Source organism: Arachis ipaensis, chromosome B6, assembly GCF_059453495.1.
Source record: "Arachis ipaensis isolate K30076 ecotype BB chromosome B6, ASM5945349v1, whole genome shotgun sequence".
NCBI lineage: Eukaryota > Viridiplantae > Streptophyta > Magnoliopsida > Fabales > Fabaceae > Arachis > Arachis ipaensis.
The window spans coordinates 72,485,769-72,555,000 of NC_142441.1; the positions used below are offsets into that span (position 1 = coordinate 72,485,769).

Sequence of the window (69,232 nt, forward strand, 5' to 3'; positions counted from 1 at the left end):
CTCTTCTTGGAGTTAAACGCCAGCTTTGGTGCCAGTTTGGGCGTTTAACTCCAGCTTTTATGCCAGTTCTGGCGTTTAACACCATAATAGGGTAGAATGGTCATTCAAACGCCAGTTTGCGTTATCAAAACTCGGGCAAAGTATGGACTATTATATATTGCTAGAAAACCCAGGATGTCTACTTTCCAACGAAATTAAGAGCGTGCCAATTGGGTTTCTGTAGCTCCAGAAAATCCATTTTGAGTACAGGGAGGTCAGAATCCAACAGCATCTGCAGTCCTTTTTCAGCCTCTGAATCAAATTTTTGCTCAGGTCCCTCAATTTCAGCCAGAAAATACCTGAAATCACAGAAAAACACACAAACTCATAGTAAAGTCCAGAAATATGAATTTTGCTTGAAAACTAATAAAAATATACTAAAAAGTAGCTAGATCCTACTAAAAACTACCTAAAAACAATGCCAAAAAGCGTATAAATTATCCGCTCATTACTAACACCAGCATGTATCCTGGTTCGGTTGCCTTATGCTATGCAACCTACGTCCAGTCTCCTCCACAACAATGGAAGAATTTTCACTATATTTAACAGTATTACATACACCAATTTCACATGATTGACCCAATCCTTTCACACTGAAGTTCTAACCTAACTTGACATTGGCTATGCTAATACCTAACTATTCACTCTTAGTGCTAACCCAAAAAGGGATACCTCACAGGTACAAGATACAAGACATAGACATACCTAAAGAAATCTGAAATAAACTCTAGGCTCTTCTCTCAAGTGTTTCACTCAGCCTTTTTTCACTCATGGCTTTTACTTGAGCTCTCTCAATATGCCTTTTCTCACAAGAAATTACAAAAAGATAAACATAGAAAAGTACATTACAATCTGTAAAACATGAAGGAGATTGATTTCATCAACAGCCTCTTCGCTATGTGCAAAACTAGATTTACAAACCTCAGCTTGAGTTCTTCAGTATTGGCCGAATGCTTCTTTGAAAGAAAGCATTATCCAAGTAGAGGAACTTCTTTTTCAGAACACAACTCTCAAACTCTGGTTTTCTCTCCTTGCTTCTGAATGAGCAGAAAGTCTTCTTTTATCTCCTTACATGTTGCTGGGTTCTTCTTCCAAGGTCAACACCTTGAGCCTTGAGCTTCACCAACCCACAGATTCACTTTTTCTCATTAAACCTTAGAGTAAAAACTTTGCTTCTGACTTCTCCATCTTGACTGAAAGCCATAAAGCAACAACCACAAGAGTCTTCCAATGGTCGACTTAATCTGAGCCCTTGAAAACTAACTTGGTCCCCAAGACATGTTTGAGACCGTGGATTTACAGTAGAGAGGAACAGAAATCCTCTTTTCCATATAGCTTAAAATGAAGATACAGAGAATTGAAGATGAAGAGAAGAAATTGTGTTGCATGCAAGAGAAAACGTATTACCTTGAACTTTCTGATATTTTCTTGATATGGTTGATTAGACCTCACCCTTCTTTGCTTAACCTTCTCTTTCCTTCTTCTTTCATGACTAGCTTAGGGACTAAGCTCTCTTTCTTACTTTTTCTAAGTTCAGTGATTTGACTAAGACAGAGAAGAAAGGAACGTTGCTTTGGAAACAATGAGAGAGAGTGAAGACTTCAATATTGTATGAGAAGCTTGGTGGGATCAACTTGAATTGATGGACATAGGCTTGGATCGGTTTTGATTTGCTTGGCCCGATGGTTCCTTTCTTTGTTTCTTTTGGGCTCCACTTGATTAACCATCCTATTAGCCTTGATGTTTTTATTTTCATTCCAATTTGGGCTGCTTGATTTAATTTTGGCCTGCAACAATTTTATAAATAATTAGCAACATATAATTATTAACACTCAACACTAATTATTTATTTTTCCCAAAAATAATGTTTGTCATCACTAATTAATTTATTTAATTTCTTAACTCAACATATACATATATTGGAGTTTGATTTTGGGCCTTGAAAGGCTTGGTAGAGGATTAGTGTTGATGCTTTGGTGATTTTGGGCCTTGGAGCTGTGTTTGGCTTAGTGGGTTGCCTTGGACAAACGTGGAAATTGGCCAAGGTATAGTTTAGGTTTCCTGTATATAATATATAATGTCGTGTGAAAACTTAGGCTAGAGAACCATAGGGTAAGCTGGAATGATTATGTGTATTGAATGTTTAATGATAATGATATGAAGTGAGCATGTGTGGTGTTCACTTGATTTTGTTAGTATTGGAATGATGAATGATGATGTAATGATGTTTGAAGCACTTGTGACCATGGCAATATGTATATATATAGATTGATATGTTGGTGTTTGTTGTCAACTTGTAAATTTTAGGTTGAAGTGAGATGTTATTGAGTTGAAAAATGGTAGGATTGCAAAGATTGTTGTGATATTATTAAGGGTAAGTTATAGTGATGATTATAGGTATGATGGATTGGGTTAGAATGAGCTTTAAAAAGAAAATGAGGTTTTAAGGTTTTTGTGAAATTTGGTTTTTGGCCGGACTTCGGCGACCCATAACTTGGCTTCCGGACCTCCAAGTGATTTCAAACTTGTTTCTTATAAAAATTGGGTCTGTGAAGTTTACGCCATTCGAAGAATGGATGAAAAATGATTTAAAACGAAAAAGTTATGTGCGTTGGAAGTTTGAGGTTAGAAATTAAAATTCTGCAGCTTTTGAAACTTAGTGAAATTTTTCGAAAAACGCATGTTCACGCGTACGCATTGCCCATGCGTACGCGTGACATGGAATTTTTGCGTACGCATATACCCCTTCGCGGACAAACGCTACTGCCTGGGTTGCATGCGTACGCGTAATCAGGGGATGCGTACGCGTCTTGCCCAAAACGTGTACGCGTGACCCACGCGTACGCGTGGCCCTGTTTTCATCAAAAACAAATTTTGTGTTTTAAAGCTCAAACTCGAACCTCTAGATTTCTATTTTCATTTCTTTAGTCTAAATATTGTTAGTAGGCCTAGTCATAGAATGAAGTTAGGAAATTGTGGTAACCTGAAGGTGAAGAAAGATTTGTTTAAAAGGTAATAAGTGATTAGAGGAGATGGTATTTGATCGATAAAGATGATGAAAATGGTATAAGAGGTAATTAAGAGAGTAAAGTGACATTAATAATGATGAGATGAGACATGAATCTTTATGATGTTGAATAATTAAGAATGATGAGATGAGACGTGACTCACTGTGAGATTGGAAATGATAAATTGTAAGAAACGATTGAATAATTTGAGCTTAGGGCGTTGCCCTCCCCATGTCAGCCATGATTTTTTCCGTGATTATTATTGAGCTTGGGGTGTTGTTTCCTCCATGTCAGCCTGGGATTCATCCCATGGATAACATTCAGCTTGGGGTATTATCTTTCCCATGTCAGCTTGGGGTATTGTTTTCCCCATGTCAACTTGGGTGTTGTCTCTTCTCCCCATGCCAGCTTGGGATTCATCCCATGGATATTATTGAGCTTGGGGGTGTTCTCTTCCCCATGTCAGCTTGGGAATTCTCCCCATAGTGTATTTTTGAGCTTAAGAACATGTCGGGATGGCTACGTAACCGACAGTTGATATCAACGGCTATAGGATAGGCATGCATCATATGCATCTGTATGTATGGCTTGTTTGTGCATTAATTGAGATTGCCTAATTGATTATAATATGCTAATTGTCATAATTGATATCTGTATTATCTGTATTCTACCTGTGCTTGCTTTGTCTACTTATCTGTCTTTGTAATTACCGAAGATGGATGAACGGAGGAAAGGCCGAGAGATTGAGGATTCTATTTAAGTTCCAGCTAGATTTAAGGAGGTGATTTAGTTGAGAAAGCCTTAGAGAACCACCCTGATTTATGGTTTCTGTTTAGTTCTTTAAGTTTTATAATCTGAGTGTCGGTGTTCTAGGATTGTCTCTGGCATTCCCAAGACCTTATATATTATGTGCGTGACACCTTTACCATGCTGAGAACCTCTGGTTCTCACCCCATACTGTGTTGTGTTTTTCAGATGCAGGTCGAGAGGCTCCTCGTTAGGCGTCTGGACTTCTGAAGCGGAGTAGTTCCTGGGTTTATTTTGATATATATATATATATATATATATATATATATATATATATATATATATATATATATATATATATACATATACTTAACTCTCTCTGATTGAGTTGTTATTTTGTTCCTCTTAGAGGCTAATGGAGAGCTAGGATTTTATTTATGTATTTTGGGCTTTGGGATATGTATATATGTATGTAAATATTCTCCGACCAGCCTTGGTTTCGCAAGCTGAGTTAGGAGCTTGTTATTTTGTATCTTTTTGGCTCTCTACCCCTAGTTTCTGTTATATTATGTTCGTTGACTGTCGGTTTCTTTGCACGCAGGTAACCACGTTCCTGAGCATTGCGCTTTTTATTTTCACAAATTTTGTTTTACCAATCCTTCAAGACTCCTAGTATACTACATTCTTTTGACTATTACATATATTTATATCCTATCTTAGAGGATGTAGCGCCTCACCACCTCTGTTTTACATCCTAGGTATAAAGCTCTGTGTGGTAGAGTGTTACAAGTTTCAGTTCATTGAAAATTTAATATATCTAAATATAAATTATATCCTAATATAATAATGAAGTTTCAATGCATAAAATTTTTAAAGTAAAAGTATATTCGAATGAAAGTATTATTTAACCGTGTTTTTCAATTTTATGATTTTATTATTTTTATCCCTATTTTAGATAATATTTATTAATTTTTAATCATTATTTTACAATTTTTGAAATAGAATTTTCTGTCAAAATAATATATCTCTTTCCTAGAATTGTAAAATCTAATAATTTTTCATATGCATATTAAATACTAATTTGGGAACTAATTCTTATATACACCGTGAAAGAAGAGTTATTTTTTCTCTAATTAGTTATCACAAATATTTAAGAAAAGAGAGAAAAAAATATAATAAAAAAGGATAAAAAAATTGATGAATGGTTATAAACTATAACATGTGGCTTAAAATTTTTTATTCTGAGAGGAAAATATCTCTAGTTTCGGAAGGATAGAATTAAATATCTCATGTTTATCGTTAATTTAAACTAATTAATATAGAACACAACATGATTAATATATGTATATGTCGTAATTTATTGACTAACGACATATTTTTAAATAATAAATATGACACGATTTTGATGGTTAATGATAATATTTTCGTTGACCGTCAAATAAAAAGATGACAAATAGAGTTATTGTTAGTTAAGTTAATCTTTATTTAAGTGATTATTCACGATTTATCTCTTTTACTAGAAGATACTATTTGTTGACCATTGAATATGAAGGTAATAAGTGTCTATCACAGTACATAAGAGAATTTTCACCAACTATAAAAAGCCACCAAAAAAATATGCTCACAACTCAATTTAGTATAACAAAAAATAATGTTTCATAACCAATAAAATTTATTATTTTTAATTAATATTAGCAAATATTTTAAAGTTTAAGTACTAAATTTTAAATTTTAAATACTAAAATTAACTCCTAACAATATAAAAATAAAATGTTAGCTAACAGTATTAAGTATTAACTAATATTAATAAAAATTATTATCTTTAACATTTTTCTGATTTTCGCAAGAAAATATATGCAAATAATTTTTATGATTCACATGTATTAATTATTTGAATTTAATTTATATAACAAATATCACTGTGAAATAGATTTTTATAGACATCCAACTAACATATCAATACATAAGCAAATAAACTTCACATAACCACCGATTATAGCTTGAAAGGCTCATGAATACTATAAATATATTTGATTAGAAAAAAAATAGAAAATTATTAAATGGTATCAATACATAAGAACTAAAATAATCTAAATTAAGATAGTTAATATAAGGATCCAAAATGACAGCAATCATGTTAACATATGTAGGTATTTGAGTACATGTTTGTTGTGACAGAGTAATAACAGAAAGTAGGAAAGGAAATAAAAAGAAGGGAGAGTAATCTAGTTGCAAGTTCACATCAACATGAAACTGATCCTTCATTAAAGAAAACAAATGTTGTTATCATATATATGCCCATCGACTTTTAAGGGAACAAGAAATCCAACAAAATTTTTAAATTTAACAACTTTATTATCTATAAAACTATGTTAGATCTCACGCATTAACATGCAATTTACAACTAGTTGATAAAAGCAAGCTAGCAACAATGGTGGCTGATATGTGCGTGTCGATTAAAGCAGGAAGCTCTGATTATTTGGAGAAACATCCAGAGCGTAGAATATCATTTTCCCAAAATTTTTACATTATTGGAGTTACTTTTGCGGCTGGTATTGGTGGCCTTCTATTTGGTTATGATACTGGTACATTATACATATATGCGTATTTTCTACCATTTCATTAATTAAAAAAAAAAGAAGGAAATGATATAGCATATATTTTGTTTTCATTTGTAGGTGTGATATCTGGCGCTCTCTTGTACATAAAAGATGATTTTGAAGTTGTAAAGAACAGTAGTTTTCTTCAGGTAAAAGAGAGAGAGTGTCTTTTTTTTTTCATTTTCTTTTAATTTGGTAGCTTGTAATTATGACCATAGTTATATAAAACGCAATATGTTCTGGTAGGAGAATTGGTAGGTGGTACGCAATACATCACATTTAAAATTTTTAATGGGAAAATTATATATATATAGCTTTCGACAACAAAGATAAATTGTGAATTCATGTAACTATGACTACGACGCAGTAGGACTAGAGTAGAGTGCCATTTTGTAGCAATTATATGTTCTCATTTTGTATGTTTGCAGGAACTAATAGTTGCCATGGCCTTAATTGGTGCAATTTTCGGTGCCGCCATTGGTGGTTACATTAATGATTCTTTAGGGCGTAAGGCTGCCACTATTGTGGCAGATATTTGTTTCGCAGTAGGATCACTCTTGATCGCCGTCGCACCAAATCCCACACTTATCATAGTTGGCCGGTTTTTTGTTGGCCTAGGTGTAGGTTTCGCCTCTGTTACTGCTCCTATGTATATCGCAGAAGTATCACCGTCTGAAATAAGAGGTGGATTAGTTAGTGTCAATTGTCTTATGATCACAACTGGCCAATTTCTTTCCTTTGTCATCAATTATGGTTTGACTAGAGTAAGCATACCCAACTCTTTAGCTAACAATACCAATAGTAATAATTTTGTCTTCATCCATCTTGATTTTCTAAGAGCAAAATTATGTGTGCAGGTTCCTGGAACATGGCGTTGGATGCTTGGAATTGCAGGTACACCAGCTGTTATTCAGTTGGTTCTTATGGTCTTTCTTCCTGAGTCCCCCAGATGGCTATATTTGAAGGTAAATGATGATATAAGATCAATGATCATTCATGTGAAGTTCTCTTTATGCAAAAATTATAGGTAATAACTATTAGATAATTTGACATGTTGAACTAAAGAGTAATGTTGGAAACCAAATTTTTTTTTAAACTAACATCAGCCAATTTTGTTATTTTGTTTATCTTAAATTCTAGATCCTAAAACTTAAATTATAAATATAAGATCTAAAGTTGACTAATGTTAGCTAACTAAAAATTAGTTTCCTGTACTTTTTTTTAACTAAATTATCATCTAATGATTATCAACTATTATTTTCATATGAAGACAATTTTATGTCAGTAGTCACCTATAAAATTTGGGTAAAATAAATCCTTATATTGATTTTTTTGGTACAATAATTAAAAGTTTAGTTACTTTTAACTTGCAGAATAGGAAGGAGGAGGCCACCAATGTTCTTTCTAAGATATACCCATCTCCTCGGTTGGAGGACGAAATAGATATTCTTGAAGCTCACATGGAGCAAGAACAAAAGGATAAGGTCAAAGTTAAATACAGTGATGTATTTAAGTTGAAAGAAATCAGAGTTGCATTCATATGTGGCGCTGGACTTCAAGCATTCCAACAACTTACCGGTATTAGTGTTATAATGTACTATAGCCCAACAATCATTCAATTGGCTGGCTTCAAATCAAACGAATCGGCTTTGTTCTTATCCCTCATTGTTTCTGCAATTAATGCCGGTGGCACAATTATTGGCATTTACCTTATTGACATTGTAGGGCGAAAGAAGCTTACACTTAGTAGCTTAATAGGTGTGGTTGGATCATTAATCCTACTATCTGCTTCATGTTATGTTAGAGGACATGGCAACCCGAGTTTAGTTTATGGATGGCTTGCTGTTGCGGGTTTGGCTTTGTATATTATATTCTTTGCACCTGGAATGGGTCCTGTTCCTTGGGCTCTGAACACAGAGATATATCCTGAAGAGTTTAGAGGAATATGTGGTGGCATGTCTGCAACAATTAATTGGGTTGGTAGTGTCATCATGTCTATTAGCTTCCTTTCTTTTGTGGATGCTATTGGGCTTGGTGAGAGTTTTATGATTCTTTTGGCTATTGCTTGTGTTGCGATAATTTTTGTGATTTTCTATATGCCAGAGACAAAAGGATTGACTTTTGAAGAAGTTTCAAATATTTGGAAAGAGAAAGCCTATGGAAAAGATAAAAACATAGAGAGCATGGTTGAGACAGCAAGTACATGATCAACAACTTTTTCCAATACATTTAAGACTTGTGAAAGCACGAAAAGTCATAAAGTTAGGGTTTGAACATGAAATGAAGAAGAACAAAAAATAAAAGGAGAAGAAATGAAAGATGCAATATATATGTGCATGCGCATGTGTCTGTGTCCTTATTGGTAGCTTTGGCCAAAGAGTTCAAAACACCATCCATGTGGTTGGCTATATAGTTGATCAGGATCATGTCTTCTTCCATGGTCCATGGCCCTTTTCTCACTTCCAAATCTTGAGACATGTTGAGAGAGTGAGAGAGATAGAGAGAGAGAGAGAGAGACTTTGGAAGGGGTGTTAAGGGAGAAGACTCTAATGACGTGTGTGACAAGCAATGTAGAGTTAGTTAGCATTACAGAGTTAGTTAGAGGAAGTGAGAATCTGTTATAAGATTAGTTGAGTGTTAGTTATTGATGTGTTTCTATCTTTCACTCTTAGTGTGTAAATAAGTGAGGAAGCTTCGTATGTAAATTAATACATTCTTCCAACATCAATTCAATTTAATATTTAGTTCATTCTCTTAGCTTTCTTTCTAGTTTTCATACTCTCAACTTGGCAACACAGTGTTCATCAACTTGCTTAATGTGCTTCTAGATCCTAGTCCTCAAGTATTTCTTGATCTCGTTTCTAGTTCCTCCCAGTATATACTTGGCTATTTTCGACCATGTACAGTCATTATGATTTGATTAATTTATTATGGACAAAAAATGTCATTTTATTACATTAGAATGAACTCAAATCTTATTCAAAAATATTTGATTGATAAATTTTACAAAGATATAAAATAAATAGTTTAATTTTTATGTACTGATATTATATAACGTTTAATTTGACATAGTCATATAATCAAATCTGTTAATTTGGATAACTATTCACACCGATCAATGTAAAAAGTTTACTAACGTCATATTATGTTACTGCTCACATATGTAAAACTACTTTATTAAGAACGAAGGCTACGGTAGTTATACAATTTTAACAATATTTAAAAAGTGTTGTTAAAATTAAAATAATATTTTTAATATTAAAAAATATTTTTAATTTTAAAAAAACTATTATATTGCAAAAATATAAAAATGTGTTACTTTAAATACCATATATTTATATATATCAACCTTGCTATATATAAAAAATGAAAAATTATATTTTTATAAATTATCTTCCATATTTTTGTAATCAACCTCTAAATTAAAAAATATTAAGTTTATATATTTATGATATACTATCTATGATGTCATATAGTACAAGGGCAGTTGAAAATCAATATTAGAATAAATACATAAATGATCTCTTCTACTATGACTAATTTTTTAATTACATGACACAAATATAAAAAGATAAGATTCACCTCTTCATCTCTCACTTTTTAGACAAATCATGTACAAATTCTTTAAGAACCAAAGAAATTTTTTACATAAATGTGTCAAGAGAGTGTCTACTACTAATATGTGGGATTGAGAGAAAGCTAGTTAGTTAAAACATGTGCAATGATTTCTTGAAAAAGAAGGTATGAATTGAATTTAAAATTTACTAATTAAATAGTTTCATACAGGTTTATAGCAAATGAAAGTTTTCACATACCGATAATATTAGTGTTTCAACTATAGTGTCTTCTATAGTGCATAACTTTTCAACTATTTAATATAAAAAGTAAAAGGTGGGGTCCACCATAGCCAGGGACGGAGCTAGATAAAAGATTAGAGAGGACCAAAAATATTTATATAATAAAATAAGACTAAAATAAAATTTTAAGGAAACTAAACTGAAATTTACATATAATTTACATATAAAAAATTAAAATTAAGGGGGCCATTGCCCCCCTTAGCTACAATGTAGCTCTGCCCTGACCATAGCCTCTCTCACTTTTTAGGAAATTTAGTAAAATTTTCCATAATTTATATATATAGAAGAGGGCTAAAATATAAAACAAGTCTTCTACTCTAGTGAAAAAAAAAGTTGAATTTTCTCGATTTTATAATTAATATTAAAACAAATATATAAAATAATTTAACCTTTTTAGATTGTTAAGATGTTAGGCTAATAATTGGGCTTATTTATTTGTAGGTTATAGCATTATCGATTAGTCATATGGAACATGCAAATCTGAGAAAGGAAAAATAAGAAATAAAGAACTTTTGAATTTTTCTTGTATGTGTGAGCTACGTAGAGTACATAATGTGATCACTTTTAAAATTGTTCAGCCTAAATTGAAAGCTGATATGTTTTATTGTTTTATTCATAAATGATGCTACAGAGATAACAAGTTGTGACTACAAAGCTAAGATATCTAAATTTTTTTTTATATAACTCGATCGAATTTTGAGTTGTATAATATCATTAGTGAAGTTGGGGTAATACAGCTTGGTGAAATGTTAAACCTCATTCATATGAAGCCAATGAAATGTTAATATTTTTAGGTAAATGTTGTTGAAAATTTTAAATTATATTATATTTATTAAATTATTTAATTTGAGACGTATGAAGCTAACAACATTATCATATACTCATAATAATATAGAACGTACTATATCATATTGTAGTTCGCTTTTAAATAAACTCTACAATATACTAACAAAATAAATGTTATATTTATCATATTTGAAATTAAATATAAAAACTTTTAACCATGCCATACATCTATATATATTAAATAGAGTGTCACGAGTTAACATAATTAACCTCATTAAATACTACTAGTCACTAATAATTAGCTTATAAGATTTACGAAGTATACAAATATCATCCAAATTAAATATGACAGATAATAAAAGAGTATGCGGTAATATTAAATTATACGTAAAAGAACATATTATGTCATACTACATGAGAGAATTTTGACCAGCTCTAAAAATCCACCAAAGAGATATACTCCCAACTCAACTTACTATAAAAAAAAATATTATTACATAATCAATAACATTTATTATTTTTAATTAATATTTGGCTAATATTTTATACCTTAAGACTTAAGTACATACTAAAATTTAAACCTTAAATACTAAAGTTAACTCTTAATAATATAAAAATAAAATATTAACTAAAAATATTAACTAATATTAATAAAAATTACTAATCTCTTAACATTTTTCGTAAAATAATACATGCAAATAATTTTTATGATTCGTATGTATTAATTATTTAGATTTAATTTATATAAATATCACTGTGGAACAGATTTTTACAGACATCCAATTATTAACATATCAATACTTCAGCAAATAAATTAAATTTCACTTAGCCACCAATTATAACTTGAAATTAAAGGCTCATGAATACTATAAATATATTCGATTATACAAAAATAGAAATTATTAAATACTATCAATGCATAAGAATTAAAATAATCTAAATTAAGGTAGTTAAGGACCCAAAATGACAGCAACCATGTTAACATATGTAGATATTTAAGTACACGTTCATTGTAACAGAATCATAATGGAATGTCGGAAAGAAAATAAAAAGAAGGGAGAGTAATCTTGTTGCAAGTTCACATCAACATGAAACTGATCCTTCATACAAGAAAAACAAATGTTATCACACATATGCTCATCAATTTTTAAGGGAACAAGAAGTCCAACAAAAATTTAACAACTTTATTACTATAAAACTATGTTAGATCTCATGCATTAACATATAATTTACAACTAGTCGATAAAGTAAGCTTGCAATAATGGTGGTTGATATGTGTGTCGATTAAAGCAGAAAGTTCTGATTATTTGGAGAAACATCAGGAGCGCAGAATATAATTTTTCCAAAATTCTTACATTGTTGGAGTTACTTTTGCCGCTGGTATTGATGGCCTTCTATTTGGTTATGATACTGGTACAATGTACATATATGCATATTTTCTACCATTTCATTAATTAAGAAAAAAGAAAAAAAGAAATGATATAACATATTTTGTTTTTATTTGTAGGTGTAATATCTTATGCTTTCTTGTACATAAATGATTTTGAAGTTTTAAAGAATAGTAGTTTTCTTTGGGTAAAAGAGGGAGAGAGTTTTTTTTTTTTAATTTTCTTTTAATTTGGTAGCTTGTAATTGTGACCATAGTTATATGGAAGTGAGTTCTACTAGTGGGACATGCCCTTGCTTTTAGGAAGAAAAAGAATCCCAATTTTATTGTTTAACTAGATGCAAAAAAATTTAAGAAATTTGTAGGCAAGTTGAGTTGAATTGGTGCTTACCTGGTCTAGATCTAGCTATCAGAGTTTAGCTCATGATGGTTGGAGGTAACTAAAAACAGTGGCGGAGTTTGAAACAAAATTTTGGGGGGCCGGATAGAAGATAATTGTCAAGATGTTTTTGATATGGACCGCATTTAAGATAAGCTCGTCTAACCTCATCTCTTTGATTTGGGTGATATTGCCAAATTTAAAGCCGTTTTCCAGGATCTCGTTTCAAATAATTAAGGTCAAACTCATCACATACAACTCTTTGAATTTTTTGAGGTTGTATCTCACTTTCTTCGTGATTCATTAAAGTAGAAAAACTATGTACAGGTATTGATATTGTAAAAGTTATATGTTCTCCTTCTTGAATATTAGCCTTCCTCTTAAAAAATGCATCAATTCTTTGATTTTTCATAATTATTTTATATAAAAATTTGAATATATATCCTGTAAAATATGTAAAAAAGAAGTTAGAATGACAAATATTAAAATTTATAATATTTATTGAATTTTTTTTATCAATTTATACAAATACAATAATATCAATACTTATTGAATATTCTAATATTTTTTATCATATAAAAAATTAAATTAAATAAACAGTGAAATATATAATGTAAAATAATATTAAATTACATAAATAAAAAATACCTAATTTTTTATATTTGAACTCAAAGGTAGAGAACGTGTTGCTTATTAAATAGAGAGCTGCGAAATGCGAATACACTCAGTTAAGTCCAAATCCAACATGTTTTAAATATTTAAAACTAAAAATTATTGTACAATAAAAACAAAAGATGAAGATTGAACTTTGATATTTTAAACCATAGTAAAGTATTTGAGCCAACTGAACTAATTTTTTATTTTTTGAAGAAGTATTACTAATTTTTTTTACCAAAAGTTTGGGGGGCCATGGCTCCCCTTGTCTTAACTAAGCTCCGCCCCTGACTAAAAATCTTCTAACGCGATCGAATGCAGATGTGAAGACCCAATTCTTCACAATTTCTTCTCTAGTCCGTGTGAAAGGAGAGAAATAGCTAGATTTTTTAGCACTCTAGCATTTAAGAGAGCTACATCAAGAAATGATACGGATGTCTTGCCGTTTTTCATCATGAGTTTTTTGCATCTAATGTTGCTTTTCTCTTTTTGTTATCTCTATTTCTTTCATCTATTGATAAGTCTCTTGGGAGTCCCTCAATTTTTTTTCAATCCGTCTAATGTGAACATATGTTTCTAAAATTTTTTTAAAATAAATATTTTTATTAGGAATATACATTAATTTGAGGGTATTTACAAATTTTCATCAAGTGTCTTATCTCATTTACAGTGTAAACGAGATAAGTTTGCTATATCTCGTTTACACTGTAAACGAGATAAGTCCAGAGAGCGACTATAAATGGAAGTCCAATGTTCTGAAAACTGGTTCGAACCGGTCGGTCGAACCGGTCGAACCATGAACCGGACGCCAAAACAATTCGGTCAATCAGCAAAACCGCAGAATCTATAAACTGGTGTTGAACCGGTGAACCGGTCAGTTGAACCGAACCGTGACCTGGCCGGTTGTTTGGCAAAACAGCAAAACGCTGCCGTTTCCCGCTCTGAAACCCTAAATCAATGTTCTGATCCCTGATTGCCTTCACAAAATCACAATTCTCATCGAGCTTCAGAATCAGAGAACGCCATCAGTCTCACATGGCCACACGGGTTCGTTGTCGAGCAATCACCTCCGTCGCGCAGTCACCTCCGTCGAGCAGTCACCTCCATCGAGCAGTCGCGCAGTCACTCGGCGTTCGTGCTCCACCACTGCTTGGTTCACTCGGCGTCGCTGTCTCCCACTCTCCCTAGTCCCTATTGCATGTTCTGTTGAAGCCTTGAAGGTGCCTTCGAGCTTCCAGAGTTCCAGGTAATTTCTTTCTTAGTTATGAACTTATGATTGTTTGATTGAATCATTGAATAACTGCATGTCTCTGTCTCCTGATGAGTTTGATTGAGTAGCTCTTTGATTTTGTGACATGATGAACTCTGAAACTGTGAACTCTAAACTGATCCTGCTAAATTGAACTAGATTTTGTGACATGATGAACTGCTAAGCTGTGAACTCTTTGATTGAGTAGCTCTTTGATTTTGCTTTGTTTACTGAACTGGATTTTGTTGTTTGTTGAATAATTGTGAATAATTTTGAATAATTTTGCTTTGTTTACTGAAACTGAACTGATTCCTGATGAGTTTAATTGAGTATTTTTTTAGTTATTTTATTTTTCTTTGAACTGATTACTGAAACTGAACTGATTACTGAAACTGAACTGATTTTGCTTTGTTTACTGATTACTGAAATTGAACTGATTTTGCTTTGTTTACTGAACTGGATTTTGTTGTTTGCTGAATAATTGTGAATAATTTTGAATAATTTTGGATGTTGTATGTTGTGAACTTGAGAGTTGAGATTATTGGGTTGGATTGCCATGAACTTTGCAGGCTATGAGTTAGCAAGGAAGGCCATGAATAAGAATAAGGAGCTAGCTGGTAAGGCTTAAGAGTAATGTTAATTAAAACCTGAATTTAGCTGCAGCCCTTGGGGAATTTCTTACTGGGAAATTTTTTAGCACTTACTGAGTTAATTGCAGCTCATGCCTGGATTTTCTTTAATCTGCTGGTCATTGATGCTGCACTGAAATTCACATTTTGTTTCCTTTGTTCATTTTGTACTTTTTTTGAGTCTGCCATTTGTAGCAGCAGAATCAACAAAATTTTCTTGTACTTCCAATTGATTTCTTCATCTAATGTATAGATTTTAAATCTATCATAATCTTTCTCAGGTTTCTTCTTTTTGATTTCCTGGCTCACTTAATTGTCGTCTGATTTTGCACTGCCTGAAGTCATTGTTATTATTATTATTATTAGAGCATTAGTGATCTTCACTATCAACTTATCTTATGCACTGTATGTAGTATGTACTATGCAATCAAAATTGTTAATTAATTAACATGAAACTACTGTGTACTTGATAGGTTTAGATATTAATAGAATTGGTAGGTTTTATTGATGAACTAGGAATTGCAAATCACAACCCCTTATTATTTTGTTTTTTGACTTTTGAATTTGTATTTGAATGAGATTATAACATTCTGGTTTATATAGTACTTTTAATTTGAATAGTATTTTAAGGTTTACATTAGACTATAATTATATTTTCATGTTTTTATTTATATTTTATTTATTATTTTATTATAAAACGGTTTTTCGGTTCAACCACGGTCGAACCGGTTGAACCTATGAACCAGTGAACCAGTAGCTAGAGCTGTTCGATGACCGGTTCGATTTTCAGAACCTTGTGGAAGTCGTTCACAATGTTTCAGACTCCATATTTCTCTCACATTTCTTTCATTTCTCTCTTTCTTGCACTGTTTTCTTGATATTTATTAGTTCCTCGGACATTATGGCATGCACGGATGCACGAGACCTTGACATCAACTGCCTCAACGCTAGTTAGCACATTGCGGGAGCCATCGACTTTGAGGTTAGTGTTATCTTTATTGTTTAAATTAATAAGTCTATGCGATTTTATTTCGAGAACTTTTATAGAGTTAGTGTTTTAACAAATGAGTAGGCTGGATGATATTGAGGTAACACAGTTTAGGTTAGTTGGCAAGTTAGTAACATGAGTTAGGTGTATAATTTACTCATAGTGAAAGTTATATAAGTAATTACTTTGATTTGAATTAGTTAATTAAATTTTTTTCACATACCGTGTTAGGGAGACAACTCTGCAACGCTTGGAGCAATCGCGGCACTTCATTGTACAACTCCTCCCAATCACCATATATCTAGGCAATTGCCTTTTGTTTTGCCATCCAAACCTTCTAGTATGACGGCTTGAAGTGATAGCTCTGTCTCACTGTTCTCTGTAGAACAGGAATGGTCACTGATGGATTGGACTGTATGAGTGGCAGGATGATTTTGCATATGAGATTGCCATCCAACTGTCGGTGATCCTGTGACATGGTGGGGCCAGACACGTGTGTGGTTCACCGAAGTTAGAAGTTAGGCCAATTAAGAGATTATAATATAATAGAACAGCGTTGTGAGTATAGCTCTTAACCAGCTAAAATCCACCTCACCAATTTAGAAAGGTGTCACAAAAATTTAGAATAGAAAAATACTGGGAGTATGAGTCCTAGGTCGTCTCCCAACGAGTTGCAAGAAAGGATGCTATTTTATTAATTAGGAATTTCCAAGAGAATTTGAGTTTGGTTGATAAGTAATTAAATAATTATAAATTAAAGCAATAAAAACTAAGAATGATTATTAATATTCTAAATAAAAAGTCTTGACTGGGGGAATGATTAATTGGAAGTTCTATCATTTTTGGGATCTCTTAAGTGTAGTATCAAAAAGGTTGTTGTTTTCACTTAGTTAACCCTTACTAAATAAAGGAAAGTCAAGTGATTGAGCTAACTCTTATTCATAAATCCTAGTCTTCTCCCTTGGGAAGGTCTAGCGTTAGTAAATACAGAACTAGCCAACAACTTCAAGTTTAATCAGCACTTAACCCTTCCAACTCAAGTGTCTCCTTTTAATCAACCCCCATGTCAAGTATGGATTCTACTCCATTGACATGAATATAACGCTCATAAAAATATAAGAAGAAGACATGATAAATTAAATTAATTAAAAGTAAAAGTAATCCTTTGCATTAACAATCCATGAAAATAATCCAATTACTACTTTAAACAAGAATTAAGAATATGGAATAAATAAAAGAGTAAGTAAGGAAACAAACTAGAATGATATCTTCAACGGAGGTAATGGCTCTTCAATATCCAAAAGCATAAAACTAATAAACTATGAATGTAAAGAGAACCTAGAGGGAGAGTAATCCTCTCTAAATTCAGATCTAAAACCTAAAAACTATCCTAATGAGAATGTGTCAATGTGTATCTCTTCTTCTGTGTTGAGTCTCTACACGTTCCCTGGCTTTATTCTGTGTTTCTGGGCCAAAATCTGGGTCAAAATGCGGCCCAAAATTGCCCCCATCATTTTCTGTTAATTCTGCAGATCGCGCAGGTCACACGTACGCGTCAGTCACGCGTGCGCGTCATTCAGCAATTTTCCTTGTCACGCATACGCGTCGTCCACGCGTTCGCATCATTTGTGCAGACTCCAATCCACGCATACGCGTCAGGCACGCGCACGCATCGCTGCAATTTTCTCCATTCCGCGTGCTCGCGTGAGCCATGCGCGCGCGTCGGTATTCACTGGTCATCTCCTTAGTTTCTTGTGTTCCTTCCATTTTTGCAAGCTTCCTCTCCATTCTCTAAGTCATTCCTGCCATATAAAGCCTGAAACACTTAACACACAGATCACGACATCGAATGGTATAAAGGAGAATTAAAATATACTAATTAAAGATCTCTAGGAAGCAAGTTTTCAACTATAAAACAATACTAGGAAGGAAAATGTAAAATCATGCAATTCGTATGAATAAGTGGGTGAAGACTTGATGAAACCACTCAATTAAACACAAGATAAACCATAAAATAGTGGTTTATCAACCTCCCCACACTTAAACATTAGCATGTCCTCATGCTTAGCTTAAGGAAATAAAATAAATGAGTAGGAAAAAGTAGGACTCATGCAATGCAATGCAACCTATGTATATGAATGCAACTATATGATAAAATAATTTTGCCTAATTGGTTAGAATAAATAAGTTCTTCAAGACAAAAATAACTCAAATTCCACTAATTCAAATTATACAGTAAAAACAAGTAAACTTGTAGGAAGACAGCTCATGAAAGCAGGGGACATAGAATTAAGCATTGAACCCTTACTGATGGTGTATATGCACTCTAGTCACTCTAGTGTATAGGGTAATCACTCTACTCTTCTCTAATCATGCTTTCTAAACCTTTTTCTTCACCTAACCAATCAACAAGTATTTAATGCACCAATGCAAACATCATGAGGTCTTTTCAAGGTTGTAATGGGGCCAAGGTAAAGGTGAGGGTATATATATGGCTAAGTGAGCTATAAATTGAATCCTTGATTATCCTAAGCAATCACCTAACATACATACTCTATTTTTTTCTTAAATCATCCTTAGCTACCCAAAATTTTCCCACTTTCATTTTACATACTCATGCATCAACTTTTCTCTTCAACTTGTACCACATATGCATTGATTTTTATTGAACTTAACTTAGCATTGGGATAATTTTTTCCCTTTATTCATTTATTTAATTACTTTATTACTTGAATATTTTTGGATTTTTTTTTGTAAAAGTAAACATAGCTTATCAATGCATATGGATTTATAATTTTTCTAGTTTCACATGAGTAGGTACCCAAATTCTCAATATTTTATCATAACACATTCCCTTGTTAACCCGTGTTTCCATAGTTTTCCACACTTAATTGACACAAAATCTCTATCTTAAGCTAACCAAAGATTCAATTTGGGGTATTACTTGTTTTTCTACTTAAGGCTAGTGATGTGGTAAAATATAGAACAAATGAAAAAAAAAAGGCTCAAATTGGCTAACAAAGGTGGTTGAAAGGGTAGGCTATTTGGGATAAGTGAGTTAATAAAATAATAGCCTCAATCATATGCATGCATATAACACATTAAATATTGGACATATAGGATGGAACAAAATATAGATTACAATCATAGAGAAACAAACACACAAGAATAAAATTTTATGGTTAAATAATGTAACCATGTCATTAAGCTCAAGTCTCATAGGTTGTGTGTTCTAACTTTTAACTATGTTCCAAATACAACTTCCAAACAAGTTTAACACAAAAGTTTTGATTTTAAATTAGTGAAATTTTTTCAAAAATAGGGTCTTAAAAAGAAACTTATTATTTTCTAACCAATTAGAACATGCATGCAAATAACCTATTACTATGCAATTTTTATCCTATCCTAACAAAAGAAAAATTAAATAAATATCCTATTCTATTGGTGCTAAGAAAGAGAAATTACCTCCGGAAGTCAGGTACTGACCGACCTCCCCACACTTAAAGCTTGGCACCGTTCTCGGTGCCATCAGTCAGGAACAAAGGGGGGCTGGTAGCAGCATCTCCACAATCAGGATCATCATGGCTCACTATGCTGGTAAATGAGGTGGAGTCTGGGGTGTCTGGTTCTTCTTTAGGTGGGTGGTGACCAACAAGCAGCTTCTTGAGGTATGTAAATCGGCGCTTGTTACGGCGCTCCCTTTGCTTTCCTTTCCGGTCAAGCCGGTCTAGCCTCTCAAGTATCTGATGGAGCAGTTAGTTTGTTGAAGGTGCTTGTGATGTAGAGGGAGAAGGAATATTTTCGGCCGGTTCGGTAGGCCGGCTAGTAGTAGCTGCTGGAGGTCTGATATATTTTCCGTTAAGGACTATCTGATCATCTCGTGGAATCATGGCCTTGGTGTCCCCAGCTTTGTAGGAGACTCTGGCTACTGAGACTAGATCTAAAACCAAGGCGGAAAAAGGTAGGTTGCCCGTAATCTGTACGTGTCCCATAGCATGCCTAATGTGTCTTGGTAAATTGAGGTGCTGGTCTGTAAGGATACACCAGAGTAAAACAGCCATGTCCGCAGTGAAGGAGGACTCGTGAGTGCTCGGAAAGGCATAATGGGACATAATCTGTGCCCATACTCGAGCCCCCAAGGTGAGTGCTGAAGCCAATATGCTCTTAGGTCGAGATCGATGGTATCCATAGATCCATCTGCTGCCAGGTTGTGCTATAACTCTGAGAACGGCGTTCCAGTCAAATTGATATGTCTGGTGCTTGAATGAGGCTTTTTGGAATGCGTTTAATACTTCTGGTGCAGGGGGAAGATCTAGAGCTTTTTGAATGTCCCCTTATGTTATGGGAACTTGCTTCTGACGGACATAAACAGACTGCATGGTTGGCATGTAAAAATTGGAGTAGAATTCAACTACCCAAGATAGGTTAACCTACCGTGGCTGTCTCCGTAGGAATCCCCATTGTCTTCGTTCAATTCGGGACTCAACAAATTCAACAATGTTGGTCGGGAGGACGAGAAGGTATTTGTTATTATAGTTTCTCTCAGCCAGGATGGGGAACATCTGCTCACAGTAGCGGTTAGGGAACCGCGTAGTGTCCTTTGCTGGGAAAGCTTTCTCTTTTTCATCGACCTTGATGATCCTCTTGATTTTTTTTGTTGAGGGTTTTACGGCTGTTGAAGATGGCTTTGCCACTAGTGCTCTTTTTGTTCCTTTCCTTGCTGGTGGTTTGGGAGTAGCTTTCTCTTTACCCTTCTTGGTGGCCATCCTGAAAAGGGAAAAAGAAGCTAACATGTAAATCTAAGGGTTTGAGCAAGGAAGAGGATGGTACAGGTGATAATCAATGCACGGTAAAGAAGGATGTCGTTAACACATGGTCATGACTACATGTGAAAAGTTCATCAATGGAAATATAGCAAGTGTATGTGATGGCAATTAGATGCAAGATGTTTATTGGCATGCCGGCAAAGGCATGAGTAGCATAGCTCAAGCATTAAATGCCCAATTTGATTATCAAGTCTCTTAAACTAACAATCTGTTTGTATTGACAATTATATTTTAATAATAAAATATGAAAAGGGGTTTTGTGAAAAAAAAGGCATTAAAGTAGTAGAATAGAGTAATATAAAAATAATGCACAATGCCATACGGGCTTTTTCACAAACACATAGTATGCATGATAAAGATGTTATGGAAAGTATAAATTTGAACATGCAAACAACCCTTTAAGAAGTAATATAAATTGTCAACAATTCCACAATAACTCACAAGCAAAATATAAGAGAAAATAATCACCCAATTAAATTTCTAACACCAATTAAAGGAATAAAAAGAAAAAGAAAATATAGATAATGAAAGTAAAAAGAAAAAGAAAAAGAAAACATTAATAAAAATAATAAGGGAAAAGTAAAAAGTAAGGAAAGAAAGAAAAGAAAAGAACCTTGATAATGGATATGAAAAATAAGGGAGGTGAAAGTAAAAAGTGAGAAAGAATAAAGAAGGAAGAAGGGGGAAGAAAGAAATAAGGGAAAGAAAAGATTTGGATTTGGGAAAGAAAAGATAAGATATTTTGCACTGATCTGGATAAGCTGTGCGTCGCATGTGACGCGGACGCGTGGGTCACGCGATCGCGTGGTGTGTGATAAGTTCAGGTGACGCGGATGCGTGGGTCACGCGATCGCGTGGCCTGATTTGTGCTATTGGCGTGAGTGCAGCCTCGCGTACGCACAACTCTCTGTTTTATACGCATTTTGCCAAAAATCTGGGTGACGCGTGCGCGTGGGTGACGCGCACGCGTGAATGGCCATATTGTGAAAAACGACGCGGCCGCGTGGGGCACGTGTTCGCGTGGTAGGGCTTATGCTTCCAGCACCATTCCATCCCCACTCCATCATAACTCTCTGTCATATACCCATTTACGTTGAGTTCGCAGGGTCACGCGTTCGCATGGGTGACGCGCACGCGTGGGAGGCTATTTTTCAAAATAACGCGGACGTGTCAGCGACGCGTTTGCTTGGGCATGGTTGTGGCTAAGGCACGCCTCTAGCCACGCTTCCGCGTGACTCTCTGCTTCTTTTCTTCCTGTTTCAAAAGCACCTATGACGCGGACGCGTGAGCGACGCTTGCACGTTGCGTGCATTTTTTTATATGCAGTATGCAAATGTAAATGCAGGCTATATGCAGAGGTTATGAGAAGAGTCATTAACAAAAATAAAAATAGAATAAAGTAAAATAAAACTGAAACGGAACAATCATACCATGGTGGGTTGTCTCCCACCTAGCACTTTGCTTTTACGTCCTTAAGTTGGACGGTCTTCAGGCTCATTCTGCTTCTGTTGGTAGGTCTTCCAAGAGAAAAACCTCTAGTTCTTTGTGATCCTTCATCTTCTCACCATGATAAAGCTTCAGGCGATGTCCGTTGACCTTCATGAATTTGGAGCTAGAGGGATGACGCAGGTGAAAAACTCCGTATGGCTCTGCCTTCTCTACTCTATAAGGACCTTCCCATCTTGATCTTAGTTTGCCTGGCATAAGCCTCAGTCTGGAGTTATAAAGAAGAACTAACTCCCCTGGTCTGAACTCTCTCCTTTTTATGTGCTTGTCATGGACAGCCTTCATCTTCTCTTTGTATCGCCTGGAATTATCATATGCTTCTAGGCGAAGATTCTCTAATTCTGCTAGTTGCAGCTTTCTTTCAGCACCAGATTCTTCGAAATTCATGTTGCATTCCCTTACAGCCCAGAAAGCCTTGTGTTCCACCTCTACTGGAAGGTGTCAAGCCTTTCCGTATACCAAGCAGAAGGGGCTCATCCCAATGAGTGTCTTATACGCTGTTCTATTTGCCCAGAGTGCATCTTGTAGCCTGGCACTCCAGTCTTTCCTATGAGGCTTTACTATCTTCTCCAGAATGCGTTTAATTTCTCTATTAGACACTTCTGCTTGTCCATTGGTCTGAGGATGATAAGCTGTTGTTACTTTGTGAACTATCCCATGCTTTTTCAGTAATCCTGTTAGTCTCCTGTTACAAAAGTGAGTGCCTTGATCGCTCACGATTGCTCGTGGTGACCAAAGCGACAGATAATATGGTTTCTAACAAAGGAAACAACAGTGTTAGTATCATCAGTACGGGTAGGAATTGCTTCCACCCATTTAGAAACATAATCTACAGCTAACAGTATATAAAGGTAACCATTAGAGTTTGGAAATGGACCCATGAAGTCAATGCCCCAAACATAAAAAATTTCACAGAAAAGCATAATTTGTTGAGGCATCTCATCCCTCTTGGATATATTACCAAATATTTGGCATGGGGAACAAGATTTACAAAATTTAGCAGCATCTTTAAAAAGAGTAGGCCACCAGAATCCATAGTCTAAAATTTTCCTAGCTGTTCTTTGAGGGCCAAAATGTCCTCCACTCTCAGAAGAGTGGCAGGCCTCTAAAATGGAATGGAATTCTGTTTGAGGCACACACCTTCTAATTACCTGGTCAGCACCACACCTCCATAGATATGGGTCATCCCATATATAATATTTAGATTCGCTTTTCAGCTTGTCCCTTTGATGTTTAGTAAAATTGGGAGGGAAAGTATGGCTAACTAGATAATTAGCTACAGGTGCATACCAAGGAACTACTTCAGATACTGCATGCAAGCTATCTAATGGGAAAGCATCATTTATAGGAGTGGAGTCTTCTTTAATGTGCTCAAGACGACTCAAGTGGTTTGCCACTAAATTCTGATTACCACTCCTATCCTTAATTTCTAAATCAAATTCTTGCAGCAGCAGTATCTAATGTATCAACCTTGGTTTGGACTCCTTTTTTTGCTAATAAATATTTTAGAGCTGCATGGTCTGAGTACACTACTACCTTAGCACCAAGTAAATAGGCTCGAAATTTATCCAGAGCAAAAACAATGGCAAGAAGCTCTTTTTTATTAGTAGTGTAATTAGACTGAGCAACATCTAAGGTTTTAGATGCATAAGCAATTACGAAAGGGTCCTTACCTTCACGCTGAGCCAGTGCCGCTCCTACTGCATGGTTGGAGGCATCACACATAATTTCAAATTGCTGGCTCCAGTCTGGTCCTCTCACAATCAGAGCTTGAGTCAGGGTGATATTCAGCTTATCAAATGCTTTTATGCAATCCTCACTGAACTCGAACTCAATATTTTTCTGTAGCAGTCTGGATAATGGTAATGCTACCTTCCTGAAGTCCTTAATGAATCTCCTGTAAAAACCTGCATGGCCTAGGAACGAACGGACTTCCCTCACGGAGGAGTAGTAAGGTAAACTAGAAATGACATCTACCTTTGCTGGATCTACTAAAATACCAGTTTTAGAGACAACATGTCCTAGAACAATCCCTTGTTTTACCATAAAATGACATTTTTCAAAATTCAATACAAGGTTTGAACTAACACATCTGTCTAGCTAAACTATCCAAGCAGAGGTCAAATGAATCACCATATACAATAAAATCATCCATAAATACTTCCATACAGTTCTCAATAAGATCTGAAAAGATACTCATCATGCATCTTTAGAAAGTAGCCGGTGCATTACATAAGCCAAAAGGCATCCTTTTATATGCATACGTTCCAAAGGGACATGTAAAAGTGGTCTTCTCCTGATCTTCAGGAGCTATATGAATTTGAAAATATCCTGTATAACCATCTAAAAAGCAATAATGGGATTTACCTGACAGGCGATCGAGCATCTGATCAATAAATGGCAAGGGGTAGTGATCCTTGCGAGTAGGTTGGTTGAGACGCCTATAGTCAATCAAACCCTCCATGAATTCTGCACTCTAGTTGTCAGGAGTTCTCCATGCTCATTCTTTACTGTTGTGACTCTAGACTTCTTGGGCACCACTTGTACTGGACTGACCCATTCACTATCTGAGATGGGGTAAATGATATCTGCTTCAAGTAGCCTGGTCACTTCTTTCTTGACAACTTCTAAGATGGTGGGATTCAATCTTCTTTGGGGTTGACAGACGGGTTTTGATTCCTCTTCTAAATATATTCTGTGCTCACAAACTTGAGGGCTGATGCCTACTATATCTGCCAAGCTCCACCCAATTGCTTTCTTGTGCTTTCTCAGCACACTAAGCAGTTGCTCCTCCTGTTGTGAAGTGAGTTCCCTTGCAATGATAACTGGAAACTTCTGATTATCCTCAAGGTAAGCATACTTGAGGTGTGGAGGAATGGGATTCAATTCCAATTTTTGCTCATGGCTAGGTTCTGGATCATCCGGGGCTAGTGGTAATGGTAAAGTGTCGTCATTATGTTCAGATGGTGTCCCCACACTTGGACCTTGCTCCATGTGCTTCTCTTCTATTTCTTCTTGGTGAACTTCAGCTATGGTTTCATCAATGATGTCACACTGGAAGATAGAATGATCTTCTGGAGGGTGCTTCATAGCTTCATTTAAACTGAAACTTACTATTCTGCCATCTATCTCAAAGGAGTAAGTTCCTGAGAATACATCCAGCTTGAACTTCGAGGTTTTCAGGAATGGTCTTCCAAGCAAGATTGATGATGGTCTTTCTGAGTCATTAGGGGGTATTTCCAGGATATAGAAGTCAATGGGAAATGTGAGCCCCTTAATGCTCCCTAATACATCTTCAGCAATTCCAACTACTGTAATAATGCTTTTATCTGCTAACACAAAACGAGCTGCCGACCTTTTTAAGGGAGGGAGCCTTAAGGTATCATATATAGACAATGGTATTATACTAACACACGCTCCTAAGTCACACATGTAATCAGAAAATATTACACCTCCAATGGTACAGTTTACCATGCATGGACCTGGATCACTACATTTTTCAGGTATACCTCCCATTAAAGCAGATATAGAACTACCTAAAGGGATAGTTTCTAACTCATTAATTTTATCTTTGTGTATGCATAAATCTTTTAGAAACTTTGCATATTTAGGTGTTTGCTGAATAACATAAAAAAGGGGAACAATTACCTCAACCTTTTTAAAAATTTCTACCATTTTGGGATCAAGTTCCATCTGCTTTCTGGACTTCCTTGCAAGGTGTGGAAATGGGATAGGAATGGCGCCACTTGTTTCTTCTGCATCCTTTGGTGCTCCATTCCTTTGCTGAGCTACTTCTTCTTCAACCTTGTCTTGTACTTCATCTTCCTCTTCAGCATCTTCCATTTCAGCATCTTCTGCTTCCACTGAGTCTTTAATTGGGGCGTGTTCTATTGGGATTGGCTCCTTCTGATTCCTCTCTGACAGTGTGGTTCCGGACCTCAAAGTGATGGCATTGATGCCACCCTTGGGGTTAGGTAAGGGTTGAGAAGGAATTCCATTGGAGCTTAAAGGTTGGTTAATGGAAGTAGGTAATGAATCTATCCGGGCGGCGAGAGCTTGTAAAGTGGCATTCAGACCATTTAAAGTAGAGTTCAGTGTAGTCTGCATGTCTTGTTGTCCTTGTGCAAGAGAACGAAGCATCTCGTCATTTGATGAGGGAGTGGGATAAGTGATCTGAGGTACTTGTTGTTGGTTTTGCTGGGGTCCTTGTGATTGTCTTAAGTGAGGAGCTCTGTAAGGTTGGTTCTGATTCTGTTGTCTATTGTTGTTATTCCACCTCTGGTTTCCTTGGTTGTCTCTGCTTCCTCTGTTATAGTTGTCTCTCTAGCCATGGTTGGAATTATCTCTCCAACTTTGGTTGGAGTTGTCCTGCCATCCTGGGTTATAGTTCCCACCTTGGTTGTAGTTGCCACCTTGTTGATTGTATCCTTGATTTGGGTGGTCATAGAAGTTACGAGTAGCTGCCACAGTATTGTCTTCTTGTTGGAGCTGTGGGCATTCATCAGTATAATGACTATAATAAGCACATATGCCACATACTCTTTGGGGAATTAACTGTTGGCTTTGCTGTGGTGGGGAAGGCTGAGCTTGTTGTTGTTGATTCAACTGTAATTGCTTCAGTAGGTTGGTCATTTCACATATACTCTGTGTAAGAGCAGTAGTCTCAGTACTAGAGGAAACTTTTGCAACAGCTTTCGAGTGGCTATTCCTATGCCTGTGATTCCTGGTGGACTCAGCAAAGTCGCTGATCAGTTGCCATGCTTCATCTGCGGTCTTGTACTTCTTCAGAGAACTATTACTAGCACTATCTAGTGTAGTTTTATCCCGAGGCTTCATGCCTTGAGTGAAATAGATGATTAACACTAGCCTGTCAATCATGTGATGGGGCATGCGTCCAGAAGGTTCTTAAAACGCTCCCAGTACTCATAGAGAGTTTCTGATTCACCTTAAACAATACATGAGATCTCTTTTCTCAGTCTATCTGTAACTTCAGCTGGAAAGTATTTTTCCAGAAATTCTCTCCTGAGCGTATCCCAGTTAGTAACAGTCACTTCAGGTTGGGAGTAGTACCACTCCCTCGCCTTTCCCTCAAGAGAAAATGGGAAGGTAGTTAACAAAATAGAAGTTTCATTCGCACCCTGATGCCTAACAGTAGAACAGGCTGTCTGAAAATCCCTGAGGTGCTGGATGGGCTCCTGAACAGGTAAGCCATGAAACTTGGGCATCAAGTTGATTAGTGCAATCTTCAGTTCAAAATCTGCAGCCAGAGTTGGATGATGCACTTGACACGACTGCATTGTAAAATCTGGGGCTCCAGTTTCCTGGAGAGTAATCCTCCTAGGTGCTGCCATTCTATCTGCACGTGAATTAACTGAATCAGTAGTAAAGGAGCTTGTTTCGCTCTCAGATGGCGGTTCAAATTCGCCCTCAGATGAGACTGGTGAATCGATAACAATCACTTCACCACCCTCAGAGGCTAACCGACGTCGAGCTCGCCTAATACGTGAAATAGTTCTTTCAATTTTAGGATCAAATGCGGCTAAGCTCGGATCAGGCAGTGAATGCGTCATTCAATAAAAGAAACATATAGCTCATGGTAATAAAATAAAAATAAAATATGCAAATAAAAATTAAAATATATACACTAATTAATAATTTAGCACACAATTGCAACTCCCCGGCAACGACGCCAAAAACCGGTGCGTGGCAGAAGTTAGGCCAATTAAGAGATTATAATATAATAGAACAGTGTTGTGAGTATAGCTCTTAACCAGCTAAAATCCACCTCACCAATTTAGAAAGGTGTCAAAAAAAATTTAGAATAGAAAAACACTGGGAGTATGAGTCCCAGGTCGTCTCCCAACGAGTTGCAAGAAAGGATGCTATTTTATTAATTAGGAATTTTCAAGAGAATTTGAGTTTGGTTGATAAGTAATTAAATAATTGTAAATTAAAGCAATAAAAACTAAGAATGATTATTAATATTCTAAATAAAAAGTCTTGATTGGGGGAATGATTAATTGGAAGTTCTATCCTTGTTGGGATCTCTTAAGTGTAGTATCAAAAAGGTTGTTGTTTTCACTTAGTTAACCTTTACTAAATAAAGGAAAGTCAAGTGATTGAGCTAACTCTTATTCACAAATCCTAGTCCTCTCCCTTGGGAGGGTCTAGCGTTAGTAAATACAGAACTAGCCAATAACTTCCAGTTTAATCAGCACTTAAGCCTTCCAACTCAAGTGTCTCCTTTTAATCAACCCCCATGTCAAGTATGGTTTCTACTCCATTGACATGAATATAACGCTCATAAAAATATAAGAAGAAGACATGATAAATTAAATTAATTAAAAATAAAAGTAATCCTTTGCATTAACAATCCATGAAAATAATCCAATTACTACTTTAAACAAGAATTAAGAATATGGAATAAATAAAAGAGTAAGTAAGGAAACAAACTAGAATGATATCTTCAACGGAGGTAATGGCTCTTCAATATCCGAAAGCATAAAACTAATAAACTATGAATGTAAAGAGAACCTAGAGGGAGAGTAATCCTCTCTAAATTCAGATCTAAAACCTAAAAACTATCCTAATGAGAATGTGTCAATGTGTATCTCTTCTTCTGTGTTGAGTCTCTACACGTTCCCTGGCTTTATTCTGTGTTTCTGGGCCAAAAACTGGGTCAAAACATGGCCCAAAATCGCCCCCAACATTTTCTGTTAATTCTGCAGATCGCGCAGGTCACGCGTACGCGTCAGTCACGCGTGCGCGTCATTCAGCGATTTTCCTTGTCATGCGTACGCATCGTCCACGCGTTCGCCTCATTTGTGCAGACTCCAATCCATGTGTACGCATCAGGCACGCACACGCGTCGCTGCAATTTTCTCCATTCCGCGCGCTCGCGTGAGCCATGCGCGCACGTCGGTGTTCGCTGGTCATCTCCTTAGTTTCTTGTGTTACTTCCATTTTTGCAAGCTTCCTCTCCATTCTCTAAGCCATTCCTGCCCTATAAAGCCTGAAACACTTAACACACGGATCACAGCATCGAATGGTATAAAGGAGAATTAAAATATACTAATTAAAGATCTCTAGGAAGCAAGTTTTCAACCATAAAACAAAACTAGGAAGGAAAATGTAAAATCATGCAATTAGTATGAATAAGTGGGTGAAGACTTGATGAAACCACTCAATTAAACACAAGATAAACCATAAAATAGTGGTTTATCAACCTTCCTAACCATTTTAAATATAGTCGAATTAAAATCTAAACAAAATAAGAACGATGAAGAAGACAATGAATTAAAATATAATAACACTCACCAATATATGAAATTCTGTCAGAGGGCGACACGGAGACTCCAAGGACAACCATCTGTAAATTGTCGGCAATGTATGTGATATTTGAATTGATTCGACTTGACTATTCGATACTCGGCACTTCTCCGGATGCTGTAATTCATCATGCGTTGCAGCACTGCCTCTTTGCTTCTGAATCTATGACCAACCTGAATCTCCACACCACCATCGGTGTTGTAATCGTCGGCCCTCATATTCAAAAACAAATTTTCCTCATGCATTGCATCCAAATCTAATGTATGGTAGTAGCTGGGTACAGATGATAACTTTGGAATTGGACGCGAAACAGGCAAAAGGTATTGAACTGATCCATGAACAGGAGTCTCAGGTATGAACTCATTATCGTCGTCGTCGTCAGAGGAACCACTTTCGTGGCTATCGGCAATGTACTCTTCGTCGGATTCCCCATCCTCAACGTCCATGTCCTGCACTGGACTAGCACAGTGCAACGGTCGTGGTGTGAGCAGAGGGTCATCTGGTACAAAATTCGAGCCGCCAGCACCACCACCACCACTATCACGAACTTACATAGAAAGCTCCATCACTTGTTCAACTATAATTCTGCCATGCACGTCAAACAAGGCACACATGCTTGCTCATTGCCATCGAGCCAGAATAGACGAAACTGAAATACAACATTCCCCATCAGTGCTAGCATCATATACCCAACTCTACCAACCTCTTTTTTCTCACCACCGCCGACGTGCGTTAATATCATACTCTTTAACTCGAACAATAAATTTGCTCTTCGAGTTCAGAACAATGCAAGATTCTCATACTCAAATATAACCCTGCTGTCATTGTTTCTCATCTGACAGTTGGGATACACCATCACAACAAAGAAACTACTGTCACTAGATATTTTTGCTAAATTTTTCGAAGAAAAATAGTAGAAAAAGAAGAATTGAGATATTTTTTAGGAATACCAGCGGTTTCCTAATCCTTTTATAAGGAGTTATTTTTGTCCTATTCTATCTTGTTTACTGTGTAAACGTTTTTTACTCCCACGTATCTCGTTTACACTATAAAAGAGATAAGTTTTGTCATATCTCATTTACATGACTAAACAACTATTTCTCACGTATCACGTTTGTAAACGTGATACATTGTCACATGTTCATGTTTTATCTTGTTTACAAATAGTTAAACTTATCTCGTCTACAGTATAAACGAGATAAGACACTTTATGAAAATTGGTAAATATCCTCAAATTAACATATATTCATAATTTAAATAATTATTTTATTTATTTAAAAAATCCTATGTTTCTACCTTATTCAATTAATAAAGTATTAATATCTTTTAAAAAAAATACATTTATGCTATATCTATTTATAATAAATTAATAATTAATAAAATTATTTTAATTGAGCTTTAGACGCACTTTTTATTTATTATAGACTATTGACCAATATGTATTTCTGAGTTAATACTAATTATTTTTTTTCTTTTTTACGTTAAAAATATTAGCCATATTCATTTGCATTCTGTATATATTGGTTCAGTGCTCCTCACTTAGCTTTTCTTTATCTTAGTTTAGCGTGTTTTTCCTATTTATAAATAATCTTTTTATGTTGATATTCTTGTTCAACATAATTTATATATCATTTTAGAGTTTGAATATACACCTCTATTTCAAAATATATTTTTTTTATACTCAACGGAACTTACACTCCTATTTTAAAATATTTGTCGCCTTAGAGTAGTTTTGTAAACCCCGAGAAAATAATAAATAGTTAGAGAATAAATTAATTATTAACCAAAGTGATTAGAAAATGGAATTTGATAGTTTAATGTGATAGAGAAAATTAAAACGAGAATTTTGATACTAATTTTAAAGAATTTGGCCTAAGATTGGGCCGAATGGGGAGAACCAAGCGAATCGGGCCGAAGTCCTAACTCAGGCCATTCACTTTTAATGAGCCAGCTTCCCCTTTCTCCTTCTTCTTCATTTACGCTGCACAACAAAGGAAGAAGGGGGAAAAAGCTTTCAACCCTAACCTTCACTTCAATTCAACATATCTTCTCCATCTGAGCTCCGATCGCCGCACCGTTTGCGGCCACGCGTCCACTGTGTCGAGCTCTACGATTCTATCGGATCAATTTTATAGGTAAGCTTCAATCTCACCCCAACCTCTCTTTCCCTCAATTTTCGAAATTAAAGAGAATCCAAGTTGAGGAATTGTTGATTTTGGTTCTCTAGGTTCAATCTAGCTTGTGGAGCTTGTTGGACTTGGCTCTCTTGGTTCGTGGGTACGGTAAGAATTATTAACCCTAGTCAATTCATTGAATTAGTGTATGAGTATTGAATTTTATATATGGGTATGTGAAATTAGGTGTGTATACATATATTGGAGTTTATTTTGGGCATTAAAAGGCTTGGTAGAGGATTAGTGTTGATGCTTTGGTGATTTTGGGCCTTGGAGCTGTGTTTGGCTTAGTGGGTTGCCTTGGACAAACGTGAAAATCGGCCAAGGGATGATTTAGGTTTCGCGTATATAATATATAATGTCGTGTGAAAACTTAGGCTAGAGAACCATAGGGTAAGCTGGAATGATTATGTGTATTGAATGTTTAGTGATAATGATATGAAGTGAGCATGTGTGGTGTTCACTTGATTTTGTTAGTATTGGAATAATGAATGATGATGTAATGATGTTTGAAGAACTTGTGACCATGGCAATATGTATATATATAGATTGATATGTTGGTGTTTGTTGTCAACTTGTGAAGTTTAGGTTGAAGTGAGATGTTATTGAGTTGATAAATGGTAGGATTGCAAAGATTGTTGTGATATTGTTAAGGGTAAGTTATAGTGATGATTATAGGTATGATGGATTGGGTTGGAATGAGCTTTAAAAAGAAATGAGGTTTTGAGGTTTTTGTGAAATTTGGTTTTTGGCTGGACTTTGGTGACCCATAACTTAGCTTCTGGACCTCCAAGTGATTTCAAACTTGTTTCTTATAAAAATTGGATATGTGAAGTTTACGCCATTCGAAGAACGGATGAAAAATGATTTAAAACGAAAAAGTTATGTGCGTCGGAAGTTTGATGTTAGAAATTAAAATTCTGCCACCTTTGAAACTTTGTGAAATTTTTGGAAAAATGCATGTTCACGCGTACGCGTGGCCCACGTATACGCGTGACATGGAATTTTTGCGTACGCATATACCCCCTTCGCAGACAAACGCTACTGCCTGGTTTGCATGCGTACGTGTAATCAGGGGATGCGTACGCGTCTTGGCCTAAACGCGTACCGACGAGTACGCCTGACCCATGCGTACGCGTGGCCCTGTTTTCACCAAAAATAAATTTTGTGTTTTAAAGCTCAAACTTGAACCTCCAGATTTCTATTTTCATTTCTTTAGTCTAAATATTGTTAGTAGGCCTAGTCATAGAATGAAGTTAGGAAATTGTGGTAACTTGAAAGTGAAGAAAGATTTGTTTAAAAGGTAATAAGTGATTAGAGGAGATGGTATTTAACCGATAAAGATGAGAAAAATGGTATAAGAGGTAATTGAGAGAGTAAAGTGACATTAATAATGATGAGATGAGACATGAATCTTAATGATGTTGAATAATTGAGAATGATGAGATGAGACGTGAATCACTGTGAGATTGGAAATGATAAATTGTAAGAAACGATTGAATAACTTGAGTTTGGGGCGTTTCCCTCCCATGTCAGCCGGGATTTTTTCCGTGGTTATTATTGAGCTTGGGGTGTTGTTTTCTCATGTCAGCCTGGGATTCGTTCCATGGATAACATTCAGCTTGGGGTATTGTCTTCCCCATGTCAGCTTGGGGTATTGTTTTCCCCATGTCAGCTTGGGATTCATCCCATGTATATTATTAAGCTTGTGGGCGTTCTCTTCCCTATGTCAGCTTGGGGATTCTCCCCATGGTCTATTTTTGAGCTTGAGAACATGTCGGGATGGCTACGTAACTGACAGTTGATATCAACGGCCATAGGATAGGCATGCATCATATGCATTTGTATGTATGGCTTGTTTGTGCATTAATTTAGATTGCCTAATTGAGTATAATATGCTAATTGTCATAATTGATATCTGTATTATCTGTATTCTACCTGTGCTTGCTTTGTCTGCTTGTCTGTCTTTGTAATTACCGGAGATGGGGGAACGGAGGAAAGGCGGAGAGATTGAGGATTCTATTTAAGTTCCAGCTAGATTTAAGGAGGTGATTTAGTTGAGAAATCCTTAGAGAACCACCTTGATTTATGGTTTCTGTTTAGTTCTTTAAGTTTTATAATTTGAGGGTCGGCATTGTAGGATTGCCTCTGTCATTCCCAGGACCTTATATATTATGTGCATGGCACCTTTATCATGCTGAGAACCTTTGGTTCTCACCCCATACTGTGTTGTGTTTTTCAGATGCAGGTCGAGAGGTTGCTCGCTAGGCGTTTGGACTTCTGAAGCAAAGTAGTTATTTTGTTCCGATTGAGTTGTTATTTTGTTATATAGCTTATGTATATACATATACTTAACTCTCTTCGATTGACTTGTTATTTTGTTCCTCTTAGAGGCTAATGAAGAGCTAGGATTTTATTTATGTATTTTGGGCTTTGATATATGTATATATGTATGTAAATATTCTCTGGCCAGCCTTAGCTTCGCAAGCTGAGTTAGGAGCTTGTTATTTTGTATCTTTTTGGCTCTCTACCCCTAGTTTCTGTTACATTATGTTCGTTGACTATCGGTTTCTTCGCACGCAAGTAACCACGTTCCTGAGCGTTGCACTTTTTATTTTCACAAATTTTGTTTGACCAATCCTTCAAGGCTCCTAGTATACTACATTCTTTCGACTATTATATATATTTATATCCTATCTTAGAGGTCGTAGCACCTCGTCACCTCTGTTTTACATTCTAGGTGTAAAACTCTATGTGGTAGGGTGTTACAAGTTTTAGTTCATTGAAAATTTAATATATTTAAATATAAATTATATCCTAATACAATAATGAAGTTTCAATGCATAAAATTTTTAAAGTAAAAGTATCTTCGAATGCAAATATTATTTAACCGTGTTTTTCAATTTTATGATTTTATTATTTTTATCCTTATTTTAAATAATATTTATTAATTTTTAATCATTATTTACAATTTTTAAAACAGAATTTTCTGTCAAAATAATATATTTCTTTCCTAGAATTGTAAAATCTAATAATTTTTCATATGCATATTAAATACTAATTTGGGAACTAATTCTTATATACACCGTGAAAGAAGAGTGATTTTTTCTCCAATTAGTTATCACAAATATTTAAGAAAAGAGAGAAAAAATATAATAAAAAAGGATAAAAAAAATTGATGAATGGTTATAAACTATAACACGTGGCTTAAAATTTTTTATTCGAAGAGGAAAATATCTCTAGTTTCGGAAGGATAGAATTAAATATCTCATGTTTATCGTTAATTTAAACTAATTAATATAGAACACAACATGATTAATATATGTGCATGTCGTAATTTATTGACTAACGTTATATTTTTAAATAATAAATATGCCACAATTTCAATGGTTAATGATAGCATTTTCGTTGACCGTCAAATAAAAATATGACAAATAACTCTAAAATCATACACTTGCATTAAAAAAAATTATTCTCTTGTTGAGCGAGAGAGAGAGAGAAAGCGAGAATGAGAGCGAGCAAGAGAGAGCGAGCGCGAGCGAGTGTGTGGGTGGGAAACATAGGGAGGGGTAGATCTAAGGAACTTGATAAGGATCCTAGGGTTTGGAATCGAGAAGAGTATCGGCGGTTAGAGAATGAATCCTTCTCCATTTTCGTGAGTAACCTCCCAGAAGACATATCAAAGAGGGCGTTATTCTGCCTATTCAACTGGACGGGATGCATCAATGATATATATCTATCCCGGAAACAGAAAAATAGATTCATGTATATGTTTGCTTTTATTCGGTACACAACAAAAGGAGGAACTTTGAAAGCAATAGCAGAAATGAATCGATTGTGGCTGAGAGGTAAAGTTGTATCTGTGGGAGAAGCTAAATATAGAAGAATGTTGGGAACAGGGAACATAACCAATGGGAATAGAGGTGATGTCACAATTTCGATGGTAGTGAAGCATGATCCTTTGATATCTGGACGGGACCCAAGGACGAAGGAGGTTGAAAAAGACCCAAATGGAAAATGGCTGGACTAAGAAGGTAGAAGTAGAAGCTGTGACAGAAAATTTGGAATGGCTGCTGAGAAGCCTTGTAAGGGGGCACGACGAAGCCTATTGATTTTGATTCTTTGAAGGAAATGATTGCAAAAAACATCCCAAATGTAGTCCTAGTTCGGGAAATGGGAGCTTACAAAGCGCTCTTAACCTTTGATAATGTCTTCGATACTAAGGAGACATACACATTCAACATGAACATGCTCCTACAATTGTTTCACAGTGTATGGAAGTGGGAGGAGTCGGAACATAGTGAAACTCGAAGAGTATGGTTGGAATGTTTTGGGGTTCCGTTGCATGCATGGTCAATCAACACTTCTAGAACGATAGGAGGTCAATGGGGAGAAGTGGTTGGATGTGACAAAGAGACGGAATTGTGTAACTCGTTCACTGTAGGAGGGGTCTAGATTGATACTTGTGTAATGGATGTGATTCAAGAATGGATCCATATAATAATTGGCGCGGGGGGTTTTGATGTTCTAGTGAATGAGATAGGACATGAGGCGTGTAATTTGCACTGTACGGCGAACAGGAGGAATGAAGGGGCAGGTATAGAGTGGAATCATGTTAACAAAAGCAGGAACTCAGGAATGGTTACAAGGTAGAGACAGGGAACAGAAGCTTTGCATGGAGGAACCCAGACGAAGAGTTGTCGATGATGGTAAACCGGAGCGAGGAAGAAGATAAGGGCAGAATCGTAATCGCAGACTTAATTTTAAATGAATGAATTAATGGCAGTAATGGCAGTAGAAATCATGATCACGAGAATAGTGCAACGGTTCAATCTGTAACTGGCAATAATCAAGGAAGGTGCATTAATTTTGGGGGAAGATGCGGTTCGAGTTACGTGGCTGACTCTGATGGAACAATAACATGTGAGTTAAATGGGCTGCGAACGAAGTCCAATAATAAGCAAAAAAAATTCCTTCTCTAAGTGAGTCGTGGGCCAGATGCAATAACATATTGGAGGAGGGGAAAATGGCCTTGGCATGCCCAAAGTTCTCAACAGCTGCGAATCCATCAGCTGGGCCAAGGTTGAAGGAGCCGGGTGGGGTAGCCAGAGTGAGGCCTGGGTTTGGGTCCTCCTTTCCAGAACGAGCAGCAGAAGGTAGCGACGCTCAGTTCCTCTTCGAGGGGGAGGGCGACGCGACCGATAGCGAAAGAAACGGTGAGACATGGCTGGTTGGGGACATCCGAAGCCGATTGCTCTGCACGGTGGGAGAAGGTGTCCGAACTGATGCAGATGCGGCTGTTGAGGATGATGAGAGTGCGACTACGGGCGGGACAGGGGTACCAGCAACTATGGATGGTCATGCAGGTCATGGCGAGGTGGTGCAACAGGGAGTGGATGACGACGGAGGTGGAGGATATAAGGGGGGTGCTGCGGAGGGAGGATTAATATTGAGGAGTGGTTGTGATGGTAGAATGGTGGCTGCTGAACATGAAGATGATGGCTATGGAAGGAATCATCCTGGGAACGAGGATGTCACTAATAAAGCAGAGGACAGTGATAGTCAGAGCTTAGAATTGCGGAAACAGTTGCTGGAAAACGGAAGGACTTGGGAGCTGGCCAAAGAGTCAGGTGCTATATTGTATAATGAAGAGGATGTCATTATGGCAATCCTTCAGGCACAAAATGATGAAATAGCTCGCAAAAAGAAAGTGGCAAAGCAGAAGGAAAAGATGAGACGGTGCAGACCTAAAAAAAAAAAAAACAGGTGTGTACAAAAAATTTTAAATAAATTTTAGTGCATGGAATGTTAGGGGTTTACGGGGTGACGGGAAGTTGATTATGGTGAAGGACTTAAAGAAAAAATATAGTTTAAATCTGTTAGGCCTGATTGAGACTAAAAGATAGGTTGTGACGAAGTTTGATGTTGCCAGAATATGGGGGAGAGATGATTTAGGCTGGGAGTATGTAGGCTCTGATGGTGCATCTGGTGGGCTGCTGTTAATATGGGATGAATCAGTGTTTAAAATGAATAACTGCTATAAGGGGGAGAGGTGGCTGTGTGTCAAAGAAGTAATGTTTAAAGAGTAGTTTCCATTGCGCTTTTGTATTGGTCTATGGTCCTCATAATAGAGATGAGAAGTGTCATGTTTGGGAGGAGCTAACCTATATAGCTGGGTTATGTCAGGTCCCTTGTTGTTTTATGGAAGATTTTAATGAGATAGTACATGTGGAGGAAAGAAAAGGTGCAACTACTGTACCTCGGTCAGCGGAAGAATTCAAGAACTGGATACAAGATATGCAATTAGTAGATTTGGCACTCACTGATCGCGAGTTTACATGGTTTCGAGGTCGCTCTTGCAGTCATATAGATAGAGCTCTGGTTAATGTGGAGTGGCTAGAAGCGTTTCCAAAAACTCGGTTACGAGGGGGCCAAGGGGATTGTCAGATCATTGCCCCATAATACTGGAGGACAAAAAGCTGAGGGGAGGTCCAAGGCCGTTCCAAAGTTTAGATTCGTGGTTTACACATAATGGATTTCTCAGTATGGTTAAAGAGAAATGGAGAGGTTTGGGGGAGATACAGTTTACAGATAAGTTGAAGGCACTGACAATACCTCTAGGGAGATGTGATGAACTGATTTTTGCTAGTAAAGAATTCACAATAAATTCCCGTTGCAAGTATAGTTTCTAAACCAACAATAATCCTTTCATACAAAAATTTGGTTGTCACTAAAACAAACCCAATAAAATTAAACCAAAGTATTTAAACTTCGGGTCGTCTCTCAAGGAATTGCAGGGAAGTGTACTTATAATTGGTTATGGAAAAGTATCTTTTTGGATTTTTGAAATAAGGAACAAGAAAAGTAAATTGCAAGAAATTAAATTAATAACTAAGAAAACTCTTGGCAAGGTATGAAAATTAGACGTCCTATCCTAGTTATCCTTATCAATTGTGATGAGAATTGTCCATTGCTACCACTTAGTTAACCTCTAACTACGAAGGAAGGTCAAGTGGATGAATCAATTTGATTCCTCAAGTCCTAGTCAACTCCTAAGGAAAGACTAGCTTTAGAGGGATCCAAATCAACTAGCAACTTTCAATTATCAATCAACAAAAGAGTTTGATAACTCAAGAGTCTCCAATTACTCAACCAAAGCCAAAAGGAGAGAAATCTACTCTAAAGCCCAACCAAGCATTTTATCAAATACTTGGAAGGCATAACATAAAGACATAGAAATTAATAAGAGATAATAAAACCTAAACAACCAATTAAAAGTATCAATAACATAAATTGAAGAAAGCAATCATAAATATAAAATACCTCAAATTGCATTAAATAGAGAATCAAATCTAACATGAGAATCCATAAAATAAAATAGCAACATAAAGAGATCAACAAGAAAAATAGATAACTAAAGTGCTAGAGCTAATAAGAGTAGAAGAAAACTAAAATAAAGTAAAATAGAAATCTGAAAGTGAGAAGAATTAAAGCTAAGAATCCTAAAACCTAGAGAGAGAAGAGAGCGAGCCTCTCTCTAGAAACTACTTCTAAAACCTAAAATTATGTGAATGAAAGTTGTGTGAATGAATGAATGATTCCCCTACTCTTCAGCCTCTAATATGTGTTTTCTGGGCCAAGAACTGGGTCAAAAACAGGCCAGAAATCGCTGGGGGAAAATTCTGATACGCTGAATTTTCACAGATGCACGCGTGCGTGCCGCTTATCTACTGAGCAACCATGGAAAATTATATATTATTTCGAAGCCCCGGATGTTTGCTTTCTAACGCAACTGGAACCGTCTCATTTGGACCTCTGTAGCTCAAGTTATGATAGATTTAGTACGAAGAGGTCAGGCTGGACAGCTTAGCAATTCCTTCAATTTATTGTATTCCTTCCACTTTTGCATGATTCCTTTCTGTTCTCTAAGGCATTCCTGCCCTATAAATCCTGAAAACACTTAACACACATATCACGACATCGAATGGTAATAAGAGAGGATTAATAATTAGCAATTTTAAGGCCAAAGAAGCATGTTTTTAATCAAAGCACAGAATTAGGAAGGAAAATGTAAAACATGCAAATTATATGAATAAGTGAGTAAAGAATTGATAAAAACCACTCAAATTAGCACAAGATAAACCATAAAATAGTGGTTTATCAAGATGACACAAGGCTAATTTTGGGGAGATGGACAGTAAGATCACAAAGTTTGAGGAAGAAATCAAGAGAGTTGATGATATGGTTAGCAATGGAGTATATGATACCACGATGGAGGCTAGAAGAAAGGTGCTGGTTACTTGTTATGAGAGATGGTATGAAAGGAAGGAAATGCATTGGAAATAGATGTCTCGGTCTCGGCACGCGAAGGAGATGGACAAAAATACAAGATACTTTCACAATATGGCTTCAGCAAGAAGATGGAACAATAAGATTGATACACTGGTGATAAACGGTAGAACGGTCAGAAATCAAGCGAGAATCAAGATAGCCATAAGAGAGTTTTACAAGGAATTATATCATCAGGAACCTACTCCAATGATGGGCTTTAGAGATGGTCTGGTAGGAAAGATAGATGAGGAAGATGCTGTGACCTTAGAGAGGATGCCGTCGGCTGAGGAGATCAGAGAGACTGTGTGGGACTGCGAGTCCTCTAAGGTGCCAGGCTGTGATTGTACAACATGAACTTCATTAAGAGATGCTGGGATGAGATTGGACCTGAATTTACCACAGCAGTGATGGGGTACTTTATTTCTTTCAGGTTATCGACTGATAGCAATATTGCTTGGGTGGCATTGGCTCCAAAGTTCGTTGGCGCAAAGGAGATCAAAGACTTGAGACCTATTAGTATGGTGGGGTGCGTCTACAAGGTCATCTCAAAGGTGCTAGTCAGGAGGATGAGATCAGTGATGCCAGGGTTAATAGGGGAGACTCAGAGTGCGTTCGTCAAGGGAAGGAAAATACACGATGGGGCACTTATTGCATGTGAAACAGTAAACTAGCTTAAATAGAGAAAAAAGGAAGCATCAATAATCAAGCTAGATTTCCAGAAAGCATATGACAGAGTCAAATGGAGCTTTGTGGACATGGTATTACAAAAGAAAGGCTTCGGGCATAAATGGAGAGCATGGGTTATGGAGTGTGTGGCCATTGCATCTATGTCAGTATTGATATTGGGTCACCATCTAAGCCTTTCAAAATGGAAAGAGGTTTGAGACAAGGTGACCCGCTTTCTCCCTTCTTATTTGTATTGGTTGTGGATGTGCTATATTGAATGGTTGGAGAGGCGATCAGGAATGGACATATATTACCGTTGTTGGTGGGTAGGGATAGCATATAATTGTCGCACCTTTAGTTTGCTGATGATACTATTCTATTCTGCCCACCAGAAAAGGAGACTATTAAGAATTATAAGCGACTTCTGTGATGTTTTGAGTTGATGTCAGGCCTCTGTATTAATTTTGATAAGTCAAGTTTGATTCCAATTAATTGTGAAGAGCAGTGGATACAACGTATGTGTAACCTTTTGGGTTGTAAAGGGGACACTCTCCCAGTTAAATACCTTGGTATCCTTAGGAGCAAATCCGAGGTTGGTGAAGACTTGGAAGCCTATTCTGGACAAAGTAGAGGAGAAACTAAGCTTGTGGAAAGCTAAGGTGCTAAACAAACCTGGGAAGTTGGTGCTCATCAAATCAGTATTGAACAATTTGCCAGTGTACTATTTGAGTCTATTTAAGTTGCCGAAAGCTGTTGCTGAGAAGTTGATTTCACTACAGAGAAGATTCATGTGGAGTAAGGAATATGGTAGGAATGGTATGGCATTAGTTAGATGGGAAATGGTACAGGCTCCAAAGAAACTAGGTGGCTTGGGAATTGGCGATGGAATGATTCGGAACTCAGCATTGTTGTTTTAGTGGTGGTGGCAGTTTGCAAAGGAAGAGTGCCCGTTGTGGAAGAAAATTGTATGTTTGTGTAATAATCTGAATCCCAATGAGCTACTGTCAACTCAATCACTACCTAAAAGAGGAGGCCCATGGAAGGATATATGCCAGTTGCACATCATGAATGAACGTATAAGGGATAAGATGGTTACAAGTTTGTCCATGGAGATTGGTGATGGGCGACGGACTCGGTTTTGGGAGGATGTATGGCTACTATGTGGATCTCTGAAAGACCGGTTCCTGAGGCTTTTCTCTGTTTCAAACCAATGTGGATCCGTTATTGGGGACTGTGGGTTTGGGATGGGATAGAGTGGATTTAGAATTCCAATGGAGGCACGAGCTTTTTTAGTGGGAATTGGAGCTTCGAAGTCAATTACATGAGGCTTTGAGACCGGTGAAATTAGTAAATAACAGAGAGGATTGAGTGGTTTGGAAATATGATAGGCAAGGTGTTTTTTCAACTAACTCATTTGTGCAGGTGATGCAGGTTGAAGCACTCCCAGAGGTGGTAACCAGCTACAGCTTCACAAGGACCATTTGGAAAGGTTTGGTTCCACCAAGAGTGGAGCTTTTTGCTTGGTTTGTTTTAATAGGCAGGGTGAACACTAAGGAAAGGCTGAGCCGGTTTGGAATTATCAGACAGGAAGATACTATATGCATGCTATGTAATAATGAATTGGAACATGTATATCACTTGTTTCTAGGCTGTGCATTTACGTGGTAGGTGTGGAGTGCTTGGATATCAGGATTCGGTTGTCAATGGTCTTATCCGGGTTCGATGAAAGAGCACTTTCTCAGTTGGACAGAGGAATTGAGGAGTAAGAAGGATCGTAAGCAGCGGCTGAGGTGCTTTTGTACGGTCATTTGGAATATATGGATGGAAAAGAATAACAAGATTTTCCAGAATCAAAGCAGAGGTGTTGAAGAAGTCATTAACATGACCGTGAGAAGCGTTAATGAGTGGAGTGGTGTTGATCCCTTTTGTTGTTGATGGCTATGCCGGAGATGACATGGGGAGTTTATGTGTTTGATTTAGTTATTTAAGTAGGCGTATGCTGCTTGTCTAGCTCTGTTCGCTCCACTGTACTGTGTTGAGCTCTTACTTTAAAAAAAAAAGATGACAAATAGAGTTGTTGTTAGTTAAGTTAATCTTTATTTTAGTGATTATCCACGGCTTATCTCTTTTACCAGAAGATACTATTTGTTGACCATTGAATAAGAAGGTAATAAGTGCCTATCACATTACATAACAGAATTTTCACCAACTATAAAAAGCCACCAAAGAAATATACTCACAACTCAACTTAGTATAACAAAAAAATAATGTTCCATAACCAATAAAATTTATTATTTTTAATTAATATTAGTAAATATTTTAAAGTTTAAGTACTAAATTTTAAATTTTAAATACTAAAATTAACTCCTAACAATATAAAAATAAAATGTTAGCTAATAGTATTAACTAATATTAATAAAAATTATCTTTAACATTTCTCGCAAGAAAATATATGCAAATAATTTTTATGATTCACATGTATTAATTATTTGGATTTAATTTATATAATAAATATCACTGTGAATCAGATTTTTATAGACATCCAACTAACATATCAATACATCAGCAAATAAATTTCACATAACCACCGATTATAGCTTGAAAGGCTCATGAATACTATAAATATATTTGATTAGACAAAAATAGAAAATTATTAAATGGTATCAATACATAATTAAAATAATCTAAATTAAGATAGTTAATATAAGGACCCAAAATGACAGCAATCATGTTAACATATGTAGGTATTTGAGTACATATTCGTTGTGACAGAGTAATAACGGAAAGTAGGAAAGGAAATAAAAAGAAGGGAAAGTAATCTAGTTGCAAGTTCACATCAACATGAAACTGATCCTTCATTAAAAAAAGAAACAAATGTTGTTATCATATATATGCCCATCGACTTTTAAGGGAACAAGAAATCCAACAAAATTTTTAAATTTAACAACTTTATTATCTATAAAACTATGTTAGATCTCACGCATTAACATGCAATTTACAACTAGTTGATAAAAGCAAGCTAGCAAAAATGGTGGCTGATATGTGCATATCGATTAAAGTAGGAAACTCTGATTATTTGGAGAAACATCCAGAGCACAGAATATCATTTTCCCAAAATTTTTACATTATTGGAGTTACTTTTGCGGCTGGTATTGGTGGCCTTCTATTTGGTTATGATACTGGTACAGTATACATATATGCGTATTGTCTACCATTTCATTAATTACAAAAAAAGAAAGAAATGATATAGCATATATTTTGTTTTCATTTGTAGGTGTGATATCTGGCGCTCTATTGTACATAAAAGATGATTTTGAAGTTGTAAAGAACAGTAGTTTTCTTCAGGTAAAAAAGAGAGTGTCTTTTTGTTCATTCTCTTTTAATTTGGTAGCTTGTAATTGTGACCATATAGTTATATGAAACGCAATATGTTCTTGTAGGAGAATTGGTAGGTGGTACGTAATACATCACATTTAAAATTTTTAATGGGAAAAGTATGTATATATATATATATATATAGCATTCGACAACAAAGATAAATTGTGAATTCACGTAACTATGACTATGACACATTAGGACTAGAGTAGAGTGCCATTTTGCAGCAATTATATGTTCTCATTTTGTTATGTTTGCAGGAACTAATAGTTGCCATGGCCTTAATTGGTGCAATTTTCGGCGCCGCCATTGGTGGTTACATTAATGATTCTTTAGGGCGTAAGGCTGCCACTATTGTGGCAGATATTTGTTTCGCAGTAGGATCACTCTTGATCGCCGTCGCACCAAATCCCACTCTTATCATAGTTGGCCGGTTTTTTGTTGGCCTAGGTGTAGGTTTCGCCTCTGTTACTGCTCCTATGTATATTGCAGAAGTATCACCGTTTGAAATAAGAGGTGGATTAGTTAGTGTCAATTGTCTTATGATCACAACTGGCCAATTTCTTTCCTTTGTCATCAATTATGGTTTGACTAGAGTAAGCATACCCAACTCTTTCGCTAACAATACCAATAGTAATAATTTTGTCTTCATCCATCTTGATTTTCTAAGAGCAAAATTATTTGTGCAGGTTCCTGGAACATGGCGTTGGATGCTTGGAATTGCAGGTACACCAGCTGTTATTCAGTTGGTTCTTATGGTCTTTCTTCCTGAGTCCCCCAGATGGCTATATTTGAAGGTAAATGATGATATAAAATCAATGATCATTCATGTGAAGTTCTCTTTATGCAAAAATTATAGGTAATATCTTTTAGATAATTTGATATGTTGAACTAAAATTAATGCTGGAAACCAATTTTTTTTAAACTAACATCAGCCAATTTTGTTATTTTGTTTATCTTAAATTCTAGATCCTAAAACTTAAATTATAAATATAAAATCTAAAGTTGACTAATGTTAGCTAACTAAAAATTAGTTTCCTGTACTTTTTTTCTTAACTAAATTATCATCTAATGATTATCAACTATTATTTTCATATGAAGACTACTTTATGTCATTAGTCACCTATAAAATTTGGGTAAAATAAATCCTTATATTGATTGTTTTGGTACAGTAATTAAAAGCTTAGTTACTTTTAACTTGCAGAATAGGAAGGAGGAGGCCACCAATGTTCTTTCTAGGACATACCCATCTCCTCGGTTGGAGGACGAAATAGATATTCTTGAAGCTCACATGGAGCAAGAACAAAAGGATAAGGTCAAAGTTAAATACAGTGATGTATTTAAGTTGAAAGAAATCAGAGTTGCGTTCATATGTGGCGCTGGACTTCAAGCATTCCAACAACTTACCGGTATTAGTGTTATAATGTACTATAGCCCAACAATCATTCAATTGGCTGGCTTCAAATCAAACGAATCGGCTTTGTTCTTATCCCTCATTGTTTCTGCAATTAATGCCGGTGGCACAATTATTGGCATTTACCTTATTGACATTGTAGGGCGAAAGAAGCTTACACTTAGTAGCTTAATAGGTGTGGTTGGATCGTTAATCCTACTCTCTGCTTCATGTTATGTTAAAGGACATGGCAACCCGAGTTTAGTTTATGGATGGCTTGCTGTTGCGGGTTTGGCTTTGTATATTATATTCTTTGCACCTGGAATGGGTCCTGTTCCTTGGGCTGTGAACACAGAGATATACCCTGAAGAGTTTAGAGGAATATGTGGTGGCATGTCTGCAACAATTAATTGGGTTGGTAGTGTCATCATGTCTATTAGCTTCCTTTCTTTTGTGGATGCTATTGGGCTTGGTGAGAGTTTTATGATTCTTTTGGCTATTGCTTGTGTTGCGATAATTTTTGTGATTTTCTATATGCCAGAGACAAAAGGATTGACTTTTGAAGAAGTTTCAAATATTTGGAAAGAGAAAGCCTATGGAAAAGATAAAAACATAGAGAGCATGGTTGAGACAGCAAGTACATGATCAACAACTTTTTCCAATACATTTAAGACTTGTGAAAGCACGAAAAGTCATAAAATTAGGGTTTGAACATGAAATGAAGAAGAACAAAAAATAAAAGGAGAAGAAATGAAAGATGCAATATATATGTGCATGCGCATGTGTCTGTGTCCTTATTGGTAGCTTTGGCCAAAGAGTTCAAAACACCATCCATGTGGTTGGCTATATAGTTGATCAGGATCATGTCTTCTTCCATGGTCCATGGCCCTTTTCTCACTTCCAAATCTTGAGACATGTTGAGAGAGTGAGAGAGATTTCGGAGGGGGTGTTAAGGGAGAAGACTCTAGTGACGTGTGTGACAAGCAATGTAGAGTTAGTTTGCATTACAGAGTTAGTTAGATGAAGTGATAATTTGTTATAGGATCAGTTGAGTGTTAGTTATTGATGTGTTTCTCTATCTTTCACTCTTAGTGTGTAAATAAGTGAGGAAGCTTCATATGTAAATTAATACATTCTTCCAACATCAATTCAATTTAATATTTAGTTCATTCTCTTAGCTTTCTTTCTAGTTTTCATACTCTCAACTTGGCAACATAGTGTTCATCAACTTGCTTAATGTGCTTCTAGATCCTAGTCCTCAAGTAGTTCTTGATCTCGTTTCTAGTTCCTCCCAGTATATACTTGGCTATTTTCGACCATGTACAGTCATTATGATTTGATTAATTTATTATGGACAAAAAATGTCATTTTATTACATTAGAATGAAGTCAAATCTTATCCAAAAATATTTGATTGATAAATTTTACAAAGATATAAAATAAATAGTTTAATTTTGATGTACTGATATTATATAACATTTAATTTTATATAGTCATATAATCAAATCTGTTAATTTGGATAACTATTCACATCCTCAATGTAAAAAGTAAGTATTTTTACTAACGTCGTATTATGTTACTGTACACATATGTAAAACTACTTTATTAAGAACGAAGGCTATGATAGTTATACAATGTTAACAATATTTAAAAATTGGTGTTAAAATTAAAATAATATTTTTAATATTAATAAATATTTTTAATTTGAAAAAATATTATATTGCAAAAATATAAAAATGTGTTACTTTAAATACTATATATTTATATATACCAACCTTGCTATATATAAAAAATGAAAAATTATATTTTTTTAAATTATCTTCCATATTTTTGTAATCAATCTCTAAATTAAAAATATTAAGTTTATATATTTATGATACTAAAATTGTTTAACACCACTGATATATATATATATATATATATATATATATATGATTAAAAAATATTAAGTTTATATATTTATGATACTAAAATTGTTTATCACCACTGATATATATATTTGTTAAAGACAATTATACCCTTGAAATTTCTAAAAACGCAACAAATCTGCCCAACCGTGAAGTAAGCCCTTCTCCATTAAATGGAGGTTGGTGATGTGGCAGACAGGATTCCAACGTGGCATCCTCATAAGGCCTTCCGTCCCGTTTCAGGTTTACCCTTAATTCATGAAACCCTAATTGTCCATTTCCTAGTAAATGACCAGGCTAACCTTAAATGAAACACTCCATTTAACTATGACCATTTTGGATGCGGGAAACTGAAGAGTTTCTTAGTGTTGGTCTATGTTTCTCTTCATCTCGTGTGTCTCTGCGTCTTGAAATTATTAACATCATTTGCAATCTCACGTTTGGCATTGATACTAGGTGAAGAAATCTCTATTGAACAACGAAGGTTTTGGTAAGCATTCATTGTTTTCGTTCTTCTTGTTATCAGTTCGTTGGGGTTTGCATATTGTTGGTGATGAAGTGAAAATTTTTTCTGATGGATGTCTTGATGTGTTGATTTATCTGATTGTTACTTATTTGATGTTTTTTGTTAGATGGCAACTCATATCACGTTTGTATATCACCATCGGAGTTGGTTAGAGAAGGATGCAGATGGTGTGGTGAGGTGTAACGATGGTTTAGTGAGTGTCATTGACAGGGTGCATGTTGATACATGTAATCTGTTCCTTGTTGAGGGTTTGTTTCTGGATTTAGGTTATACTAGGTATAATGAAGTGTATTGGTTGGAGCTGGGGATGGATTTAGCTAACGGGCTACGGGTGCTGAGAAGGGATGCCGATGTGGTTAAGTTGTGTGATTCCGCACTGAAGAATAAAAACAGGGTCCACTTGTATTTTGAGCATCCTGTTGACGTTGATCCAGAGTTAGTTGGAATGATGTTGTATTCATAGGTTGGGCACAACTCCAGAACCTGTCCTGATAAGAAGTCTCATGTGGCATCTGAGGAAGATGCAAACGCACAGCAAGCACCTCAAGCAGGTCAGCCAGATGGAGGACATGTTCAGCCAGCAACTCAACAAAATTTGCCACATATGGATTTAGAGGACATGTCAGACTCCGAGCAAGAGAGGTTTTGGGAGGAGACCATGGATGCAGTTGAACAAGAGCTCACACAAGGCCATCCACATTCTGAAGCTAATGAAGAGGTAGTACATATATCAATCAATACTGAGGCAGTAACTTGACAAGTGGAACTTAGAGTTTTTTTTTGTAGGCCAATCTCAACATATCCGATTCAACAAGTTAGTCTGCTGGAAGGAGAGCTCCTAGGACCAACCTTGGGAGGAGAGCAACCAGATCTAGCAAAGGTCCTGCATTAACTCCTAAAACTCCCTCCAATACTGCTGCTGCCGCTGTTGCTTCTTCTAGCAGGGAAGGAATCAGGGTAAAGATGCCTATTATGAGGCCCCCATCAGCTCCAAGTCCAGCAGCCACTACAAGGCCCACAACTCCAAGTCCAACAGCCACTCCAAGGCCCAACCCACCATTTAGGCCCCCACAAATACGGCCCGTTGGACCTACTTCAACTGTTGTCCTTGGTTTAGGAGTTGCAAACACCACAAGGATTCTCGTAGTGTCAAATGAAACCATGAATGGAGCTAGTAAAGCAACAACTTATAGGTTCTCTAAGTTCATGCCAAATTTGTCTGGTTGAAGGAGACTTGGATTTGTGATTAGTTCTTCTTTTGGGTTATAAGTTGAAGTTTAGTTGCAATACTGTTTCTACTTTTTGAGTTATAAAAATAATGACACCCAGTGTTCTTCGTCTGCCCAGCACAAAAGCCATTCATCAAGCTCAACTCTCAATAGGGAATGGGGACAGATTCACCAGAAAATTCATACATACCTTCCACATAGGACACCTGAAAAACCATCTCCCTGGGTTTCTTCTCGTCTTCGACTTCAACGCCACCACCTGAAGACGGCAAAAGCATGTCCCGTCATATGGCTTGCTCCCGTGTTCGTCGAGCCCTTCAGAGTTACTATTTTCCACTGACTGTGTCCTTCGATTGTTATTGGATATGCCTCTGCTTCCACCATGCATGATAGTAATTAGGGTTTATGTCTATGATGAATTGGGAAAAACATTCTCTCACATTCCATATAAAGGAGAAACGGGACAGAACGCCTTATTTTTTATATGATGTCATATTGTACAAGGATAGTTGAAATCAATGTTAGAATAAATACATAAATGATCTCTTCTACTAAGACTAATTTTTTAATTACATGACACAAATATAAAAGATGAGATCCACCTCTTCATCTCTCACTTTTTAGACAAATCAGATACAATTATACAAATTCTTTAAGAACCAAATAAATTTTCTACATAAATATGTGTCAAGAGAGTGTCTACTACTAGTGTGTGGGGTTGAGAGAAAACTAGTTAGTTAACACATGTGCAATGATTTCTTGAAAAAGAAGGTATGAATTGAATTTAAAATGTACTAATTTAATCCTACTCTCTGCTTCATGTCATGTTAGAGGACATGGCAACCCGAGTTTAGTTTATGGATGGCTTGCTGTTGCGGGTTTGGCTTTGTATATTATATTCTTTGCACCTGAAATGGGTCTTGTTCCTTGGGTTGTGAACACTGAGATATACCTTGAAGAGTTTCGAGGAATATGTGGTGGCATGTCTACAACAATTGTCATCATGTCTATTAACTTCCTTTCTTTTGTGGATGCGATTGGGCTTGGTGAGTTTTATGATTCTTTTGGCTGTTGCTTGTGTTGCAATAGTTTTTGTGATTTTCTGCATGCCAAAGACAAAAGGGTTGACTTTTGAAGAAGTTTCAAATATTTGGAAGGAGAAAGCTTATGAAAAAAATAACATAGAGAGAATAGTTGAGCAAGCAAGTACATGATCAACAACTTTTTCCAATACGCCTAAAACTTGTGAAAGCACGAAAAGTCATAAAGCTAGGGTTTGAACATGAAATGAAGAAGAATAAAAAATAAAAGGAGAAGAAATGAAAAATGCAATATATATGTACGTGCACATGTGTCAGCGTGCTTACTGGCAGCTTTGGCCAAAGAAAAGGGGGAAACGTTAATGGAGAAGACAGTGATGAGTGGTGACATGTGTGATATGCAATAGAGTTAGTTAGATGAAGTGAGAATATGTTATAGGATCAATTGAGTGTTAGCTATTGATGTGTTATCCTTCATTCTTAGTGTGTAGATAAGTGAGCTAGCTTCAAGTGTAAACTAATTCATTCCACTATCAATTCAATTTCATATTCTAAGTTCATTCTATTAACTTTCTCTTTGGTTTTAATCTCTTTCAATACCTTTACATGATATCAGAGTTGGTCATGATCAATCATGGCCTTAACTCTCATCATCATCATTATCGTTGCTAAGAACACCTTGGTTCCTCTACTGATAAGCAATAGTATTTTTTAACGATAAAATAAAAGGTTATGCCACAATGATGAAATTGAATATTTTCAGCACATGAAGAATGCATGTAAATAGACTTGTATTTAGACGTGTGTTATCAGGGACGGATTGAGGTTCAAAGGAGGAGGACACTTGCCCTCACTAAGTTTAAAAAAAAAAGTAATAGTTTTATACAAATATATATTATTGTCCCCAGTATAATTATATTTTTACCTCCACAAAAAATTATAAAATTTTATTTTGAGATTTATATTAATTTTTTATTAAATTTAACATGTAACAATATTTATTTTGTTAAATTTGATTTAATATCAAAATTAAAATTAATTAAATAAATTAGCTCAATAAAAATTAATGAATAATGATAATATAATTTTTGAAATTAATAAACTAATTAATTATCAAACTAAATATTAGTTTTCTAAATATAAGTAAAACTACTAGTATTTTTTGTCTTCAAAAGTTAGTTGAGATAAAAATAAATATCTATTTTTAATTAATAATTTTATTTTAAAATTATATAATATTTTTTTAATCTTAACTCTGAAATAAGTTTGCTTGTAACAACTATTTTGGGTGAAACAGTGTTTTATGTCATAAATATTGTAACAAATAAATTTTTTAATTGAATGGGTGGTAATTAATATTTTAAAATTGTAATGAATAATAGAACAATTGTTTACAAATATGAAAGTTAATTTTGATATATTAAAATATGTATATTTTTTACATAGTCATTTCATCACATTTTTTCTTTTAGATAAATATTTATATGATGAATGTAAAAGGTAGTTTTTTTACATTATAATACATAATTGAATGGATTCATAAAATCTTTAATTTGACAATATATTAAAATTAAATTAAAAATATATAAAAATATTTAATTATTTTAAAAAGAAAGAGAGAAAATTTATTGTAAATTAAGTTTTTATTATTTTATAGCAACATATCTGAAGGTTGTAGAAGGCTTAGAGAAGGGGAGTTGAATCTATGCCTTTCTTTTTGTTACTGAAATAACCTCTTTTTAAATGAACTTGCAATTTTGATTCTGTTTGAACTCAGCAGCGAAAATTTATGAGACAATTTCGTTTTGTCTCATGAATATCAGAAAACAGAACAGAGCAGAGAAGAGAAAAGCTAACACCACCATGTATCCTGGTTCGGTTGCCTTGTGCTATGCAACCTACGTCTAGTCTCCACCACAACAGTGGTGGAATTTCCACTATAGTTAAAGTATTACATACACCAATTCCACAGGATTGACACAATCCTTTCACACTCAAGTTCTAACCTAACTTGACATTGGCTATGCTAATACCCAGGGGCGGAGCTAGACCAACTATTTAAGGGGGGTGGTGTTTAATAATTTACTAAAAATATTTTATATTACTATTTCTATTGATAAAATAAAAAAAAAATATATAATCTCAATCAAAGTAAGACAATAATATATAAAAGTTACCATTTACAGTTTTGTATCATGAAAATGCTATTCGACGTTTTTTTCTATTTTCAAAATCATCTATAATTAAATTTGTGTCGAAAATAGTTGCTAATTCTTTTTCTATATAGATGACCAAATTGTCTGCAAGAAATTCATCAGCCATCTTGCTTCTGAGTCTTGTCTTAACAATTTTCATTGCTGAAAAAGCTCTTTCTGTTGTTGCTGTAGACATTGGTAAAGTCAAAACAAGACGTATTAATCTATCAAACATGTGATAAGTTCTTGATTTTCCCGTTTCTTGCAACTTCTTGCATAATTCAGAAAGTGTACCAATGCCTTTCAAATGATTTGGTATATCATGCTGATAATGTTGCAACTGAGATTTCAAAATATTAAACTCATTAGAAGAAAAGTCAAGGGGATAAAACTTTTCTGCTAACTTGCTAATTTCTTCAATATTAAATGATTTGAAATTGTCTTTAGGATTCATAGCACAACTCAAAGTCAAAAGCTCTATTGTTTGCTCATTAAATCTACTATTCAACTATTGTATTGGAGTAGTAATAGTAGAAGCATCTTCATTCTCTTGATCTTTTCTTTTAAAAAATGTACCAATGGTTTTGAACTTACTCATAATTCAAATGGCCAAATAAGTTCCTATAATTAAAAATATATTTAGCAAAAAGTGTAAATTACAATCTAGATCTTTATAAAATATAAAAATTATATTTCAATTCAAAATAAGATATTAAAATTCAGAACAATAATACTAATATTGTAGTATAAATAATATAACCTTGTAATTAAATAGTTAACTAATAAAAAACTAAATATACAAACTAACATATAATAACAAAAACTTAATTAACAAATAATAATAAATTAAGTAAATAACTAAATATATTAAAAAATATAAAAAAATTAGATAAGACTAACAAAAAAATAATAATAGAAAAGTCAATAGTTCAATAATTTTTTTAAAATAAAAAAGAATAAAAATAGAACATTTTTTGAGAAACAGTAGTGAAGAATCACTTGTTGAATTAATATCTTTTTTCTTAATCTACAAAAAAAAGAGAGTCAAAGAGGTAACAGATAAGAAGATTAAAGAGATAAAGAAAAAGAAGAATAAGAAAAGTAAAAAATTGTTACCTGCAAAGTGAAAGTAAAAAGTGTAGGAACAAAAAGAGGGATTGGAAAAATATGCGAACAAAGAGGAAGGGGGGCTGGGAGGCTGGCAAATAAAAAAAAGGGGTGGAAATTGGGAATTGGGAAATGGGCTATTAGGAAGGGGGCTAGGTGGCTGGCAAATAAAAAAAAGAGTGGGAATTGGGAAATGGGCTATTGGGCTATTTTTTTATGAATTAAAGGGGGGGGGGGGGGGGCTGGGAAAGTAATACGAAAAAAAAGGGAGGCGGACTGGGAAATAAAAACAGGAGGGGGCTAGACTTTTTTTTAAATGAAAATTAAAATTTTGGGGGGGGGGGGGCATTGCCCCCTTTAATAGTATGTACCTCCGCCCCTGGTAGGCAAGTTGAGTTGAATTGGTGCTTACCTGGTCTATATCTTGCTAACAGAGTTTAGCTCATGATGGTTGGAGGTAACTAAAAATCTTCTAATGCAATCGAATGCAGACGTGAAGACCCAATTCTTCACAATTTCTTCTCTAGTCCGTGTGAAAAGAGAGAAATAGCTAGATTTTTTAGCACTCTAGCATTTAAGAGAGCTACATCAAGAATTGATACGGATGTCTTGCGGTTTTCCATCATGAGTTTTTTGCATCTAATGTTGCTTTTCTCTTTTTGTTATCTCTATTTCTTTCATCTATTGATAAGTCTCTTGGGAGTCCTTCAATTTTTTTTTCAATCCCTCTAATGTGAACATATGTTTCTAAATTTTTTTAAAATAAATATTTTCATTAGGAATATACATTAATTTGAGGGTATTTACAGATTTTCATCAAGTGCCTTATCTCATTTACAGTGTAAACAAGATAAGTTTGCTATATCTCGTTTACACTGTAAACGAGATAAGGCACGAACACATGGTAATGTATCACGTTTACAAACGTGATATGATACGAGCCTTATCTCGTTTACACTGTAAACGAGATAAGTCCAGAGAGCGACTATAAATGGAAGTCGTTCACAGTGTTTCAGACTCTATATTTCTCTCACATTTTCCTCTTTCTTGCACTATTTTCTTGATATTTATTAGTTCCTCGGACATTATGGCATGCCCGGATGCACGGGACTTTGACATCAACTGCCTCAACGCTAGTTAGCACATTGCGGGAGCCATCGACTTTGAGGTTAGTGTTATCTTTATTGTTTAAATTAATAAGTCTATGCGATTTTATTTCGAAAACTTTTATAGAGTTAGTGTTTTAACAAATGAGTAGGCTGGATGATATTGAGGTAACACAGCTTAGGTTAGTTGGCAAGTTAGTAACATGAGTTAGGTGTATAATTTACTCATAGTGAAAGTTAGATAAGTAATTACTTTGATTTGATTAGTTAATTAAATTTTTTCACATACCGTGTTAGGGAGACAACTCTGCAATGCTTGGAGCAATCACGACACCTCATTGTACAACTCCTCCCAATCACCATATATTTAGGCAATTGCCTTTTGTTTTACCATCCAAACCTTCTAGTATGACGGCTTGAAGTGATAGCTCTGTCTCACTATTCTCTATAGAACAGGAATGGTCACTGATGGATTGGACTGTATGAGTGGCAGGTTGATTTTGCATATGAGATTGCCGTCCAACTGTCGGTGATCCTGTGACATGGTGGGGCCAGACACGTGTGTGGTCCGCCGAATTTATGCACCTTCCTAACCATTTTAAAAACAGTCGAATTAAAATCTAAACAAAATAAGAACGATGAAGAACACAATGAATTAAAATATAATAACACTCACCAATATATGAAATTCTGTCGGAGGGCGACATGGAGACTCCAAGGACAACCATCTGTAAATTGCCGGCAATGTATCTGATACTTGAATTGATCCGACTCGACTATTCGATACTCGGCACTTCTTCGGATGTTGTAATTCATCACGCCTTGCAGCACTGCCTCTTGGCTTCTGAATCTATGACCAACCTGAAACTCCACACCACCATCGGTGTTGTAATCGTCGGCCCCCATATTCAAAAACGAAGTTTCCTCGTGCATTGCATCCAAATCTAATGTATGGTAGTAGCTGGGTACAGATGATAACTCTGGAATTGGACGTGGAACAGGCAAAAGGTATTGAACTGATCCATCAACAGGAGTCTCAGGTATGAACTCATTGTCGTCGTCGTCGTCGTCAGAGGAACCACTTTCGTGGCTATCGGCAATGTACTCTTCGTCGGATTCCCCATCCTCAACGTCCATGTCCTGCACTGGACTAGCACAGTGCAACGGTCGTGGTGTGAGCGGAGGGTCATCCAGTACGAAATTTGAGCCGCCAGCACCACCACCACCAGCATCACGAACTTACGCAGAAAGCTCCATCACTTGTTCAACTATAATTCTGCCAAGCACGTCAAACAAGCCGCACATGCTTGCTCATCACCATCGAGCCAGAATAGACGAAACTGAAATACACCATTCCCCATTGGTGCTAGCATCATAAACCCAACTCTACCAACCTCTTTTCTCTCACCACCACCGACGTGCGTTAATATCATACTCTTTAACTCAAACAACGAATTTGCTCTTCGAGTTCAGAACAATGCAGGATTCTCATACTCAAATATAACCCTGCTGTCATTGTTTCTCATCTGACAGTTGGGATACACCATCACAACAAAGAAACCACTGTCACTAGATATTTTTGCTAAATTTTTCGAAGAAAAACAGTAGAAAAAGAAGAATTGAGATATTTTTGAGGAATACTAGCAGTTTCCTAATCCTTTTAGGAGTTATTTTTGTCCTATTCTATCTTGTTTACTGTGTAAACGTTTTTTACTCCCATGTATCTCGTTTACACTATAAAAGAGATAAGTTTTGTCATATCTCGTTTACATGACTAAACAACTATTTCTCACGTATCATGTTTGTAAACGTGATACATTATCACATGTTCATGTTTTATCTCGTTTACAAATAGTTAAACTTATCTCGTCTACAGTATAAACGAGATAAGACACTTTATGAAAATTGGTAAATATCCTCAAATTAACGTATATTCGTAATTTAAATATTTATTTTATTTATTTAAAAAAATCCTATGTTTCTACCTTATTCAATTAATAAAGTATTAATATCTTTTAAAAAAAAATACATTTATGCTATATCTATTTATAGTAAATTAATAATTAATAAAATTATTTTAATTGAGCTTTAGACGCACTTTTTATTTATTGTAGACTATTGACCAATATGTATTTCTGAGTTAATACTAATTTTTTTTTCTTTTTTACGTTAAAAATATTCGCCATATTCATTTGCGTTCTGTATATATTTGGTTCAGTGCTCCTCACTTAGCTTTTCTTTATCTTAGTTTAGCGTATTTTTCCTCTTTATAAATAATCTTTTTATGTTGATATTCTTGTTCAACATAATTTATATATCATTTTAGAGTTTGAATATACTCCTCTATTTCAAAATATATTTTTTTTATACTCAACGGAACTTACACTCATATTTTAAAATATTTGTCACCTTAGAGTAGTTTTGTAAACCTCAAGAAAATAATAAATAGTTAGCGAATAAATTAATTATTAACCAAAGTGATTAGAAAATGGGATTTGATAGTTTAATGTGATAGAGAAAATTAAAACGAGAATTTCGATACTAATTTTAAAGAATTTCGATACTAGTTTTGTAACTCCAGATTTCTATTTTCATTTCTTTAGTCTAAATATTGTTAGTAGGCCTAGTCATAGAATGAAGTTAGGAAATTGTGGTAACTTGAAGGTAAAGAAAGATTTGTTTAAAAGGTAATAAGTGATTAGAGGAGATGGTATTTGATCGATAAAGATGAGAAAAATGGTATAAGAGGTAATTGAGAGAGTAAAGTGACATTAATAATGATGAGATGAGACATGAATCTTAATGATGTTGAATAATTGAGAATGATGAGATGAGACGTGAATCACTATGAGATTGGAAATGATAAATTGTAAGAAACGATTGAATAACTTGAGTTTGGGGCGTTGCCCTCCCCATGTCAGTCGGGATTTTTTCCGTGGTTATTATTGAGCTTGGGGTGTTGTTTCTCCATGTCAGCCTGGGATTCAACCCATGGATAACATTCAGCTTGGGGTATTGTCTTCCCCATATCAACTTGGAGTATTGTTTTCCCCATGTCAGCTTGGGATTCGTCCCATGGATATTATTAAGCTTGTGGGCGTTCTTTTCCCCATGTCAGCTTGGAGATTCTCCCCATGGTCTATTTTTGAGCTTGAGAACATGTCGAGATGGCTACGTAACCGACAGTTGATACCAACGGCCGTAGGATAGGCATGCATCATATGCATTTGTATGTATGGCTTGTTTGTGCATTAATTGAGATTGCCTAATTGATTATAATATGCTAATTGTCATAATTGATATCTGTATTCTACCTGTGCTTGCTTTGTCTGCTTGTCTGTCTTTGTAATTACCGGAGATGGGGGAACAGAGGAAAGGCAGAGAGATTGAGGATTCTATTTAAGTTCCAGCTAGATTTAAGGAGGTGATTTAGTTGAGAAAGCCTTAGAGAACCACCCTGATTTATGGTTTCTGTTTAGTTCTTTAAGTTTTATAATCTGAGTGTCGGCATTGTAGGATTGCCTCTGGCATTCCCAGGACCTTATATATTATGTGCATGGCACCTTTATCATGCTGAGAACCTCTGGTTCTCACCCCATACTGTGTTGTGTTTTTCAGATGCAGGTCGAGAGGCTGCTCGCTAGGCGTCTGGACTTCTGAAGCAGAGTAGTTCCTGGGTTTATTTTAATATATAGCTTATGTATATACATATACTTAACTCTCTCCGATTGACTTGTTATTTTGTTCCTTTTAGAGGCTAATGGAGAGCTAGGATTTTATTTATGTATTTTGGGCTTTGGGATATGTATATATGTATGTAAATATTCTCCGGCCAGCCTTGGCTTCGCAGGCTGAGTTAGGAGCTTGTTATTTTGTATCTTTTTGGCTCTCTACCCCTAGTTTCTATTATATTATGTTCGTTGACTGTCGGTTTCTTCGCACGCAAGTAACCACGTTCCTGAGCGTTGCGCTGTTTATTTTCACAAATTTTGTTTGACCAATCCTTCAAGGCTCCTAGTATACTACATTCTTTCGACTATTATATATATTTATATCCTATCTTAGAGGTCGTAGCACCTCGCCACCTCTGTTTTACATCCTAGGTGTAAAACTCTATGTGGTAGGGTGTTACAAGTTTCGGTTCATTGAAATTTAATATATTTAAATATAAATTATATCCTAATACAATAATGAAGTTTCAATGCATAAAATTTTTAAAGTAAAAGTATCTTCGAATGCAAGTATTATTTAACCGTGTTTTTCAATTTTATGATTTTATTATTTTTATCCTTATTTTAAATATTAATTTTTAATCATTATTTACAATTTTTGAAACAGAATTTTCTGTCAAAATAATATATTTCTTTCCTAGAATTGTAAAATCTAATAATTTTTCATATCCATATTAAATACTAATTTGGGAACTAATTCTTATATACACCATGAAAGAAGAGTGATTTTTTCTCTAATTAGTTATCACAAATATTTAAGAAAAGAGAGAAAAAATATAATAAAAAAGGATAAAAAAAATTGGTGAATGGTTATAAACTATAACATGGGGCTTAAAATTTTTTATTCGAAGAGGAAAATATCTCTAGTTTCGGAAGGATAGAATTAAATATCTCATGTTTATCATTAATTTAAACTAATTAATATAGAACACAACATGATTAATATATGTGCATGTCGTAATTTATTGACTAATGATATATAAATAATAAATATACCACAATTTCAATGGTTAATGATAGCATTTTCGTTGACCGTCAAATAAAAAGATGACAAATAACTCTAAAATCATACACTTGCATTAAAAAAAATTATTCTCTTGTTGAGCGAGAGAGAGAGAAAGCGAGAATGAGAGCGAGCGAGAGAGAGCGAACGAGAGCGAGTGTGTGGGCGGGAAACATAGGGAGGGGTAGATCTAAGGAACTTGATAAGGATCCTAGGGTTTGGAATCGAGAAGAGTATCAGCGGTTAGAGAATGAATCCTTCTCCATTTTCGTGAGTAACCTCCCAGAAGACATATCAAAGAGGGAGTTATTCTGCCTATTCAACTGGATGGGACGTATAAATGATATATATCTATTCCGGAAACAGAAAAATGGATTCATGCATATGTTTGCTTTTATTCGGTACACAACAAAAGGAGGAACTTTGAAAGTAATAGTGGAAATGAATCGATTGTGGCTGAGAGGTAAAGTTGTATCTGTGGGAGAAGCTAAATATAGAAGAATGTTGGGAACATGGAACATAACCAATGGGAATAGAGGTGATGTCACAATTTCGATGGTAGTGGAGCATGATCCTTTGATATCTGGACGGGACCCAAGGACGAAGGAGGTTGAAAAAGACCCAAATGGAAATGGCTGGACTAAGAAGGTAGAAGTAGAAGCTGTGACAGAAAATTTGGAATGGCTGCAGAGAAGCCTTGTAAGGGGGCACGACGAAGCCTATTGATTTTGATTCTTTGAAGGAAATGATTGCGAAAAACATCCCAAATATAGTCCAAGTTCGGGAAATGGGAGCTTACAAAGCGCTCTTAACCTTTGATAGTGTCTTGCATACTAAGGAGACATACACATTCAACATGAACATGCACCTACAATTGTTTCACAGTGTATGGAAGTGGGAGGAGTCGGAACATAGTGAAACTCGAAGAGTATGGTTGGAATGTTTTGGGATTCCGTTGCATGCATGGTCGTCAACACTTCTAGAACGATAGGAGGTCAATGGGGAGAAGTGGTTGGATGTGACAAAGAGACGGAATTGTGTAACTCGTTCACTGTAGGATGGGTCCAGATTGATACTTGTGTAATGGATGTGATTCAAGAATGGATCCATATAACAATTGGCGCGGGGGGTTTTGATGTTCTAGTGAAGGAGATAGGACATGAGGCGTGTAATTTGCACTGTACGGCGAACATGAGGAATGAAGGGGCAGGTATAGAGTGGAATCATGTTAAAAAAAGCAGGAACTCAGGAATGGTTACAAGGCAGAGACAGGGAACAGAAGCTTTGCATGGAGGAACCCCAGACGAAGAGTTGTCGATGATGGTAAACCGGAGCGAGGAAGAAGATAAGGGCAGAATCGTAATCGTAGACTTAATTTTAAATGAATGGATTAATAGCAGTAATGGCAGTAGAAATCATGATCGTGAGAATAGTGCAACGGTTCAATTTGTAACTGGCAATAATCAACGAAGGTGCGTTAATTTTGGGGGAAGATGCAGTTCAAGTTACGTGGCTGACTCTGATAGAACAATAACATGTAAGTTAAATGGGCTGCGAAGGAAGTCCAATAATAAGCAAAAAAAATTCCTTCTCTAAGTGATTCGTGGGCCAGATGCAATAACATATTAGAGGAGAGAAAAATGGCCTTGGCAGGCCCAAAGTCGTCAAAAGCTGCGAATCCATCAGTTGGGCCAAGGTTGAAGGAGCCAGGTGGGGTAGCCAGAGTGAGGCATGGGTTTGGGTCCTCCTTTCCAGAACGAGCAGCAGAAGGTAGCGGCGCTCAGTTCTTCTTCGAGGGGGAGGGCGATGCGACTGATAGCAAAAGAAATGGCGAGACGCGGTTGGCGGGGGACATCCGAAGCCGGTTGCTCTGCACGGTGGGAGAGGGTGTCCGAACTGATGCAGATGCGGCTGTTGAGGATAATGAGAGTGCGACTACGGGCGGGACAGGGGTACCAGCAACTATGGATGGTCATGCAGGTCATGGCGAGGTGGTGCAACATGGAGTAGATGACGACGAAGGTGGAGGATATAAGGGGGGTGCTGCGGAGGGAGGATTAATATTGGGGAGTGGTTGTGACGGTAGAAGGATGGTTGCTGAACATGAAGATGATGGCCATGGAAGGAATTATCCTGGGAACGAGGATATCACTAATGAAGCAGAGGACAGTGATAGTCAGAGCTCAGAATTGCGGGAACAGTTGCTGGAAAACGGAAGGACTTGGGAGCTGGCCAAAGAGTCAGGTGCTATATTGTATAATGAAGAGGATGACATTATGGCAATCCTTCAGGCACAAAATGAAGAAATAGCTCGCAAAAGGAAAGTGGCAAAGCAGAAGGAAAAGATGAGACTGTGCAGACCCAAAAAAAAAAAAAACAAGTGTGTACAAAAAATTTTAAATGAATTTTAGTGCATGGAATGTTAGGGGTTTATGGGATGACGGGAAGTTGAGAATGGTGAAGGACTTAAAGAAAAAATATAGTTTAAATTTGTTAGGCCTGATTGAGACTAAAAGACAGGTTGTGACGAATTTTGATGTTGCCAGAATATGGGGGAGAGATGATTTAGGCTGGGAGTATGTAAGCTCTGATGGTGCATCTGTTGGGCTGCTGTTAATATGGGATGAATCAGTGTTTAAAATGAATAACTACTATAAGGGGGAGAGGTGGCTATATGTCGAAGGAGTAATGTTTAAAGAGTAGTTTCCATTGCGCTTTTGTATTGGTCTATGGTCCTCATAATAGAGATGAGAAGTGTCATGTTTGGGAGGAGCTAAGCTATATAGCTGGGTTATGTCAGGTCCCTTGTTGTTTTATGGGAGATTTTAATGAGATAGTACATGTGGAGGAAAGAAAAGGTGCAACTACTGTACCTCGGTCAGGGGAAGAATTTAGGAACTGGATACAAGATATGCAATTAGTAGATTTGGCACTCACTGATCGCGAGTTTACATGGTTTCGAGGTCGCTCTTGCAGTCATATAGATAGAGCTCTGGTTAATGTGGAGTGGCTAGAAGCGTTTCCAGAAACTTGGTTACGAGGGGGCCAAGGGAATTGTCAGATCATTGCCCTATAATACTGGAGGACAAAAAGCTGAGGGGAGGTCCAAGGCCGTTCCAAAGTCTGGATTCGTGGTTTACACATGATTGATTTCTCAGTATGGTTAAAGAGGAATGGAGAGGTTTGGGGGAGATACAGTTCACAGATAAGTTGAAGGCACTGACAATACCGCTAGGGAGATGTGATGAACGGATTTTTGCTAGTAAAGAATTCACAATAAATTCCCGTTGCAAGTATAGTTTCTAAACCAACAATAATCCTTTCATACAAAAAATTGGTTGTCACTAAAACAAACTCAAAAAAATTAAATCGAAGTATTTAAACCTCGGGTCGTCTCTCAAGGAATTGCAGGGAAGTGTACTTATAATTGGTTATGGAAAAGTATCTTTTTGGATTTTTGAAATAGGAAACAAGAAAAGTAAATTGGAAGAAATTAAATTAATAACTAAGAAAACTCTTGGCAAGGTATGAAAATTAGACGTCCTATCCTAGTTATCCTTATCAATTGTGATGAGAATTGTCCATTGCTACCACTTAGTTAACCTCTAACTATGAAGGAAGGTCAAGTGGATGAATCAATTTGATTCCTCAAGTCCTAGTCAATTCCTAAGGAAAGACTAGCTTTAGAGGGATCTAAATCAACTAGCAACTTTCAATTATCAATCAACAAAGGAGTTTGATAACTTAAGAGTCTCCAATTACTCAACCAAAGCCAAAAGGAGAGAAATCTACTCTAAAGCCCAACCAAGCATTTTATCAAACACTTGGAAGGCATAACATAAAGACATAGAAATTAATAAGAGATAATAAAACCTAAACAACCAATTGAAAGTATCAATAACATAAATTGAAGAAAGCAATCATAAATATAAAATACCTCAAATTGTATTAAATAGAGAATCAAATCTAACATGAGAATCCATAAACTAAAATAGCAACATAAAGATATCAACAAGAAAAATAGATAACTAAAGTGATAGAGCTAATAAGAGTAGAAGAAAACTAAATTAAAGTAAAATAGAAATATGAAATTGAGAAGAATTAAAGCTAAGAATCCTAAAACCTAGAGAGAGGAGAGAGCTTCTCTCTCTAGAAACTACTTCTAAAACCTAAAATTATGTGAATGAAAGTTGTGTGAATGAATGAATGATTCCCCCACTCTGCAGCCGCTAATCTGTGTTTTCTGGGCCGAGAACTGGGTCAAAAACAGCCCAGAAATCGCTGGGGGCGAATTCTGATACGCTGAATTTTCGCAGATGCGCGCATGCGCCACTTATCTGCTGAGCAACCAAGGCAAATTATATATCATTTCGAAGCCCCGGATGTTTGCTTTCCAACGCAATTGGAACCGCCTCATTTGGACCTCTGTAGCTCAAGTTATGATAGATTTAGTACGAAGAGGTTAGGCTGGACAGCTTAGTGATGGATTATTTTGGAAAACGAAATGAATTCCAAAACACCTTAAAACTAACCGGCAAGTATAACAGATCGCATCAAGTAGTAAAACTCACTTAGAGTGAGGTCGATCCCACAGGGATTGATGGATCAAGCAACTTTAGTGGGTGATTAGTTTAGTCAAGCTAACATTGAGTGAATTGTGTGAAATTGTAGCCAACAGAAAGTAAATGACAAGGAATTTAAAATGCAAAAAGTAAATTGGACAGAAACTTAAAGAGCAAGAAATGTAAATTGCAAAAACTTAAATGACAAGAAATGTAAATTGCAGTAAATTGTAAAGGGGGTTGGGGTGCTGGAAATTAAATAGAGCAGTAAAGCAAGCAATTGAAGAGATCTTGAGAACAAGTAACAGGAAATTTAAGGTGCAGGAAAAGTAAATTCAAATCACAGCATCTCAAATGTAAAGTGTAGATGAACAAAAGTGCAGGAAAAGTAAATTCAAATCACAGCATCTCAAATGTAAAAATTGCAGAAAAGGAAATTGTAGCAGAAAAGTAAACCAGCAAGAAAACTCAATTCAATTATGAAATCTAAAAAGACAAGTGAAGATCTCAGGGGATCAATGAGACTAGAAAACAAGTCTAGATCTCAACCCCTTCCTTGATCCAGCAGAAGACAATATTGCAGAAGAAAGAAAGAGGAAGCAGCAAATGAAATTTGAATTATCTAGAAGAAGAACAAAGAGATTTCAGAGTGAGAATTGAAACAGAATTCCTTCAATTCTCCAATTTAAGTTAAGATGTAAAAGTGAGCTCTCTACTACTACTCTCTCTTGGAGCCCCCCTCAATGAAATGGAATTGATGCCTTTATATAGGCTTTACAAAGTGAAAATAAAAATGAAATTAAAATTCTAAACAAATTACCATTAAAATAAATTCCTAAGCTAACTAATCCTTGTGCCTTTGAGTGATGATAATGGGCTTAGCTTGCTTTGGATTTGAGGAGAAATGGGTTTGGTTGGCCTTGATTCAATTTGGTGAGAAATTGAATTTAAATGGAATTTTGGTTGAATTTTGGCCCATGAGTGTTTGCTCCCAATAGAGTGCTCTGCTCTTGTGGGGAGCGAAGCATCATGGTTTGCTTGTGTTGCCTTGTGTGCACCAAGCCCCTTGACCGTGCCAAATTGTGCGTGACATGCTTCCCTGGGCCGTGTCAAACTCGTGCAAGGAATAAGGAGAGTAGCGTTCTGCTCTTGGCAAGAGCGTAGCACTCCTTTTGCTTAGGTGAGGTCCCAAGTTCAAATCCTTGTGGCTTCACTAGCAAACATTTTCCTTTGAATTTTTCTTGGAGAGAGCACGACAATGCTCTCCAAGAGAGCGGAGCACAATAATTATGTAGAGCGCTACTTTGCTTTGGAGTGAGGTTCCAGCTTCGAACCTTGGTGGTTGCACTTTGGTATATTTTTGTTTGTTTTCGGTCCTTAAAGATGTCTTTCACTCGTACCTCAATTTTGTGCCAAATATGGATTGCCATATATTGTTGGAAAGCTCTAAATGTCAGCTTTCCAACGCAACTAAAAGTACATTAATCGGACATCTGTAGCTCAAGTTATAGCTCTTGGAAGGAGGCATGGTCATGCTGTGGGCGCCCAGATTTTAACTTAGCGAAAATTTTGCTTCCAAGCTCATTTTGAACTCTTATAGCGCTCTGCTCTTGGCAAGAGCGGAGCTTTGTGTGCTGATTGTAAATATCCTTTAATTTGGTCATGGGTCATGCTTTTAAAAGCGTGGTCTAAGGCTCCAAAGTGTTCTCCAACTTCAAAGTGTGTCCCAAAGCTCTTTTTTCTCCTTTTTAGCTTATTTTGTGCTTTTTGCTTCTTTTTCTTCTTATTTCCTACAAAATTTATAAAATCAAAAGATCAAGGAAATATACCATTTAAGTACCAAAGCATTCATTATTCAAGCACAAATTATCAATTTCTTGTATGAATAAGCATAGAAAAATATGACATGGTGACATGTCATCACTTAGCAATTCCTTCAATTTCTTGTATTCCTTCCACTTTTGCATGCTTCCTTTCTGTTCTCTAAGGCATTCCTGCCCTATAAACCCTGAAAACACTTAACACACATATCACGATATCGAATGATAATAAGAGAGGATTAATAATTAGCAATTTTAAGGCCAAAGAAGCATGTTTTTAATCAAAGCACATAATTAGGAAGGAAAATGTAAAACATGCAAATTATATGAATAAGTGAGTAAAGAATTGATAAAAACCACTCAAATTAGCACAAGATAAACCATAAAATAGTGGTTTATCAAGATGACACAAGGCTAATTTTGGGGAGATGGACAGTAAGATCACAAAGTTTGAGGAAGAAATCAAGAGAGTTGATGATATGGTTAGCAATGGAGTATATGATACCACGATGGAGGCTAGAAGAAAGGTGCTGGTTACTTGTTGTGAGAGATGGTATGTAAGGAAGGAAATGCATTGGAAACAGATGTCTCGGTCTCGGCACGCGAAGAAGATGGACAAAAATACAAGATACTTTCACAATATGGCTTCAGCAAGAAGATGGAACAATAAGATTGATACACTAGTGATAAACGGTAGAACGGTCAGAAATCAAGCGAGAATCAAGATAGCCATCAGAGAGTTTTACAAGGAATTATATCATCAGGAAGCTACTCCAATGATGGGGTTTAGAGATGGTCTGATGGGAAAGATAGATGAGGATGATGCTGTGACCTTAGAGAGGATGCCGTCGGCTGAGGAGATCAGAGAGGCTGTGTGGGAGTGCAAGTCCTCTAAGGTGCCTGATGACAAGTCATCTTAGCCTAGTTTCACTAGCCTTTTTCTTTTGTTTTCAATTGATTTATGCACTTTCTTGAGCCATAAGCAAGCCAATTGGGTAGATTTTCATGCTTCCTTTGATTTAATCAACCATAGATGAATTAATGCAATTTCATGAGGTTTTATGCTATAATTGTCACATATTATGAAAGAATGAATATCTCATGATTTTGAGCATAGCTTTGATGTGTTTGGTTGATTAATGATAGGTGAAGAAAGTTTGGAGAAAGGTTGAAGCAAGAAGGAATGGCTAGGAGGAAGAGAGGACAAAAAGTTTAAGAAAAAGTTTGCCTCAAACTTTAGCTCAAACTTTTGGAATAAGTGAAAACGAACCAGGGAGCAAAAAGCTTGACCAAAAGTTTGCCTCAAACTTTTGCACAAACTTTTGGGCAAAAAGCTTGAGCAAAAGTTTGCCTCAAACTTTTTGGCAAACTTTTGGGAGAAAAGCTTGAGCCAACGTTTGCCTCAAAATTTTTGGCAAACGTTGGCATCACAAATCAACACCCTAGAGAGCAAAAGTTTGCGCCAACGTTTGCCTCAAACTTTTTGGCAAACGTTGGCGCCATGAACAACACACCCTGGAGAGCAAAAGTTTGCGCCAACGTTTGCCTCAAACTTTTTGGCAAACGTTGGCGCCATGAGTGTGCAAGGGGGAGCCAACGTTTGAGCAAAAGTTTGACCCCAAACTTTAGCTCAAACGTTGGTAGCAGCAAGGATGGGGTGGCTGATATGAAAAGTTTGAGTAAAAGTTTGCCTCAAACTTTTACTCAAACTTTTACTCAAGCTTACATGATTCCAAACCCGGTTCACTTTGGTTCTTCTCCAAACTCCAAGAGCAATCAACCAAGGCCTCTATCAACCCAATTCCATCAAGAGCAAAGGCCCAATTGAAGGCTTGAAGACCATTTGAAGAAAGTGTATAAATAGCATAGGATTTAAGTTTTTCGGGAGCTTTTCTTTTCGGTTTTGATTTGGTAGTTTGTAGAGAGCTCACTTTTACATTTTGGCATTGTTGTTCTAGAATTCAAGAGAATTGGGGAGGAGAATTGATCTCTCTTCTTCCTTGTTCTTGCTTGAGCACTCTTTACTTTTCTTGCTTCGGATCTTGGGTGGAGAATTGAAGGAATTCTGTTTCAATCTCATCCTGAGATCTCTCTGTTTAATTTTACTGCATAATTGAATTTCCATTTCTGTTACTTGCTTCTTCATCTACTTTCTCTGTAATTTACATTTCCTTTGCAATTGCTCTTGTTGGATCTAGAAAGGCATTGAGATCTAGACTTGGTTATCTAGTCTCTTGGGTCCTGAGATCTGAATTATCATTTTACTTTCTCTGTTTAACGCTTTTCATGTTCATTTACATTTCCGTTTTAGATCCGGTTCAATCCAAGCCATCTTCTACTCTTCTGTGTGTTGAATTTTACTTTTCCTTGTTTAATTTCTGCAAATCCAATTCCCAATTCCCTTTACAATTCAAGCCATTTACATTTCTTGCACTCTAAGATTCTGCAATTTACATTTCTTGCGTTCTAAGCTTCTGCTCTTTAATTTCTTCCTCTTTAAGATTCAGCACTTTAAATTTCAGTTCTCTTTAATTTCATGCAATTTGAATTCTGCAAATCACAAATCTCTCAACCAAATCTTGATTTGCTTAACTAAATCAACCACTAAACTAAAATTGCTCAATCCTTTAATCCCTGTGGGATCGACCTCACTCCCGTGAGTTATTATTACTTGATGCGACCCGGTGCACTTGCCGGTGAGTTTTGTGTCGGATCGTTTTCCGCACATCAAGTTTTTGGCGCCGTTGCCGGGGATTGATTAGATTGACAATGATTAAGTGAGGTGGTGATTTAGATCTAGCATTTTTATTTTCTGTTTCTCTAATTTTTGACTAACACGCTAACTGTTTGAAATTTTGCTTAAACTAAACTTCATTCTAGCAATAGACTGAAGAGTTACTGGTGGTGTTTCTTGTGTTTTTTTTGTATGTCAGGTACAGGGAGATCCATTCCTGTTTTATCTGAAACTGACCAGAGAACTCTTAGAAGGTTGAGAAGAGCTGAAAGAGGGAAAAATATTGTTGGAGAGGAAGAATCTGAGGAAGAATATCACGAGATGGAAGGAGATCCATCTAATCCAGGAAG

The 69,232-nt window shown here is 35.9% G+C and overlaps 3 protein-coding genes and 1 non-coding gene across 4 annotated transcripts in view; all 4 read left to right on the forward strand.

Annotated features, from left to right (window-relative positions):
* Positions 1–8,601, forward strand: part of LOC148561306 (inositol transporter 1-like) — a 12,241-nt gene extending 3,640 nt beyond the window's left edge. The window contains exons 2-6 of the mRNA XM_088490732.1: positions 6,257–6,379; positions 6,473–6,543; positions 6,823–7,158; positions 7,252–7,359; positions 7,768–8,601. Of these exons, the coding sequence (XP_088346858.1) occupies positions 6,257–6,379; positions 6,473–6,543; positions 6,823–7,158; positions 7,252–7,359; positions 7,768–8,601 (1,472 nt within the window). The remainder of the gene's footprint in view (positions 1–6,256; positions 6,380–6,472; positions 6,544–6,822; positions 7,159–7,251; positions 7,360–7,767) is intronic.
* Positions 8,602–27,531: 18,930 nt separating this feature from the next.
* On the forward strand, positions 27,532–27,634 carry LOC148561307 (small nucleolar RNA R71). The gene has a single exon (XR_015887770.1). It is a non-coding gene; the product is annotated as a small nucleolar RNA R71 (small nucleolar RNA).
* A 13,205-nt stretch (positions 27,635–40,839) lies between these two features.
* LOC148561308 (uncharacterized) lies at positions 40,840–42,072 on the forward strand. Its single transcript, XM_088490733.1, has 2 exons — positions 40,840–41,151; positions 41,656–42,072. Exons 1-2 carry the CDS (start codon positions 40,840–40,842, stop codon positions 42,070–42,072), a joined length of 729 nt encoding a protein of 242 aa, XP_088346859.1.
* Positions 42,073–44,195: 2,123 nt separating this feature from the next.
* On the forward strand, positions 44,196–49,112 carry LOC107647620 (inositol transporter 1-like). The gene is made up of 8 exons (XM_088490734.1): positions 44,196–44,337; positions 44,430–44,500; positions 44,791–45,126; positions 45,220–45,327; positions 45,735–46,560; positions 48,356–48,375; positions 48,462–48,710; positions 48,819–49,112. The coding sequence occupies exons 1-8, from the start codon at positions 44,196–44,198 to the stop codon at positions 49,110–49,112; spliced, it is 2,046 nt and encodes a 681-aa protein (XP_088346860.1).
* The last annotated feature ends 20,120 nt before the right edge of the window (positions 49,113–69,232 follow it).

Coding starts and splice junctions, on each gene's coding strand:
- LOC148561308 (XM_088490733.1), top strand. CDS start 40,840: ATGAACTTCATTAAGAGATGCTGGGATGAGATTGGACCTGAATTTACC. Junction 41,152..41,655: donor CACTTATTGCATGTGAAACA/GTAAACTAGCTT, acceptor TTAATTGTGAAG/AGCAGTGGATACAACGTATG.
- LOC107647620 (XM_088490734.1), top strand. CDS start 44,196: ATGTGCATATCGATTAAAGTAGGAAACTCTGATTATTTGGAGAAACAT. Junction 45,127..45,219: donor TCAATTATGGTTTGACTAGA/GTAAGCATACCC, acceptor TTATTTGTGCAG/GTTCCTGGAACATGGCGTTG. Junction 48,376..48,461: donor TTCGTTGGGGTTTGCATATT/GTTGGTGATGAA, acceptor GTTTTTTGTTAG/ATGGCAACTCATATCACGTT.